Raw genomic sequence first — 71,626 nt, forward strand, 5'->3', positions numbered from 1 at the left:
TGAAATGAGACAACGTTTCTCCAGGATCAAGGTGCTACATAAAACAAAGACAGAGCTAAGGACTTAGTAAGTTATTCCTAGCCACATAAAGTGCAATTCATGCATTCATGATCTCTAGACTGGACTATTATAATGCATTACTGGGTAGTACCTACATCTTTAATAAATAGGCTACAGTTAGTCCAAAATGCAGCTGCCAGAGTTCTCACTAGGACAAGAAAGTATGATCATATAATCCCAATTTTATCATCTCTACACTGGCTACCTGTTAAGTTTAGAATTAATTACAAACTGCTGCTACTTATGTGCAAGGCTCTTAATGGTTTAGTCTCTGTATCTAACTAGTCTTCTAACATGTTACAATCCTTCATGCTTTCTGAAAAAAAAAACTCAAAAAAATAATAGTTCCCAGAATATCTAAGTCTACTAAAGGCGGTAGAGCGTTTTCATATTTAGCTCCCAAACTTTGGAATAGTTTCTTCCTGATAATGTTCGAAGCTCAGACACACTTTCCCAGTTTAAATGTAGATTAAAAACATATCTCTTTAGTCAGGTGTACACCTTATACATCCCATAATATTGTGCACTATTACATCAGTCTTGCAAGTATTATGAACAGCAGCTAAATTAATCCCTCTCCACTGCTTCTCTCTTTCTACCCATCCTGAGGCATCCAGAAATTGTACCAGCTCCGAGATGGCGCCAGTGAGGTCGGCTGCCATCGCGACTGCTCCGTTTACACTTTTTTTGTTTATTTTATATATTTATTTACATAGATACTGGTTTATTTACACAAGATGGTCATCATTAGATATGACAGATCCACTCTTATATCTATTGGTGTACAATCCACTCACCCTTCGCTGCTTTTAATCCCGGACCCATGCTGGCCAAGTGATATCCTGAGGAGGAACAAAGGACGCGACCCGCACCGGCGTCTGCGAGGAAACGAGCTGGTGTCAGGAACAGGCTAAGGGCACGTGCACACCGCACTCCCTTACCCAGTATCCTGTTAGCCAACGTCCAATCTCTGGAAAACAAGCTCAACGACCTCAGGGCAAGGGTCAAGTTCCAGAGGGACATTCAGGACTGCAACCTTCTCTGCTTCACCAAGACATGGCTGAACCCAGCGGAACCAGGCCACGCCATCCAGCCACATAGACAGAACACTGGAGTCTGGGAAGTCAAGGGGAGGTGGAGTGTGTCTGATGGTGAACAATGTATCCCATGTATCTAACTAGTCTTCTAACACGTTACATTCCTTCACGCTCTCTGAGATCACAAAACTCAGGACTTCTGATAGTTCCCAGAATATTTAAGTCTACTAAAGGTGGTAGAGTGTTTTCTTATTTAGCTCCCAAACTTTCGAATAGTCTTCCTGACTTCCTAGTCAGGCATACACATAATACATCCCATATTTTTGTGCACTATTACATCAGACTTGCAAATATTATGAACAGCAGATACGTTAATCCCTCTCTACTGCTTCTCTCTTTCTACCCATCCCGAGGCATTCAGAAATTGTACTAGATTGTCTTCCGTGCGATGAAGAATTTGGACCTCCACTGAGATGAGGCCGACTATGAGAATCCTGAGGCATCTAGAGATCTACCAGCTCCAGTTAGACTCTGCAATACTAAAGAGGAGATGTGACCTCCATGTGATCTTTTACAACAATACAACATTTGTTAGACTGTATATTTATAATCACACCCTCCACTGTCACCCATATGAGGTTGTGTTCCCCTTTGAGTCTGGTTCCTCTCAATGTTTCTTCCTTACCACTGCTGCCTGAGTCACCTCAGACTTGCTTATAGGGTATAAATACATACACATTGCAAACTAAATATATCTAATATTTATCTTGAATTTTGTATTCTATTAATCTTTATATTATTCTTTATATTAACCTTTTGTTCTGTGTTTATGATCTGTAAAGCTACTTTGAGACAATCTCAATTGTAAGAAGCGCTATAGAAAATAAACTGAATAGTCAGTGCCATTTATATTCCACATCAAGTGGACACAGACACTGCAGTATGGGACTTACATGAGACACTAACGCTACACCAAGCACAGCATCAGGACACCTGTTTACAAACAAAGGCTGAACTGAAAGCTCCGGTTCAGAGGGAGGTCATGCGCTAGACTGTCCAATCGGTGGTCGCTCTGCAGGACGCTTTAGATGAAGCAGACTGGGACATGTCCAGGCACAGCTCTGATGACGTCAAGATGTTTAAGGAAGCGGTTGTGGGATTCATTGGGAAACTAGCGGATGATACGGTGCAGAAAACCACCATCAGAACGTTTCCCAACCAGAAACCATGGGTGGATAAAACCATCCGCGATGCTCTGAGATCCTGCTCCGCTGCCTACAACATGGGGCTCACCACCGGGGACATGGATGAGTACAAGGCTGCGTCTTACAGTGTGTGCAGAACGGTGAAGGAAGCAAAGCAGCACTACAGGAGGAAACTAGAGTCACAGTTCCAACATGCTGGCTTTAGGAGCCTGTGGCAGGGACTAAGGAACATCATAGACTATAGAACACCAGTTTCTAGAATGGGGAATGCGGACACTTATCTGGCAGATGAGCTAAACTTTAACGCTCGCTTCAGTGCTGCAGCTAACCATGCTAGCGGTGCTAGTGGCACAAACAGCATAAACGCTGAAAGAGCTGGAGAGGTAAACATGTTCACCATCTCGAAGCATGACGTGAGGAGGGCATTCAAGAGAGTGAACACCAGGAAGGCAGCAGGACCAGACGGCATCACAGGTTGGGTTCTGAAAGCCTGTGCTGAACAACTAGCACTGGTGTTCATTGAGATATTCAACCTCTCACTGGAACAGTCTGTTTTCCCCTCATGCTTCAAACAGTCTACCATTGTTCGGTCCCGAAGAAACCCCAGCCTGCCTGCCTCAGTTATTACCGTCCTGTAGCCCTTACCTCAGTAGTGATGAAGTGCTTCGAAAGACTAGTCAGAGACTTCAAGTCCCTGCTGTACTCACTGTACACATATGACTGTATGGCCACTTCCAACTCCACCACCATCATCATGTTTGCTGACGACACTGTTGTGGTGGGCCTGATCTCCAACAATGACGGGATGGCCTACCTACAGGAGACTAAAAACCTGGAGAGATGGTGCCAGGAGAACAGTCTTCTCCTTAATGTCAGCAAGACTAAGGAGTTGATAGTGAACGTCAGCACAAAGCAGAAGCGGTCATACAAACCGCTAAACATCAACGGGACTCCAGTGGAGAGAGTGGACAGTTTCCGGTACCTGGGTGTCACACAGGATCTGTCTTAGTCCTGTCACATCACCACCCTGGTGAAGAAGGCCCGGCAGCGTCTGTACCATCTGAGATGCTTAAGCGAAAATCTCTTTTCCAGAGATGCCAATCAACCTACCATGCATGTTCTTGGACCGGGGAGGAAACCGGAGTACCCGGAGGAAACCCCCGGGGAGAACATGCAAACTCCACACACACAAGGCGGAGGCGGGAATCGAACCCCCAACCCTGGATGTGTGAGGCGAACGTGCTAACCACTAAGCCACCGTGCCCCCCTAAATGCATACACATTTAAATATATCTAATATTAATCTTGAATTTTGTATTCTATTAATCTTTATATTATTTTTTATATTAACCTTTGTTCTATGTTTATGTTCTCTAAAGCCGCTTTGAGACAATGTCAATTGTAAAAAGCGCTATACAAATAAACTTGAATTGAATTGAATTATGCTATTCCAGTATACAGACCACTCTTCAGATGCTCTAAACTGGTTCTGAAGCATTTGAAAACCTGGCCATCACTAGCCACCTCTGCTCTTCAGGACTGTTTCGAGTGCCCTGACTGGAATATCTCCAGGGGGATTGCAACTTGGACAGGCCATTAGAGGCCAGCTACATTGGCAAGTGCACTGATGACATGACCCTCCCAAAAGCATCACCACAACCAGAAGCTGTGGTCTCATCAGCAAGAACGACAAGTCAGCATAGAGAGAGGAGTTGCAACAGCTTACTACCTGGTGTAGAGCCAACAACCTGTCTCAGAATGTTGATAAAACTTCAGGAGAGCACAGTAAGACTACGCTCCGCTGAACAACGACAGATCCTCTGTAGACATTGTCAAGAGCATCAAATTCCTTGGTGTCCATCTGGTGGAGAACTTCACCTGGACACTCCACACCAGCTCCAACACCAAGAAAGCCCAGCAGTGTCTCTACATCCTACAAAGTCTGAGGAAAGCACATGTCTCTTCATGCACCCTGACTATTTTTTACAGAGGGACCATTGAGAGCATCCTGAGCAGCTGCATCACTGTCTGGTTTGGAAATTGCATGGATCTCAGATTGTATAACCCAGCAGTGGATAGGGAGGACAGCTGAGAAGATCATTGGAGTCTCTCTTCCCACTATCATGGACATTTACACCACACACTGCAGCCGAAAAAGCCAACAGCATTGTGAATGGCCCCATACAACCTTCACACACTTTTAACCCTCCTTCTGTCTGGAAAAAGACTCCTCAAAATCAGACACCTCATCAACTGAACTGAACTGTACCGAGCACACACACAAACACACACACAGTCAACAATGTGGACTGCACTGCATCTGCACCAAAAGCACACTCATCCAATATACTGTACATCCATGTCTACAACACCACCAACTGTTTACATGCTTTTATGTACACTGTTTGTGCTATCTTTGCACATGCTGTCTTGCACATTCAGTCAATTGCTGTTTTGAACCACTCATTACAATACCGGCACGATTGTTGTTGCACATAAAAACAAGAACAGCTTTAGTAAAATAAAGGGTACAGTAAAACTTTTTGTTCCCATGCTTAGTTTCTCACCATTAAAAGTGCATTTTAGACCATTTAACTACTTTCATATTTTTGATAATTTGCTTGACATGTCAATATGCTTGATACCTTGGTATGCATTTCAAGAAATAAGGACACGAGGGGTGGACTTTGGAGAGCATGACTTAAAACTTTCATTCCTCTTCCTGTGTACCAGGAAGTTTTTCAGTGACCTCATGCTGGAAATCTGCCACAGGCATCTGCATCCTGTGGACCACCTTAAACTCAAATGAATTAAGTGCCATGATAGTGATGTATGGGTTGGCATCCTTCATGGGGCAGAGCCACTGAAGCTTGATGGATAGGCATTCCTTCTATTTTGTGCTACTTGGCTTATGTGCAGCACTGGCCCCTTCACCACCTGGAACAACTCAGCTCCCAGCCCCTTCCCTCATGTCTATAAAACAACATTGTGGGAGAAGTCAGGAAAATGTGAGAGAGGTGGACCACAAAGTGCATCTTAAACTTAAGTAAAGGGCTCTTGGGATGTGTCTATCCATTGGACTGGATCTAGCACTCTCTTTTTAGTAAGATTAAAAAGTTGTCTCACAGCCTTTTTGAGCTTGGGTCACAGACTGGCTGCAATTGTTGCTAATATCCAGATATCATTCTTCCACATAATGGCATTGTATATGTGGCAAATTTAGAAATTCATATCTGTAAGCAAAAGGACACAAAGTTTCTCGTTCATTCCTGCGCTGAAATGGCAAGTACAACATTTGAAAGAATTGCATGGGAGGTCTCACACAAAAAGAGGAAATAAGTATGAAATTCATCTAAATTCAGCATGTCGCACTGTTTTGTAATGTAAAGTTGATCACTTTTTAAGCTCCCTGTGTAGAAAACCATAGACCACATTATTAAACACTCTCTTGCAATTAAAATCCGTTTTTTAGTGTGTGAGTTACTCATTTTAGAAAGTATTTTTAGTATTTGGAAAAAAGGTCACTCAGCGTTTTGTTAGGAACACAATAATAATACTAGGTAGGGCCTCCTTTTGCTCTCAAAACAGCCATTAGTTAGTAGTTGCTGATATACTTCTGATACTACTGATAGGAGATCAGTGATTTTCCTGAACAATTCTGGTACAATTTTGATAGTTTCCACTATTTTCTAGTTAATATATTTAGGGCTGTAATATAGATTACCAAAACCTGCATACTCTGAAACATTGTTGAAAAAATGTCTCAGGAACCAAAATACCAAATGGGCTGAAATTTGTTTTGTTACAATGTCATCCTATGGAATTTTATTCAACACCAAATTAATTCAGAAACACTGCCACCTTCAATCAGCTTTCAGTAGGTCACAAAACTTCATGAAGTATGTTCATGTATGGTCTTTTTCTTATTTGGTACATTGCCATCCAGTGTATATGCTTCTGATGCACAGTATGTTACATGTTTATGGAAATTCTATTAGCAAGGATATTGGTAAGGACTGGCCACTGGGGGCCACTAGACAAAATATACGGTGAGATAGCTTCAGGGAATGTTTCCAGCACTGTAGCATCCAGTCTTTAGAATTGGAATGAGACAATGAACCTATTCTCTCTCATTGAACTTTTCTATGCAAATGCTGAGGGAAAAAGTGTCTAATTTTTCCAGCACCCAACGTTTTCTCGCAACCAAAACTCGCAACCAAAATCTATGGTGATGAGCCACTTCTGTTTCCAGGGATGAAGAATTTTTCTAACAACAGTTGGCTGATAACAACTATTAAACTTTGTGTGTTTTGTAATGTGGATGTAGGAATTTTCCAAATTCAGCCAGAAAAATATTAGTCAACCCAGGCTCTTATCAGAAAAGGGATTGCATACAGTGAGTGTTCAGAAAAATCTCAAATTTGATAATGGTCAGGGCTATGTGCAGCTCATTTGAGTTTTTCCACACCACCATTGGCAAACCTTGTTTTCTGGACCTTTGTACACAAGGGCATTACTCTCTTCAGGAAAGGACAAAGCTGTCTATACTTACTTAAGAGGCTTGCATGCTTCAACATTTGTAAAAAACTACACATCTATCTGTGGGCACTAGTGTCCTTTCACAGTATATGCTGTGGTTTGCTAGAGAGATGCAGCACAACTGGACAGACTGGTGAGGAGGGCAGGATCTGTAGTTGGAACAGAGCTGGAATCACTGGTGACAGTAGCAGAGAGAAGGACACTTGACAGACTGCACTCCATCCTGACCAACACCCACCACCCTCTGCGTAGTATGTTCACCAGGCAGAGAAGTGTGTTCAGATGGCAGACTGCTGTCTCTGTCATGCTCCACTATAAGACTGAGCAACTCTTTTGTCCCCCTGGCCATTCTCTTTCCACCCTCAGAAACCACATTTTCTGATTGGATCTCAGCATGTCTGGCACACATATCATCATGGATGATGGCTCATCAGTTAAAGCTCAATCCTAGCAAAACTGAACTGCTGACCATCCCAGGTGATTCATCCTCAGGTCACGATCTTGCAATATCCCTGCATAACGATCTTATCTCCCCTTCAGTCAAAGCTCACAACCTTGGGGTAACCATGGACAATCAACTGTCCTTTTCCTCTCGTGTTGCTAATGTGACAGCTCCCGCTTAACTCAAAGCCCTCATCACTCCTCGCACTGCACCTCGCACCCTCAGAGCTACCAACACTATTGGTACCAACACCACTCTCAAGGTAAGAGGTAAGTATTCTACAAGACTCTTTTCTATTCTGGCACCAACTTCCCATAGGGGTATTTTCAAATGATGGTTGAAGACCTACTTATTCATGAAACACTTCAACTAGCACTTCTTCCCTGTTTGTTGTATGTATAAAAAAATAAATAAAAAAATAAATAAATAAAAAAATTGGAACAGTGTTTTAGACTCATGGTATCTTAAGTATGTGACCTAGTGAGCCAGAGTTAATGTATCATATATTAGAGATTAAGCACGGTAGTATGTCGCTCTAGATAAGGGCGTCTGCCAAATGCTGTAAATTAAAATGTAAATGTAAACTGTACAAAATCTCTCAGGTATGGCAGAGTGGAAACATACAAACTGAGAAGCGACTTTTTTTTTTGACACATTTTATTTAAACACACACACATACACACACACACACACACACACACACACATATATATATATATATATATATATATATATATATATATATATATATATATATATATATATATATATTTACATATATAGGTTACTGTGTTTATTTTGGAAACTTATTTCTCTGTATGTTTGCATGTTTGCTGCTGCATGCTTGAATTTCTTCTGGGATTAATAAAGTATCTATCTATCTATCTATCTATCTATCTATCTATCTATCTATCTATCTGTCTGTCTGTCTGTCTGTCTGTCTGTCTGTCTGTCTGTCTGTCTGTTTTGTCTGAGGGGATATGACTATTATTATAATTGTACTGGTTTTTGGTTAATTTCAGTTTTTTTGCAAGAATGCAACACTGTAGCAAACAATATTATTCTTTTACGTTTAAGCAAAAAATTAATTAATTGGTAAAAAAAAATATATAAATATATTGGTGCAAAAAAAAAAAATAGATAAATAATAATAATATATGTATTCTATGTACTTACAGTATATGGTGTGAAAAAGTGTTGTCCTGATTTAAAAAAGAATTCACGTTTGTCAGACTTTAATGTTTCAGATCATCAAACAAATTGAAATATTATTCAAAGATAACACAAGTAAACACAACATGCAGTTTTTAAATGTAAAAAAGTTCAGCTTCAGAGGTCACGAACAGATGGACATTGTCTTTTTGTGAAATGCGGTGTTACTTTTACACCATATGTAATGGGACACACACCTTCCAAAAAGTTCAACTTTTGTCTTGTCAGTCCACAGAGAATTTTCCCAAAAGTCTTGGGGATCATCAAGATGTTTTCTGGCAAGACTGAGACAAGCCTTTATGTTATTTTTGCTCAGCAGCGGTTTTCGTCTTGGAACTTTAATTAGCTTCTAACATCTAATTTGCCTATTGAGAAAGGGGAGCTCATGCTCTATTTTTTTTTTTTTTTTTTTTTTTACTTTGCTTTGGTTCTATTTTCTGGCATCTCCTTTGCTGGCTTTTCCCCATTCCCTTACTTTCTCTCTTTCCTGCTGCTTATTATTCCTATTTGCATTGTTTTTTCACCCAACCCTCTTCTCACTGGGACCTCAGTTTCTTCTCTTCCTCTATTCAGTTTTTCTTTATTCTCTTTTCTCAATAGTTGAAGTACTTAAATGGAAAGGGGAAGGAGAAGGGGAGAGAAAGAGAGGTTGGTTTCAATCAGACTACAAAACTTCCTCCTACTTGCAGCTAGTCCCGGTTACAGGGACTTTCTCCTCTCTGTATAAGCTTACCTACATCAACAAATAACACATTTTAGTCACTCTAAGCACCCTTTGAGAAGAGGCTTTGGGCAGTGGCAACACCACTGCTTGTATTAAAATAAATATGCATTTTAGACATAAATATGCCTAAATTATGCACTGCACACATTGTGGCTAATTATGACAGAAATGTGTGTCACCACAGAATGTCTTTGTACAGTTTTGGTATGACTCATTATGGTGTATTACCAAAGCATGTGTTAAAACATACAGTATGTATGATGGTAGGGAATATCTGAATTAGTTTGTGTGTATACTGTGACCTTTAATGTCCAATGGAACAACTGAAGAACCCTTAAAGATTAAAATGAAGATCTTCCATGCAATGGCACTGGTGAGGGCCACTTAGGAAATTAAGAGCAGCAAGGGCATGTGGAGTAAAATAAATGCTTACATGCGCATCACAATAAATCCAAAATGTGTATTGCTTTGGAAGTGATATTCTATAAGCTTATTCAAATGCACTGAGTTAGCATGGAAGTTTGAGAACCAACAGCCATAAAATCAGTGTGCAAGGCCACTCTTTGTATTTTATATAAAATAAGCGGCAATAAAAGTAGTAAACAGTGGGCAGAAAAGTATTAAAAATGCAGAATTAATAAAGCAACAGATGAAACTTTCTCTCTTTTCTTTCACTTACGGAGGATAGAGAGAGAGTGAAAAACAGAAAAAGCCTAGCATGATGGAATGGCAGGCTTGAAGGGGAGAGAAAGGTGAAAGACAGATGAAAGTGAAAAGAGATAAAAGCCAGAGTGAGGAGGGTGTAGGATAAAGCAGGAGGAAGGGAGGCAGAGATGAAAGCAAAATGAGAAAAGATAAGAACAGAGTGAGGGAGACGAAAAGGGAAACGGACGGAGAGATAGTGTACGGTGCAGCAAAAGGGGTAACCATGGAAACAAGAAGGTACAAAAGGAGAGAGAGAGAGAGAGAGAGAGAGAGAGAGAGAGAGAGAGAGAGAGAGAGAGGTTTTCTTTAAAAGAATGACACTCAGAAAAATACAAAAAAGTATTTCTGGAAATTTGTTAAAGTGAAGGATAAATACAAAGAACAGGAAAGTCACATGGATGGGGATAGTGGGTCATTGTAACCTATATGGAGACCTGTATATTGGGATTAGTGCAGTCAGGCACTATAGAGACACCTAGTGTTAACAGGCCTCTCAACCACAGCATAGGCCCTCAGAATGCAATTAGAGTGGCACTCATTCTACCAATATAATGCTGTAGCATTTCACTGAAATCAGTGATCAAGTGAACCAATATTTTATCATTTATGTGGCTGTAATAAAAGCCAGGCTACAATCTAATACAAGGAACTGGACAACACATTACAATTTCTGAAATATTATTTAAAATTATGAAGCAGGAACTTTCTTTTTCATGTGACAGGGGTGATACTCCATGACCTTGGTGGGTGTGTGTTTAATTCATTGAATTTGGGATTATGGTTGTGTATATGGCTGTTTTACACATACATTATACATATTGTGTCTAAAATTTGCTTTAATGTTTGTCTATTCATACAGAATAGGAGGCAGATAGAAGGGTCTTATTCTACAGTTTGACTCTCTTGTGGCTCTTTTCTTTATCTCTTCCTCCTCTCTCCCTCCCCCCCTCCGTGTTACCCTTGCTCTTTCTTTCCATTTGCTTTATGTTCTCACTCACCCTACCTCTTGATCTCTCTCTCCTCACTCTCTCTTCTTCTTATCACTCTCATCTACCACACCTTTCTTGTACACACTCTTATTTTTCTTCTCTTCCTTTTCCCTCCATATTTCTCATTTATTTAGCTCTCTTTTGCTACTCTGCCTGACCATTTCATTTTTCATATTTCTTCACAAATGCTTTTTTCTTCTTCCACAACTTTTTTTTTTTTTGATAAATTCTGCCTTTTCCTTTGCTCTTCTCAACACAGTCATACATTTTCAAAATTCCATCTCTCCATTTTGTTTGCCAATGCCAAATCTCTTCTTTTTGCATGTGTTTGTTTATGTGTAAAAATTTGCTTATTTTGCAATACAGTTGCTGATTTCTGATGGGTTGTGCTTAAGTATTGAAATTATCGCATTCCTGTTCTTTATATTCATAAACCTCGTCCATGCTTTTTAACATTTGACAAACTGCATCAGCAACTCTTTTGTGAACATGATTAAGACACCCAGAAAGGCACTTCAAATAACAAGAAAGAAGGTGTTTGAAAACAGGAACAGTTCTTCATTACTTTACACCAGTGAATCTTGGTAGGTCAGCACATGTCCTTTAGCTGGGTGGCTCAAGTAAATTAGAGGTAAGCTTAACACAAATGTACTCTCAACCTGATGTGTTTGGGTTTTGCAGTCTGGGCTTGCATTTCAACCTTTGTGTTACATTACTTTTAACTGCCTTCAGCAATATCTAGACTGTCAGCCGATCTCCCCTCCATGGCTTATCTTAATGAACATATTACCACCTCATTTTAGGACCAAAAACACAGCATACCCAGCATATTCAGTTGCACTAACTCCCACTTAGAAGTGTCTAAAATACTCCTTTGAGATTCTCGTCCATGCTTACACAATTACAACTGTTGGCACAAGAACGTCAATTCATGCTGTTATAGATTAATCGGACTATGCAACATTTTGCTATCATAAATTGCCAGGTTACATTAAGCCTGTGTTCACTGAAGGCTCAGATTCCTGTTCTTGGCTGACACAAGTGGGATCAAATGAGGTCATCAGCTGTTGTAGCCCATCTTCCCCAAAGTCTGATGTGCATTTCTGCTCACTACATAATGTAAATAGTGATGTACTATACTGTGGTGTAAATTACTATAGTCTTTCTCTTAGCTTGAATCAGTCTGGTCATTATTCTAAAGCATCTCACAACAATAAGGTGTTTCACCTGTAGAACTGCTTGTCCCTGGTTGTATCTTGTTTTTCCCACCAGTTTTTGCAAATTTTAGAGAATGATGTGTGATAAAAATTAATAGGGAGATTAGCAATTTTTAAACCAGCCTATCTGATACCACTAACCATGCCAAAGTTAAGGTTATTAAGATCACCCCCATGATATTTGAACTTTACATGAAGCTCTTGTTCTGTATTTACATGATTCTATGTAGATAAAACTCTCTTCTTATAAAGTGGACTAATAATTTTATAGCTATGTGTGATTAAAACATTTTTTAAAAGAGTTAGATATCAAATGAGTTAAATTACTTTACAGGATTTACCATAGTGGACATGAAATAGCAAATAGCATTATCTGACAGAACACTGTTTTCATTTAAACAAAATATACATAAAAATAAATCTCTAATCTTACCTAACAATAAATAACTAGATGCAGTCTGCCAAAATAAAAGGTAAGTTCATATATAACAGTATTGAGAATTCTAGATTGTCTCCTGTTATCCTGTGCAAATGATATAAAGAGATCAAACAATTTGGCCAAGGAAAACAACAGAAGTTGATCAATCATTGTGAGTGCTATTTTCAAAAATCACTGTTCTAAGAGCAGTTCTTAGAATCATCCATAAGCAGTAAGAATATTGAAAGACCAGATTGGATTTTGCAAAAAAGATGTTTGCAGCCAAGATTAATTTTTATCAAAGTGATGGAAAGATAAACATATATCCAAAGTATACAAGATCATGCATGGCAAAGGCAGAGTTGTGGCTTGGGCTTGGGCTTGTGTGGCTGCTTCTGGAACAGTCTAATTAATTTTTATAGATGATGTATTTCATGATGGTAGCAGCAAAATTAATTCAGAAGACACAAACATTCTAATCTGACAATTTACAGAGAAATGTATCATTTCAAATTGGGAGGACCATTATTATGTAACAAGACAATTATTTCAAACATTATAGGGATTAAAGGTTACAAAGTTTTAAACTAGCCATGTCAATCACCAGACCTTAATTCAATTGATTATGAATTTCACCTCCCGATGAGAAGACTGAAGAAAACAACCTCCCAATACAAAGAACACCTGAAAGAAGGTACAAGCCTGAAATCAAGGAATGCAACAGATTGGTGATGTCAGTTTGATGCCATTACTGCTAGCAAGGGATATGAAACAAAATATTAAGTTTTTATTTCCTTAAAGACTGTGTTCCAATATTTTTGGTGGTCTGTCATGATAGGTTCTATGTTGCAACATCTTGATTTAAACATGACTGAAAGTTCTATTTCCTTCATCATTTGATCTTAAAATCAAATAAAGATTTTACCTTTTCTGCTCAAGTACTTTCAGTGGGAGACTGCATGTCCATGTAGGGATCCTCATGTGCAACTTCACCATGTCTATAGTATATTAGCATGATCAAGTAAACTATTTAGAAAGATTGTTCACCCCTTTGAACCTTTAATGGAATTGAGTCCATCTATGTGCAATTAAAATGTCATACAGATGAAACAATTGCATCTTTTCATAGAGGCCCCCTATATAAGTGTAAGATAACATGCAGCAACTAAGCATGCAGGAAAATAACATCAATAAGCTGTCAATACATCAAAAGTCAGGAAATATTATGGCGCGATGTTTAAAGTATTGCAAGATTTGACTACAAAAATGTCTGTCTAATGACTAAAAAACATAACGTATAAAAAAGTTACTTAGCAATACTTGTTTACCTTGAATTTTAAAAGGTAAGCATGTCAAGAAATATAGTGTGCCACTGCCTTTGTCCAAATATATCTAGAATTGTTGAATTTGTGTTTGTCCCTGCTCACATCCGCTTTGTGTGTGTGAATGTAAAAATCTCACTCAATATTAAAAATATAACTCAATATTAACTTGTTCAGTTAAAGGCCAACTTTTTTTTTCCTGTCTCAATCCCTTCTGCTGGCATAACTTCTCTTTTTCTTCCTCCACCTCTTCTCTCTCTGCTTCTTGTTTGTGATAAATAATAAGGGAGACAAGCGTGGGGCTACAGCTTGCAGAGTAAAGAAGTCTTTTTTCACTTCTACAGACGTCCAACTACACATCTACCAGATAATGCAACATATATCAGCTTGGCAAATCAAATATTTCCACTAGTAAGTGAGCCAAGCCATACTCAAGTACCTATGCTGAATTTGGCCAAGAACCAATACTGTGGAGCTAAAAATAGTGCAAAAGGTTTATCAAACATTGTTGCACAATTCTCATGGTCAACTCTCTAATTGAAATTGCTTCTTTACCTGTACAAAAATATTCAGAAGTAGTCTAGTATAGTAAAGTGTCTCGCACTTTTTAAAAGTCTGTTTCCTGGTGGATTTAAGCAGTTTAAAAAAAAAAATTAATTGATTTACTTATGGTAACGTAAGTTGATCTGTGTTTCTGTACATATGCAGCCATTAATTGAAGGTTTTCACTAAACGTTAAAGAATTGCTATTAATACAATTTGCTGTATGTTGTGCTTTATTCACAGCAGCACCACACACGCTTTACGTATTAAATGTCATATGCAAGGTTTAACTTTTAAACAGTTTACTTGAATTGTGAGTAGTATTTCACAGCTTTTGTCTATCATGTACTGACCCAATAACCTGTAGATCAATTGTTAATTTCAATTGTTGAGGTATGCAATGGAAAATACACACACTTGGCCAGGATATGGATAGTCCTAGGTTTGTATTTGCAAGCCACACACTTTTGTAAAGAAGTGCTGAAATATGGAGCCTATAGAGAACTTGTAGTCTCTCTGACTCAATCTCTCTGTAGAGACTTGAAGAGAAACTGAATATACCCAGTATAGAGAAAGCTTTTGCCCAGAAAAAAAATTCCTTTGCAATAACCTGTAGAAACACACACACACACACACACACACACACACACACACACACACACACACACACACACACTATTGTGCACTATTCTTTGTACATTATTCAATGTTCAAGTGCTTTTTTTTTACTGCATATGTCTGTTACTTCTGGGCAAGTGGGCAAGTTTGAGATTTTGTTGCATATTTTTCTCAGATATATAGCACTGGATAGGAGCCAGCATAGTCCTTCTTTTCCTCAACTTTTACTCTTGTTCCATTCTCCCTGTCCCTCTTAGGCATGGCCATGTATTGTTTTATGTACGTGTCCCCAGCCCGTTCTTCTTTCATGAGGTTTCTTTGCCTTTCTGTCACTTATCTCTTTCTGTTTTCTCACTCTGTCTCTCAACTTCTGGTTCTGCCCACCCTCCTCCCAGCCTCCCTCAATCTTTCTTTATCTCTGTCTCTCTCCCCTCCCTTTCCCGATATCTTTCCCTCTATCCTCTTGCTCTCTCTTCATTTCCCTCTCACACACATTCATCTCATCTCTTTCACAGCCAAACACACATGCACGCACACAAGCGCACACACACACACGCACACACACGCACACACCTTTTCTCTTCCTTGTTCCCTCTCACACATTCTCTCAGTACTTTCCTTCAGTGTCATATTTTGTCTTTGTTTCTTTTTATGTAGTTTATTATGAATTGCTGTTTACTGTTTATCAATTTAAAAATTCTCCCCCTCTCCTCACACAGTACACACCGTTAAATCTGATCAAGTGTGATCCATTTTAGAATAGACAGCTTGTAGCTCTTTTGAGATGACAGTGTCAGGCCCCTCTGTTAACAAACCTACAGGAAGTCTTATTCTAATACCACTGCTTTTTGATAATCCAGAAACAAATGAGATTCAGTTTACATTTGGTATATATGAAGCAAAGAACCACCAGATGCATTCACACACTCACCAAAACTACAATTACAACAGTTAAAAATTTCTCTTTTTTGCTCTTCTTATCTTTCCCATTTTTTCCTCTCTGTTATCCTGCTCCCCATCGTTCATCCTGCCCACTACTCTGCATGCTCAGTCTTTTTCATAATGATTCTTTTATTTTCACCCAATACCAGTCCCTACTATTTCTCATACCTTCACTGCATATTCTTTCACCCTTCCATTCCCTTATTCCTGCAATCCCCACCCTCCCTTAGTGCACCCCTCCCTACTCTCTTTCTTTCTGTCTTATTTCTTTGACCTCATCTTTTCTTATGTTCTCGCTATCCCTCCCCCAGTTTCTTTTCCTCCTTTTTGCTGCATTCTCTTTCTTTCACCCTCCCCCACACCTCTCTCTTTCTATTTCTCTGTCATCCCCCATACCTCTCTCACCCCCTCCCTCTTCCTCTCATTCTCTCTCCCCTGTCTGTCTCCCTCCCTAGCTCTTTTTCCAAAACGCTTTTCTTTCTCCTTTTCTTTAGGCACTTTTTTCACACTAGCTTTCAGACGTTGTATAATGTCCTGCCGCTTAATTATTTGAAATTTGGAAATAGACAAGTGTAACTTCCCACAGCTAATCTAGGAATTATACTACTTTCATATATTACAAATTTGTGTATATCTGTGTGTATTTCATGGCTTGAAACATGTTTTTGAACAATATGTGAATGAAGGGGAAATGTCTTTGTGGATCTCTGTGTGTGTGTGTGTCTAAAGAATAAAAGCAAAAGCTTTTGTTTGTGTAGGCTATTTAGAGGTATGTTTGTTGAAGGGCCATGTACTTTGTGTGTGTGTGTGTGCGTGCGTTTGTGTGTCTGTCTGTCTATCTAACTGTCTGTCTCTATAAAGAAGAAAGAGAAGTATTACAAAAGTGTGTATGTATGTATTTGTGTGTACATTGCTATGTGTGAATGAGAGGGGAAAAAAAGAAGAGCACATACGGAAAGAGAAAGAAAGAAAAAAGAATGTGCTTGTGTGTGTGAGAGAGAAAGAAAGGGGCCGGCACAGTCAGTTCTGATAACAGCAACAGTGGAAGGAGGAGGATGTGCAGAGGCACCACCCCTTTCTCTCCCTCAGCTATAAATAAGAGGTGGATTTTTTTTTGCTCCACACTTCACTTGAAGGATGAGAGCTTTGAAACACCTTAAACATCATTCCAGGAGCAATGTGGTAAGTACAGTTTTAACACACAAGCTTTAACACTATAGGTAACTGCATTGTACTTCACAGTTAATTAATGAACTTTAACTTAATTAAATGTTGTCCAAAAGTTTTTATTTATTTATTTATTTACAAAAATGGGACACTTTAGAGTAACAAGAGTATATCTTTCCTGATAAATTATATACTCCATCTCTCCAACATACACTTGTCAGTTTAAACTAAAGCGTCTCTCTTTTATCTCTCATCCACTCTCATAAAAGTTCATTGATGCACATATCATGCATATCATGTGTTATCATGTTATAACATAACGTTTATATTAACATTCAGTTCAACTCTGGTCTTAGTGACAGTGCTCTTATCCTGCCTGACTGGGTCTCTTTCATTTGACTTTATGCCTTTCATTTTCTCTGCCTTTCATTTTGCTAGTTATTTTCTCTGCTCCTTCTCTTTCCTACTCCCTCCCTTCCGGTTCTTGCTTTTTTCTCACCCTCTATCTCTCTTTCTGTTTCAGTCTCTCACTCCCCACAACCCCTCCCACTCTGTCTCTCTCTTTATCTTTCCCTTGTACTCTCTGTTTCTCAGTCTCTTCTTCCCCCACCATTCCATTGCTTTTTTCTCTCACTCTTTCTCTATTTGCATCTCTCTTTATCTTTCTCCCCTTCCTCCCCTCTCCCTCACTCTCACCCCCATCATTTTCTTCTTACATATGTCCTTCTTCAACCCTCATTCTACTTCTGTTTTAATCTATTTCTCCCTATTGCAATCACAAAAATCATTCAATCTCTGACACCCCCCCACCCCCCACCCCCCCGCAGCTACTTTAACATTAATAAATAAGAATGACATCCTTATCAGGCAACACTTTTTTATTCTTGCTGTCTCTCTCACTTCTATCTGTTACCTTTTCCCCATTTTTTATCCATCAGTCATTACTTATATTTCACTTAGGTGTTCTTATGCAGATGAATTATTTGCTTTTGAATATACTTTTTATTTATCTAGAGTCATATTTTTACCAATCAAGGTAACACAATGTTAAACATCATAATCAGCATGAGGTTTTTTATTATACTATTTGTCTAGTAATTTGTGCCTTGTTTATGTTTTTCTTTTTGTTCTAGTTACATTATATCAAGTTTCTTTGTAATTTCAAATGCTCTAGCTTTAGTGCTAGCATGTCCTCCAGCCCAACAATAGCACTACAGGTCTATAGGAACTGCTGCAGAGAGTCTACGGATGTAAGCTTCCGGGTTGGCCCTGGGCTTCATGGCTGAGGAAGGAAACATGGCATTTTGCATAGATGCTCACCTCCTGTATCTAACACATTCTCAATCCTTCTAAAGCATTCTCAATCCTTCCTTTTTTTTTTGCCTTTCTATACATGGTAAATAACATACAGGGAAATTTTGGACGTGTATTGGGAAGTCCATTTCCTGATTAAAGTAAAATATGTCACCTTGGCTCTCATTTTCCTTCATTTTACATTTATGCTTATAAATTGCAAGCTAGGATTCTACTGTAGTGACTGTTGCCATGACTGCAATTTACAGCCATGAGATTTTCTTTTATATAGTTTCTGACTTTGTCTTTTGCTGTCTTGAAGGAGGAGCAGGCAGTTCCTCTGGTGCACTGCTACAATGACGTGATGGGGAATGTAGCGGATGCTGGCACTCAGACTGATCCCGTGGTGGTCCTATCCCTGGCTCAAGCCGCTGTGCTAGGCCTCATATCTCAGAATGAAATCTTTGGCACCACCATCGCACCTAATGGCTTTTGCACTGGGGAGGCACGTGAATGCCCCCCTCCACCCCCAGAGGCAATGGAGTATGAGTATTCAGACCAGTTGATTGGGGCAAATGGAGACTACCTACCTGAGCCCAATGGAGAAAATAGGAGGCCAAATGGACTTTTGGGGGTGGGGAAGAGGCGTTCGGGACCTCGGGGAAAAGGAAAGAGGCAACAAAGTGAAAACAGTGAGGCAGCAGAACTGGCTAAGAAATCCATAGATGTACAGACATGGGTGAAAGGAGAGCGACCTGAGTATTCAAGATCCTGTTACTACTCAAAGGTTCATTATAATGACAGCGAGTCTGAAGTGTTGGATCTTGCTCCCGATAGACTGATGTTAAAGGAGGAACAAAATAAAAGTAGCCCTGCACATGCAAAGGAGGCAAACAACTTACAGAATGATCCAGATTCAGAAACAACGTCACAAGATGCTAATCACACACAGGAATTAGAATCAGGCAGCCAGCCTGTGGAAGAAGGCTCTAAAGAGGAGGGGCATGATGACCAAAGAGCACTGAATATTAAGACACCTGAGGAGGAAGTGAGCCCTGTGATGAGGCGCTACTATGAATCTAGTGTTTTGACCTACGAAGCTGCTGAGCCAGACCTGACACCAGCAGAATATGATGATGGTGTGCAGGTGGCAACATGGGCAGATGGTGAGAATCCTGCAGTTCGCCGTGTGCAGATTGACCGCCTGGATGTCAATGTGCAAATCGATGAGTCATATTGTGTGGATGTGGGTGAAGGCCTGAAGCGCTGGAAGTGTCGAATGTGTGAGAAGTCATACACGTCAAAGTATAATCTGGTGACACACATCCTGGGTCACAGTGGGATCAAGCCACATGAATGTCTGCACTGTGGAAAACTTTTCAAGCAACCAAGCCACCTGCAGACACATCTGCTTACACACCAAGGCACAAGGCCACATAAATGTACTGTGTGCAAGAAGGCCTTCACACAGACCAGCCACCTCAAGCGGCATATGCTGCAGCATAGTGACATTAAGCCATACAGCTGCCGTTTCTGTGGACGTGGGTTTGCCTACCCCAGCGAATTGCGCACACATGAGGCCAAGCATGAGAATGGGAGGTGTCATATTTGCACACAATGCACCATGGAATTCCCCACCTATGCCCACCTCAGGCGACACCAGGTCAGTCACCAGGGGCCTGCCGCCTTCCAGTGTAGTGAGTGCCACAAGAGCTTTGCCTACCGGAGCCAGCTGCAGAACCACTTAATGAAGCATCAAAACATGCGACCCCATATTTGTTCTGAGTGTGGCTTAGAGTTTGCACAGGTTCACCACCTCAAGCAGCACCTGCTCACACACAAGGTACTAGCACAGCAGGCCCTCGAAAACAAGGTACTTTTAAGCTCCATTTCCTCCTGCAATTCCTCTGCATGGAGGGTATTTGACGTGTGCAATTCATTCTTTGTTTCTTTAGTAATACAATTAAACATGCAAAGCAAAATATGATGGTTTAGGGAAAGGTGACATGATACCATATAAGCCCACAAAGTCATACCCCCTTTTCACTTCATCAGCAAATCCACATCAGCGCCTTCATTTTACTTCAAGCACCAATAGTGACATTTTTCCTGTATATACTTTATGCAGTGAATATTTTTCCTTGAAACAGTTGTTCCCCTTTTAAATTCTTCAATTCACAGTAATTACTTCATAACTTGATAACTACAGACTGTCAATAAAAAGTTTTAAATTAATTAGAAGCCAAAAACTCAACTTGCACTGAATGGATAATTATATTAATTCATCTATTCACTTATCTCAAATATAGAAAGCCATAGTCTAATAAAGATACTTAAGTAAGTAGAGATAGATATAATTTCACTAAATATTTTTGGGATGAGATTGTTGAACCATACCTTCCATTGCCTGGATACAAGTTTGGATTTATGGAAACTGTATCCATTTCAACTATAACTATAACTATTCCAGTACAATGTAACTTTCCCACCATTAACATGTTAAAGAAAAGTTGAGAGTGTAGTCTTCTAAACACAAAACAAAAACTAATTTTACTTGCCTGGTTATGTCTCATTTAAAGGGGGGAAGAAATAAAACAAATGTGATGTTTGAATTCTCTTGAATTGTCTATTACAAACCAAACTTTTGCACTAGTATTATATAGATATTTAACTAGTTAATCCACTTAAATAAATAATGTCACAATGTAATTAGGTAATGTGACTGTCCTATAATACTTATATTAAAGGGATTATCATTCACAACTGGTTCCTCGACATTCATTAAGCATTTATAAAAATGTACATTTGATTAAATTTACAATTGATTAAAACACACATCATAGTAACATTTTCAGCAACATTCCCACACCTTATCCAGGAAATAATTCCATAGGTTACAAAGAGGTTAGTAGCCCAAAAGGAATCATCATGTGCATTTGAACTAAGTTTATTAACATATATAAAGATATTCAAATAAGTAGAGTGCAGATAGAGTTCCTCTTAACATTTTCTTATAGCATTATTGAGATGAGATTGTTGAACCACACATTCCATTGCCAGTGCAACAGAAATTCTATAATACTTGGTAGACACAAGCAGCTTCTATGGAAACCTTATTTATTTCCAATACAGTTCCATCACTATGGCCCCTCAATTCTGTTAAACTACATGTTAAAGAAGAGTTGATAGGTCGAGAAAACGAATTATTCTAAACAAGAATTTTTTTTACTTACCTGGTTGTGTCTTTTTTTAAAGGGGATGAAAGAGTACAAGTGTGATGTGTGTTCTCGTGAGTTCACCCTGTCAGCCAATCTGAAGCGGCACATGCTGATCCACACCAGTATGCGACCTTTCCAGTGCCACATCTGCTTTAAGACCTTCGTCCAGAAGCAGACTCTCAAAACTCACATGATTGTTCACCTTCCAGTGAAGCCCTTCAAATGCAAGGTTAGAAAGGAATACATTAATATATAAGTATTGAATCTGTTATTATTATTATTATTATTATTATTATTATTATTATTATTATTACTGTAGGCCTAAGTTAGTGTATAGCCGTGATATCATCACTGACACTGTCATCACTGACACTGTTTGGGTGTCCTAGACTAGTGTCATGTGCCATTTACCAATTTTGCATTATAGGTGTGTGGGAAGTCATTTAATAGAATGTACAACCTACTTGGCCACATGCACCTTCATGCTGGTAGCAAGCCCTTCAAGTGCCCCTACTGCAGCAGCAAGTTCAACCTAAAGGGAAATCTGAGCAGGCATATGAAAGTGAAGCATGGCATTCTTGATGTCTTGCCAGATGGGCAAGGTAAGAACGTACTTGTTTATGGATTGTTTTGACCTGTGGTTTGCCCTTATATTCAAATTTTAAATTTAGCAAAATTCATCCACAAGACAACTAACAGTGAATGTATCATGCACAACGGAATGATATGTGCAAACAGAATTGAGATCAGTAATTGTCTTGTATATTCAGACAGCCACCCTGATATGGAGGGCCAAGAGGACTATGAGGAAGACAGCTTTGACTACAGTGAAAGAGAAAATCTGGCTAGCAACAACACACAAGATCTGGCCAGACTGGCTGAGATGGGCTATTACAACTATACAAAGGCTGCTGCTTACTACACCACAGCATAATGCACTTTGAGACATTCAAACTCACCTCACCTGTATTTGTAAGCCTCAAGGTTTTAATGTGGACTAATAATGAAATGGCCGCCTGGTGGTTGTGCACTGGCATTTTGATTACTCTTTAAGAGGAAATTATTTATATGCCTCCAAAACATTAGAGCTTGTAAGGTTCCATGTAAACATGAGTGTAATTCTATATTTTTGTGTGAGTCAGTGGTTAATAGTTTGAGGAAATCAGCTGAAATTTCCTAGTGGATAATGATTTAATGCCACTTCCCCACTCCAAAAGAAGCTTTTAAAAGTAAAATCTCTAAGAATAATTCAATAATGTTTTTCAATAATGTTTTGCAGCCCTCTATATAGGGCACTTAAGAGACATTCCTTATCCAATTGGAAATATATATGACGTGATTTTGAACCATCAAAGCTTATACAAAAACAATAAAGATAGTGCAGAGTAATAAATTGTACTTAAAAATAGTATTTACAATAAAATAAAAAAAAGTGATGAACCAAATTATTTAGTAATATCTAAACCATCATAAAAATACTAAGATCCAGATAACTAGCTTTTTCACTTCTAGTAAATCATCTTGAATTTGTCATACGTAAACCAAGTGGGATTTTAGTAGGAGGCTTGATTTCCAGTCATTCTCAGTTAATTATTCAACAATTTAAAAAAAAAAAAAAGTTCATTAAGAGCATTGTGTTGTGTGTCTAAAAGTTGTATTGTAATGGTACCATATCAGACTTAGATTTTGAATGTTTCAAAGCCATTGCCAACTGATATACATCATTAGTTGAATACAGAGCTCATAATCAAATGTTCCCTGAATCAAATTTTGATTTATTATTAAAAACAAAAACTGTGAGGTGTGGAAAAAAATCTCAATTTATATAAAGAGACTGAAAAGAAATAAGAGTAAACTACTTAAAAATGTTTTAAGGCTGTGGTGTGTGAAATGACATCAATTCATGATAATTTATACAAAGCACAGTATGCATCACCATACAGTTAACTCACAATCTGCCAACAATAGTGCAGCTTTACAAAAATGGGTATTTGTTTATTAATAAAAATATACAATACTTATTACACTTTTTATTTTAACAAATCTTCAACTCAAATTCAACATTTTTGAAAACATCTCTAGCACCCTCAAGTGGTATCACATAAACATGTTCACTCAGTCAGCCATAGCTTGTGAATTACTTCTCTCTCCTGATCATTTACCATGACAATAGGCAATTTTTCAATCCAAGCAGTTTGAAAACGTGGTTGGCTGTCTTCACATTTGTCTCAGAAGCAGGTGATAACCTTTGTTTTTTGTTCATGTTTTAAAATGTAAAAAAGATTGCAATATTGCAGAAAAGTGTCTAGTGGCATAAACTTTTCACAGTATGGATATATTTCACCGATGGAATTTATTGCCATTGTAACTTATTTAGTGCAAGTACGTTGGTAGTTTGCAGGGGAGTAGCAACTTCACTTTTATGTTTGGAGCTACTACCAAATGCAGACACGGTGCAAAGATATTTTTCTTCTGTGGCACAAGTTAATTTATGTCTTTAATGAACAAAAATTTTTGACATGTTGTTTGACCATATGTGAGGAACACTAGTGACTAAACCACATCTGTCATCCAGGTATCATTACAGACACAGTTTTGTATATTACCTTTATCATACTTTTCCATATTTGGAAAGCATTGTACTATTCTTAGTCTGAGATTATATTCAATTTTACTTGTATGCTTTTAACAACGGACAAAGCAGCTTTACAGGAGCTGGATATACAGGGTGAAATTATAGTACCTCGTGCTTTCTAGATAAAGCCAGATTACATGGTTATTGCTACATTTGTTCACAAAGAACACTGAAATATATCACGATTCCTAAGGCTACGTTTGGTTTCTAGAGATGAATGTGTTAATCAGGCACCAAACATCTTTGTTACAACTAAGTTAACTATCCCTGTGTAACACTGTGTGCCATCCATTTTAAGAATTTAGCTGCTCAGTGATCTTACAGTCTGCAGTAGTGAGGTAGGACCATAGATGCAAGACAGAACGATTGTAAAATTAAGCGGGAAAAAAAAAACAGATTTTCCAAACACACCCACTGCACAGCCTCCTGGACAATGTTGTTTTAATAAGCACAAAATAGCTCAGACCAGACATTTCTACTGTTTTATAATGTCCTTATGGCTCAAGGTTTGCTGCCACGCTAAGCAAGGCCAGTCTTGTTTAAGTTTTTTTATAAAGCTTTGATTTTGTTTGCACATCATTGTGAATATGCTGTTGATAAAGTTCTATGTTAAATGTTGTGCTCTGGACAACACTGTATATTAATAAATTTACCTTTAAAACTGATGTTTACAAATAAATTGAACAAAAATTTAAGACAAAACATAAAATTTATTAGAAGGTTTCCAAAATTGCTTTTTGCCTTTATTTTCATGGTTTAATACAGTATTACATACATTACTTCATATTACAAAACTAAAACCTTGTAATTGGGAAATGAAGTGGACTGGTGACAAATACAATTTAGCTAACACTAACCAACAGCACTGCTATAGAAAAACAGGATCCTTTTCAACTTTTCCCTTCAGCAACAATGATTATGGTTATGATGATGTTTAAGTTAAATGAGGTACAAAAAGGAAAGGACGTGCTTCAGTGTCCACCTTCTTCATTTACCCAGGACTTTGTCCAGGTTGGTCTTGATTGCATCTAGGAAGTCCGTGGTGTTCACATAATGCTCATTAATCTTAACGCTGTAATCAGAAAAGTAGGGCAGGTTTATAAAGAAATAAAGAAAAAGAATATACTGAGAAATGCATTTTACTGCATGTAACCTGCAGTATTTACTAGTTATGATAAACACTTGTGTAAACATGCCTTTTATGTTGTTGTTTAGCAACAACAAAATAATTATTTAAATGAAAATATTCAAAATGCCTTGACATGACTTAGTTGCTGTATGACTCGATAAATTTTTATGGAGTATATATGGAAACAGATGAATTACTTTGACAGTCCATGGATGCAGCCAGCCAGATCCTTGGTCATAATCCCCTTCTCCACAGTCTCCACACACACACGTTCAAGAGTCTGGGAAAACCTGTGGATATGAAGGTATTTAGAGAACATTCACATCAAAATGTACAGAATCTACCCAAGTATGCCTTGAGATTGATAGAGGGCCAAAAAAGAAGAAGAAAAAAATAAAATAAACCTATTACGGGAGCACATGCAGTTTGTTAAGCTCACTGGACAAAAGATAAAAAGAGATATGTTCATTACCAAGCAGGGTACTAGCATACGTCCTGCTTGTGGTGATTTAAATCAATTTTGGACTATATTATAAAACGTGAGTTAGGTGCAAACAAAACTGTAGGTGTTGGTGGGATTGGTTGTAATTTCTTTGGGAGCATATGGAAACAGGTGGGAAGAAACGTAGAGATGGGTCAAAAAAATTTAGAACTATGAACTAGAACATTTGGTATCAGCTACTACCATTTCATGGATGACAAAAGCATCTTAATTTTGTGCCATAGCTTACTCAATTATATAGAAATAGGCATTTAAAAAACATGAATTTGTATTCATTCACTAGGCATAACATTAAAACCAATGAGAGAAGTGCATAACATCTCGCTACAATGAGGCTGGCCATGGGTGTGACATTACGTAGCAAGTGAATAGTCAGTTCTTGAAATTGATTTGGGTAAGCTGTTGACCTGGTCTGACAAATCATATTTTCTTTTACATCATGTGAAGTGCTAGGTACATAGGCATAACTTGCCGGGTGAAAAGATGTCACCACAACACATTATGGGAATTTGACTCTGGGTAGTGTGTTGCTGGGATGATACTTTGACTTGTACCACTAAATTAAACCAAAGACCAAATAAACCCCATAAAGGAAAAAAGTACTCCCTAAAGGCTGTAGTCTGTTCCATAAGAATAATGTACCCGGCCATACTGCAAAAATTTTTCAAGAATGTTGTTGTCTTGGCTTCAATTAAATCAAGCATGTGATTAGTTAACAGGTACTCACTAGGTACTTCAACTTTTAGCTCTATTTTGATAAATAGCAGTCTGCAGATAAAGTTAATGAGAAAAAACTATTATCTAATATTTTACCTCATTCATACCCACATGTTAATATATCTTTTAACATGTTATTAAATACATATTTCAGAATGAACATTTCTACCATTTAAATGCTGCCCTAAATGCTTTCATATGTCCTAACCTTACTAAGCAGAGCAAGTGATGCTTAAATTTTGTATAAGCTTTGATTTTGTTGCAAGTTCTATGGTATATGCTATGCTCTGTAAAACACTGTATATTAATGACAAATAGTAAACATGGCTTTAAAAGTGCCATATTTATATATAGTACATAGGCTATTTTGAAAATATAATGAATTAATCTTTCACCTTTGAATACAGTTTGAATACAATTTACATGGTAAGACACAGTAGGACATGGAGGTTTAGATGTTAAGTACTATATATTAACTTCTGGTCTAAAGCAGAATAAGTGCTGCATATGTGCTGAAAGGTTGGAACTATTGTTTACTTGTCTAGTTCACAACATTTAACTATAAATCCATAAATTAATAGAATGGATAAACAAGTAGTAACGTTTTGGGGAGGCATGGCACTTGCAATACAAAGCTTCCACAACATATTCACACTCCAATAATTACCCCTTACTCTGCCAAGAAAAAAAAATCAATAACCACTCAATGTGATGTGTATTTTTCTGCAATTACAGTTGGTTCCTTTATTGGATGTGTTTTACACATTTTGATTTAGACATAATCCATTGCTCAATGGATGGTGAATGAAATCCTCAAACATGGAGAACAGCAATTTCAGCACATAAAATTTAAAATAGATTAAAGTCTGGGTTTCAACCCAGTCAATCCAAAACACAAACCTTCATAATTTGAAGTTTGTGTGTGCTTGGGCTCCTTTTCTTTTTTTGGAACATATTTTTGCCCTAATTGCCTGGCTACCAGGTTCTCTGTCACAATATGAGTTCTCTGATATACTGCAATACATAGAAAATTACAGTTAATCTTATGTGATTATGATCTGTAGGCTGTGCATAAGTTTTTGTAACATTTAAAAACCTAATTGTTATTTCCAGTGGTTTTGACCCTTACAATGTTATATCTTATTGTAAAACCGTTTTATGTTCTGAAATGTAACAGTAATAACCACTAACAATTTTTGTCCTGGTGGTGGTCAGCTACCAGTTGTAAAATTCAGCCTCATAATATTTTACAAGCCCCATTTTTTAAATCAGTAATGCAATATGTGGTACCCATGTAGTTACAAATACATTTTCATATTTAATATTAGCTTTAGAATGTGTGGGCCCTGGTGTAATTTACTATAACAAATTGGAATTTTACAGTGTTCCTATGAAGGTTCAAAGCTTTGTCAATGTTTTAATTACTTTCCTAAGTTTTGCCAGTTCCTTGGTTTTCATGACAGTATTGATCTTCAGTGGCATTGATCTGACATTTTAGCTGTAATTCAGTAATATTTATTGTTCAAGGATAAAATTTTATGAATTTAGATTTAATATTAATACAGGTGTACCCTGCTTAACATATTTAGGTATGAACTCACAATAAATAGTTCAGCTTGCTAAAAGGAGGGTGAACACTCAAATAATGCAGTTTTCATAAAATTATTTAAGATGAATTCTGTAGTCTCAGTTCAGAAAGATTGTCATGACAGTTCTATTGTAATAAAATTGTTATAAATATATATATATATAAATATATATATATATATATATATATATATATATATATATATATATATATATATATATATATATATATAAATAAAATAAATTTGATGCATAAAAACCATCAGTGGCACTGTTTGCATGTTGTCTCTGACTCACCCGCAAATAAATTCCCTTATGCCACACAGAATAAAAAATACTTTTTTCTTCACTAGCTTTTTATTACTCCTTGGAGAGATACAGTGGGGCAAAAACGTATTTAGTCAGCCACCAATTGTGCAAGTTCTCCCACTTAAAAAGATCATAGGTACACTTCATCATAGGTACACTTCAACTATGAGAGACAGAATGGGGGAAAGAATCCAGCAAATCACATTGTAGGATTTTTAATGAATTAAAAATGAAATTTGGTCACCTACAAAAAAGCAAGATTTCTGGCTCTCACAGACCTGTAACTACTACTTTAATTGGCTCCTCTGTTCTCCACTCGTTACCTGTATTAATTGGCACCTGTTTGAACTCGTTATAAGTATAAAAGACACCTGTCCACAACCTCAAACAGTCAGACTCCAAACTCCACTATGGCCAAGACCAAAGAGCTGTCAAAGGACACCAGAAACGAAATTGTAGGCCTGCACCAGGCTGGGAAGACTGAATCTGCAATAGGTAAGCAGCTTGGTATGAAGAAATCAACTGTGGGAGCAATTATTAGAAAATGGAAGACATACAAGACCACTGATAATCTCCCTCGATCTGGGGCTCCACGAAAGATCTCACCCTGCGGGGTCAAAATGATCACAAGAATGGTGAGAAAAATCCCAGAACCACATGGGGTTACTTATTGAACTTTTTGGTATAAACTCAACTTGTAGTGTTTGGGGGAGAAAGAATGCTGAGTAGCATCCAAAGAACACCATACCTTCTATGAAGCATGGGGGTGGAAACCATGCTTTGGGGCTGTTTTCCTGAAAAAAAAAAGACCAGGACGACTGATCCGTGTAAAGGAAAGAATGAATGGGGCCATGTATCGTGAGATTTTGAGTGAAAACCTACTTCCATCAGCAAGGGCATTGAAGATGAAATGTGGCTGGGTCTTTCAGCATGACAATGATCCCAAACACACCGCCCGGGCAAGGAAGGAGTGGGTCCTTTAGTGGCCTAGCCAGTCTCCAGATCTCAACCCCATAGAAAATCTTTGGATGGAGTTGAAAATCCGTGTTGCCCAGCGACAGCCCCAAAATACCACTGTTCTAGAGGAGATCTGCATGGAGGAATGGGCCAAACTACCAGCAACAGTGTGTAAAAACCTTGTGGAGACTTACAGAAAACATTTGACCTCTGTCATTGCCAACAAAGGGTATATAACAAAGTATTGAGATGAACTTGTTATTGACCAAATACTTATTTTCCACCATAATTTGCAAATAAATTCTTTAAAAATCAGACAGTGATTTTCTGATTTTTTTTCTTCTCATTTTGTCTCTCATAGTTGAAGTGATACCTATGATGAAAATTACAGGCCTCTGTCATCTTTTTAAGTGGGAGAACTTGCACAATTGGTGGCTGACTAAATACTTTTTTGCCCCACTGTATATTATGTATATTTCCTTTGGTATATTCTTTTGATGGTATTAGGTGACCTTTGATGGATTGTGTGTACTGTCTTTTTGGGTTTCCTCCTTGCCAGTTGCTCAATAGATTATAATGCTGGACAACATTTTGTTCAGTTAGCTGGAATGTAAACAAGGTAAAATGGTCAAAACAATTTGACAAACTTGTTTTATTTAGAGTAACACATGTAGCAACCAATATTTGAAGTAAATAAATAAAAAAAACAGTCTGTCCTGTTAATTCCACTAATTACAGAGCCCGAAAATATATTTAGAATTTCTTTGGGAATTTTCAGCATTGGTCTTGAACCTGGTTGTTTCTATAAGCACAATTAAGTATTAGGGACATTAACAATCATTTGAATAATACACAAGACCCATTGAAAATAGCATTCAGGTCAATTCTGAATTCAGTAAAAGCTAATCAGAATGTTATAGAAACCACTCAGAGGTTGTTAGTATATTTAATACCAACATTCAGAATAAAAATATAGACACTTGCTGTCTGACATCAGTGGTCTCATTTATAAAGCGTGCATACGCACAAAACGGGGCTGGAAACGTGCGTACGCCAGTTTTCGCGCAAAGGTATAAGGTATCTATAAAAAACAAACTTGACGGGAGAATGTGCGCACCTTTATGCAAACTTTGAGACGTGCGTACGCACATTCTGGAGACAAAGGGAATTGGTGACACAGATGGTGAGGTCGTGAACTGAAGTTAGATTGTAGAAAATACATCTGAGAAGAACGATTATAAGAATTAATGATATCTAATTTTCACTCCATTTCATACGTTATATCCACATTATCATGAAGATTAAATCCAACAGTGTTATTTGTGCCGATTGTTTTAGGCTATATACATCTAGTAAAATCCAAACGTAATTCAAAATGTATTAAAAATAAAATAATAATAATAATCAGCGCTACTCCGTCCAGGGTGTATCCTGCCTTGATGCCCAATGACGCCTGAGGCTCCCCGCACAGGCTCCCCGTGACCCGAGTAGTTCGGATAAGCGGTAGAAGATGAATGAATGAATGAATAAATGAATGATCATCGCTGCCTTACAGTCACATTGTCCACAACGGGAGCGCAGGAGGAGATGGCGCGACTACATGTGATACAGAATAGCATGAAATACCCTTTTATTAGAGAACTGCAGAGCACAGTGTAAAAACGAAATATTTTCCTTAAATGTACATATATCATAAAATGTCAAAATCTGCAAATACAGTCATGAAGCACAATCGCTACTCATCATCAGTCCTAACTATTACGGTGTTCATTACAAAACCGTCATGAAGAAGTATGTATTCACTAACATTTTCGTCTTAAATTTTCGCCCACAAATTAATTCTGTGATTTTGTCAAGATGTTAACAATCAGTCTAATTGATAGAAACATAAATCCTAAGGTGACCCGGGTAAATAATGCTTCATGTTGGCACTGTTGGAGGATTACGCCAATGGCAGAATAAGGAGAGAACGAGTTTTCAGGGACCATGATGATTTCCTGGCCCATGATGATGACTGGCTAATAAGCCGATTTAGATTCACTAGAGCTGTGCTCTTAGATCTATGTGCTGGATTGGGTCCAGTATTGGAGAGGGCAACACGCCGGAACCATGCCATTCCAGTCCAAATACAAGTCCTCACCACTCTGGGGTTCTTGGCAACCGGCTGTTTCTAGCGGGAATTGGCAGACAGGTAAATTATTTATATTAAAAAAAAAAAAAGTAATCCTCAACTTTGTGTCTAAGACCTTTTTGTATGTGAAATAATTCTATTGGAATCTATCATCTCACCCTATAGGTCTGGTATATCACAGCCGTCCCTGAGTGCCATAATATCTGTCGTTTTGAATGGTATACTTAATATGGGTAGTCGATACATCAGGTTCCCCTACACTGTGCGAGAACAGGCCGAAATTAAAATGCAATTTGCAGCAATGTCTGGTTTCCCAAATGTAATCGGCGCAACTGACTGCACTCATGTTGCTATAAGGGCACCATCTGAAAATGAATTTGCTTATGTTAATAGAAAGCATGTGCATTCTATTAATGTGCAAATCATATGTGACTCCAACATGACCCTCACAAACATTGTGGCATGCTGGCCTGGTTCAACACATTATTCCTTTATCTTGACACATAGCAGACTAAATATAGGCACAGTACATGATGGCTGGTTTCTTGGTGAGTTTAACAATATTAAAAAGTAGAAACTAACAATTTTGTTTTTAATATAATCATAACAATGTTGCTTTTAATATTATTATAACCTGCAGGCGACAGTGGCTACCCCCTGAGACACTGGCTCCTCACCCCATTTTTAAACCCGCAGAGGAAACTCATTATAACGAGGTCCACTCTCGTGCCCGCGCAGTGATTTGCATTGAGTATTTATGGTTAAAAATGGGCGTGTACAGGGCGGGATATGAGGCTGGTTCATGTACGCACATCTGCGGGTGATCTGTGATTTATAAAGGGAACATTGCTTAGAGGAGTGTGCGCGCACGGTTTTATAAATCGGAATTTTTTTTGGCGTACGCCATTTTTGGCTTTTGGGCGTACGTAAACTTTTAGTAGGGATCCTACGCACAGTTTTATAAATGAGACCCCAGATCATTACATCATCTCTTTTAAAATATTTCGGTCAAAAGACTGTGCCACACTACCACATCTGTCTTACATCCACAACAGGTACTGCACAGGTTTTAACAATAATCTCCAAGTTCTAGCTTCACTTCACAAAAAGTATTAAAAAACTACCAAACTGGTATGATAATGCATGATAATGAACACACGTGCTGCTTAATACAGGTGACAGAATTGGAACTGAAACGGTTTCAAACTAAATTTGTAGTGTTACAAACAACATGAAAGGAGAGCTATGAAACAGATTGTGTTGCTAGAACGAATCTCCATATTGCTAGATCAACATATCTCTTCACCCTAACAGATGACAAAAATTCTTATTTAATACTGTAGCAAGTCAACTAGAAACTAGATTTGTAAAGTTCGTCGAGACAAACTTTGATGTTGGCTTTGACGGTGCAAGTATTCGCAAAGGCCGGTGCTTTTTGGAGGCGAGTGGACATAAGGGTTAGTGTTACTTTTAGAGGCAAGTGGACAAAGATTGTGAAAGCTACTGGACCGCTAGGGTGCCAATACTTTTGGAGGCGAGCGGACATGAGCATGTGACATGATCCGAATACCCATGAGGCAGTTCCCCTCATTGTGCTGAGTGTTTTGATATGTCACATGTCCGTGTTGTGCAAATTTTTTATTTTCACGTGATGACATGTGACGACACGTGACGACACGATAACACACGTGAGGCACTTCCCTTCATTGGGCTGAGTGTTTTGATATATGACATGTCCATGTTGTGCTAATTTTTGATTTCGCTCATTTTGGGGGCGGGGCTACACGTGACGTCACGTGACGTGACCAAAATACACGTGGGGCAGTTCCCCTCATTGTGTTGAGTGTTTTGATAGGTCACATGTCCATGTTGTGCAAATTTTTTATTTTCACGTGATGACACGTGACGACACGTGACGTGACGTGACCATAACACACGTGAGGCACTTCCCCTCATTGGGCTGAGTGTTTTGATATGTCACATGTCCATGTTGTGCAAATTTTTGATTTCGCTTATTTTGGGGGTGGGGCTATACACGTTACGTCACGTGACCAAAATACACGTGGGGCAGTTCCCCTCATTGGGCTGAGTGTTTTGATATATGACGTGTCCATATTGTGCTCATTTTTGATTTCGCTTATTCTGGGGGCGGGGCTACACGTGACGTCACCAGTATACCCGGTGGGGTGCCAATACTTTTGGCAAAAAGTGGCTACTGAGGGTTTGGACATTTCATGTCAATACTGCAGTCATTATGGGATTCTACTTATTATTATACTGCATAGAACACAGGAGAGAAGCCGTGCCTGAGCTCTGCGCACGCTGCGTGTGTGAAAGCTTAGAGGAATTTTAGGAATTCCCCATTCAAGTCTATGGGACGTTCCATCGTCGACTACGGGAAAACAAAGTTCCGTCGGAACGCCGAGTCCGGAACTTTGTCCGGAGTAACATCCTAAAGAACCTGTCCGAGTTTGGTGTAAATCGCTCGAAAACTTGCCGAGTTATAAACCTCCAAAATTTATAATGGAAGTGGATACGAAAAAAGGCCACTTTGAGCTTCCGTACCGGGAATGCCGGAATTCCGATCGCTTAGAAAAGTAGTAGCAACAAACTTCAGACCAGGGTCTACGACATATCCGAATTTGGTGCATGTGGCTCGAAAGCCCTAGGACGAGTTACTCTTGATAAATTTGTGGCTAAGAATAATAATAATAATAATAATAATAATAATAATAATAATAATAATAAGCTTATAAAGGAAATCAGAATGTTGGCTTCTACAAAGCCAACATAATAATAATAATAATAATAATAATAATAATAATAATAATAATAATAAGCTTATAAAGGAAATCAGAATGTTGGCTTCTACAAAGCCAACATAATAATAGTACATGTAGTACTGATGACCGTTTGAATGGATAATGGAAAAATCAACCATTCAAAATTCAACTCCATTTTGATAACTAACCATGCAAATGATAATATAACCATATCATATCAAGGATTGTAATGTCAAGAGCCTGAGCTAATTTCATCAAAATAAAAAAGTTATCTTCGTGGGAATAACATTCACAAAATGTATCAGTCAGGATTTAGGCCTCATCATATGATTAAAACAGCTCCAAAGCACCAGTTACAAGTGGTAAATGACATGCTATTGGCCACTGATCAGTGCTGCGTCTCCTTAACTCCTCCTTCTTAAACCTTGCTTGACATTTCTGCCGCGTTTGCCACTACTGTACATCTGTTACTTAAATATTCATAAAACAGTATAAGCTTTCACTGTCATGCTGATGACAATTGTGTGTTTATTATGCTGGGGTCTTTCATCTGTTTCTTTTTTTTAAGTACGTTTAATAGGACTACAGGCAGATCCGAATTCAAGTTGTCTGATTGGATAGTAAATCTGAGTCATTTAAGTTACATCATGTGCAACAATAAAAGACTCCAATATCTCATTTGAAACTTGCATAGCTACAACTGATTGCCTTCATTCATCTTAGAAGCATGAACTAGTTTATCTGCATCATGGAACAACATTTCTCAGCTATGTTTCTGTTACCTCTAGGTTGGATTACTGTAATGCCACTCTTTGGAAAAAAAAAAAGCTCCAGTTAGTCCAGAATAGAGAAGACAGACTACTTCCCAGAGGAAATGGTTTCATGATCCAACTTATTCACAATGCATTTACTCCCAGAAAAAAAATGCACATTATAAAATACTACTATTGACCTGAAAAGCTTGGTACAGTCCTGAGCAAACCTCTGGGATGTTATGATCCACCATGGTTACTTTTACCAAAATGTAGGCTCATTATCACCTTGGAAAATGAATGCACTCTTCTTATGCATTCACTCAGGTTTGTTGACTCTCTGGGTGCATCCACCCATTATAACCTTGTCTGTGCTACTGCCACTTCCTTTAAATTGTGGTGTTATAACTAGTCTTGCCAGGGTTCTTGCTTGTGCTCAAGAGCATACCTAGTAATCTGTAATCCCCCTCTCCCCGGTCTCTAGCTACACATGCCACTCCCAAATTAGTAGTGACTGCACCATTAAATGTCACCCAGATGAGGATGGAAGGATAAAAAAAAATTATAGGCAGAATTGATAAATTATTGAAAACCTACTTTTTGACAACTGTTATTAAAAGTGTTTACAAATAACTTGACTTGAAATAAATAATAGAATTTCTTGCATTAATACATATGAAGAAAATGACAAAATTGTATATAATCTTACTTAATCAAATCTGGGTTTGCATCAAGCTTGCCTCTGTGCTCCAGTCCCCTGGTCCATGCAAAGATGCTTGCAATAGGATTGGTGCTGGTTGGTCTTCCCTGAGAAAGAATTAATACCAAAATATGTTGTGTAATATGGCACATTGTTAAAGTAAATGTTTCACAGACTGCTTAAGAAATGAAAAATATAAATAGAACATTAAGAAAATCATTCCTGGCTGCTGGGATCCTGTAAGGGTTGGACACAAAATCCTTTTAAAATGCAGACTAATAGTTTTGTGAATTTAGTGATGTAGCAGATTGAGGATGCAGGATGGACTAACCTTCTGATGCTCACGGTAATGCCTAGTGACTGTGCCATGAGCAGCTTCAGCCTCAATGGTCTTTCCATCAGGACACACTAGAACAGAGGTCATCAAACCCAGGGAGCCAAAACCTGGTGACAACATGCTATTTTAAACAAGCACCATTCTGAACATGACAATAGGCGAAAAACATTCCTTCAACATCCTTTTCATTGTGTGGGGTTACACTGTGCCAGTGTGCTCCTGTGTCTCATCTATTTCCAATTCCAGCCATGAAAAATTTTGGTTATGGCACCAATTGTACTTAAAGCTGTTTTATTGAGAATATATTTCAGAAAAATTACCTAATATGTGAATGTCTATGGTTTAATGGATCTCAAATACATTTTAAACATGGGGGAAATCATTTGTACACCAGGAATAAAGGACATGAAACAATAGTTTTAACGTTTGTTAGATTTCTTTTTAAAAATACTTCAAAATAGGGATGTCAATAGCCTTGACCAATTTTTGACAGAAAATACAATTTAAAAAGCAGTATGAAAGAAAATGGTTATTTTTAAAAGAAAGATTTAGTTTTAAAAGATGAAGGATTGCATCCTAATTACTGAAAAGCCTTGTGCGACATAAAACATACCTTGAGCCAAAATATCAGACTGGACATCTCCATCATAGTTCTTGCAAGCCCAAACAAAAGCACCAGAAGACTTCAAAACTTGTGCCACCATGTCATCAATAAGTCTATGTTCATACCAGATCTTCAGTTTGTCAAACTCTGGCTTATATTTCCTGTTGACAATAAATAGAGGAGTAAAACACTTTGAAAACGATCCATACTTATGTTTTAATAACTTGCTCTATTCCTTCTGTCACTAGAATAGCTGTTCTCATAATTATGACAGACAAAAACATTAGGATACTGTTAATTTAGAATGACTGGATTCAGGGTGCTCCCACTTTAGATCAATCCTACTGGGAGATCATGTCCACCCCCTCATTGCACATGTGTAGTTTGTAAACATCTGTGTGAGAGCAAACACATTAACCAGCTGGAACTGATGGCAGTCGTTCCTCCTTATAAGCCAAAGTTAAGCATCGGTCCTTTAAATATGTGTTTCGGCTGTCAAATACCACCTTGCATGAAAGCTCCTCGGGTGTGTACACCCACAGTCTCAGTGAAAGTTTTGCACTTGCTAAGAAAGCACAATATTGTTTCACTCTGGAAATTGCAATAAGAAACAATCAATATTTTTTTCAAAATTACTTAAAATGTAAAACAAAACTATAAATTAAGTAAGCATAATGGGCTATTAAGTTTTGGAACATGGAAACACATTATTATCAGTTATATGTAACAGTCAAGTTTGAACACACCACTTCAGTGTTTTTTATTAATTTTTCTTATGTTCAGTATTGTACTATAAAAGAACACACAGTAGCTATATTTAGCTTTGATATCTTAGCACACTCATGGCATAATCTCATTTGATTAATGAAGTGGTCACCTGGGATGGTTTTCAATTCACAGGTGTGTCCTGGTAAGAAGTGTCAGGAATTAACTCGACATCTTAATGTGCTTTACACCAGTTGTTTTGTATAGAGGAACGGTGGGCCCTGTTAGTAGCCCTTAGTGCTACTACGACTAATGTACAAATCCATATTATGGCAAGAAACAAACTGTTAAATATCAATACTTCACTGACGTCTTCAACATTTCCCCGAGCAGAGCTGTTCTTAGGTGCCTCAAGACAACCACCATCGTCCCTGTGCCAAAGAAGTCTAAAGTGTCCTGAATCAATGACTATCATCCCATTGTACGCACACCTCACATTGTAATTAAGTGCTTAGAGAGGCTCTTCGTGAGGCATATCAAGACCCAGTTAACACCCTCACTGGACTGCCTGTCCAGAGTCCAAACCGCTCCACGGATGAGGCCATTGCCATAACCCTTCATTGAGCCCTCACCCACCTGGACTATAAATACACTTATGTACAAATGCTGTTCATAGACTTAATTTCAGCCCACTGCTGTTCACTTTGCTTACTCATGACTGTGCAGCAATGCACAGCTCAAAACATATCAAGTTCACAGATGACACGACCGTGGTGGGTCTCACCAGCAAGAATGACAAGACAGCATACAGAGAGTTACATTTCATACAATTGCTGTTTTGCACTATTCATTACAAAGCCTCATATAAACTGCTGCTACTGTAAGTATTCATTCCAGCATGTTTGCATATGTACTATAAAATATACAGTATGTATTCTGGTCAACACTATTTTGTATCGTTTGTTTTGCACTGTTTGCACTAGGTTACACAGATGCACTTTAAGTGACTAGGACTATCTTTCTTAAGTCCTTAGCTTTGTGTTGTTCTATGTAGCTTTCTTTGTTCCATGTAACACCATGGTCCTGGAGAAACATTCTCTCATTTCACTACTGTGTCAGCTACAGTTGCAATCAGAAATATTCAACCCCCTCACCTCAAAAGACATTATAGTGATGTTGATAAAAGATAATGAAAATCAATCAAAAAAAAAAAAAAAAAAAAACCTCGTGAAATAACAAAAAATATTTATTGATACATACGAGTTAGTTTGACAACAGAAGTTGACTTAACTTTGAAGTTTAAATGAAAATTGTAACTCTTAACACATGAGCATTTGTAGTATTATTCAACCCCCAGCTTCAGTACCTTGTGGAGTGTCCTTTACTTTTTATAACTTCTAACAAACGGTTTCGATAAGTGCTGACAAGCTTCTTACACCTCTCGATTGGAATCTTTGTCCATTCTTCACATGCAAAAGTCTGTAACTCAGTTATGTTTGATAGCTTCCATGCTGCAACTGCCTTCAAGTCCCACCAAAGATTTTCAATTGGATTTAAATCTGGTGACTGAGAAGGCCACTCCAGGACGCTACAGCATATTTTCCCCAACCAAGCATTAGGAGGTGTGCTTGGGATCATTGTCTTGCTGGAAGATCCAATGATCACCAAGGTTTAATTTGTCAACAGAAGGCATCACGTTGTGCCTTCTTTAAAATGACCTGGTATTTGTGGGAATCCATGATGCCAGGTACACGATCAAGACTGCCAGTTCCTGCTGCAGAAAAACAGCCCCACAACATCAATGACCCACCTCTGTGCTTGACCGCGGGGATGGTATTCTTTTGGTCATAAGCCTGACCTTTTGCACACCAGATGTACCGCTGGTCCACATGTCCAAAAAGTTCCAGTTTGGTTTCATCAGTCCAAAGAACTGTCTTAGTGGTTTTGTGGCTTAGTGGTTAGCACATTCGCCTCACACCTCCAGGGTCGGGGTTCGATTCCCGCCTCCGCCTTGTGTGTGTGGAGTTTGCATATTCTCCCCGTGCCTTGGGGGTTTCCTCCGGGTACTCCGGTTTCCTCCCCCGGTCCAAAGACATGCATGGTAGGTTGATTGGCATCTCTGGAAGATTGTCCCTAGTGTGTGATTGCGTGAGTGAATTCCAGTGTGTGTGTGCCCTGCGATGGGGGTTGGCACTCCGTACAGGGTGTATCCTGCATTGATGCCCGATGACGCCTGAGATAGGCACAGGCTCCCCATGACCCGAGGTAGTTCGGATAAGTGGTAGAAGATGAATGAATGAATGAATTACATACAAAACATTTTAATACAGATTCCAAAATTAAATTGACAAACTAACAAAAGTATTGTGTAAACTCTGAAACAAATCACACTCATATGCGTGGCTTCCCAAACGTATTGCCACAAACTTGGAAGCACAACTATCCAGAACCACTTTATATTCTAAAACACTGACACTTCCATTCAGTAGCATTACCAGGCCTATACCAAATCAAGTCCAGCTGGACAATGTCCATGTACACAAAGTTACATCTATGAAGACATGGGACCCTAAGGCTGATGCTAGTGTCCAACTTCAGTAATCCCCACATCCACACTTAAAAGCGTATTGGAAAGTCTTCCATCCATGGAAAGACAGTGGCAAATTCTATATTAATGCCCCTTTTGGAATGGGATGTTCAAGAAGCACATATGAGTGTGATGGGTATCGACATTACCTTGCCCATATAGTGTAATTTCTTGACTTCTTAAACTGTACATTTATGTTCACCAACATAACTCACTTCTCAAAGATGTCCTGGAAGATGTCCTTAAAGCGCCCATCATACGCTTTCAAGATGGTATTCTTGGTGCTCATGTAGAGAGGCCATTTTTTCTGGATAGCATACTGGAAACAGCTGTGAGCAAAGCCAGTGATGGACTTGTGGAGAGGGAGAGGAAGTGAGAAATTTAAGCAAGTGAGAAAATAAAAGCAAAATGGAAATAACATGAAGTGTTGTCAGCTTTAAAAAATTATTTAAAATATTTAAAATTCTGGGTTGGTGCAAATGGTGATTCAAATTCTTCATCTGAAAGTCCCATTTTACACCACATTTAGTCTTTGGAGATCTTTCTTTCTATCCTTTTGTGTTGGGGCTGCCATACACAGACACTTAAATTAGTGATGACTATTTGCATGAGCTATACTGAAACCATTGTTAGAGCCAAGCACTGCAGACTCTGCACAGACTCTTCTCTTGGGGTTTAAACGTATAAAAACACATTTTAAAAATAAATAAATAAAATTTTCCTGACCTCATCAGTATTGTACATGCCCATTCCACAGCCACCCCCAGGGAAATTGAATACTTCCCATTCCTGGCCTTTGCTTCCATCAGCTGGAGTAAAGCTGATCTTAAATTTTCCTGGTGCATTCACAACAAAGTCTGTGGCTCTGTACTGTAAACAACACAATTACATAATTACATACAAGGATAAAGAATGACATCTGCTGTAAATTACTGCTAAACATAAGTACGTTCAAAAATAGACCTGGTCACCAAAGGCATGTCTGCCAATTGTGATAGGCTGTGTCCAACCAGGAACAAGTCTGGGAATGTTCTTGCAGATGATAGGTTCACGAAAAACCGTGCCACCCAAAATGTTTCTGATGGTTCCATTAGGACTTTTCCACATTTTCTTCAAGTTGAACTCTGGGTAAGAGCAAGTATTATTCATGGTAATCAAAGCCATAACTGGAAAGCTAAAATATAAAATAACTTTACCTTCAACCCTGGCCTCGTCAGGTGTGATAGTTGCGCATTTGACAGCAACATTGTACTTCTTGGTTGCTAAGGCTGAGTCAATGGTAACCTGGTCATCAGTCTGGTCACGGTAGGGTAGGCCAAGGTCAAAGTATTTTAGCTCCACATCAACATTTGTTAGGATGAGCTGAGAATCAGATGCATGGGTATAGGAGACAAAAGAACAGCATGCACACATATATAAATGCAGTGTGGTCTGTCAACACTAAGCATCAATAAAATTGTATTCTGCTCATCTCAAAATTTTAACTAACTTTTGTCAAAATTAGGTTTTTTGAAGAAAAAAAAAACAAAAAACACACCCCTCACCTTTTCTTTGATGAATTCCCAGATTATCCTAGTCATCTCATCTCCATCCATCTCCACAACTGGTTGAGCGACCTTGATGCGCCGGTCAGCATCTATTAGAAAATAAAACTCTGAATTTAATAGGGCTGGGATGATTCACTAATCTGGCGATTCAATACTATCCCGATACTTTTGTGCCGATTCAATACGTATTGCAATTCTGTAGCTATCGTGATTCATTGTTTAAATTGTGATTTTTGTTTCCTTAATAAAGACAATGGCAAATACTTGATCATACTCTTAAAGAGACTGTATGAGTTATATTAATAAAAACAATGCATCACATCTTTCTGAATTTTTATTTCAGGAGCATACACATACATAGTGCATAAAGAACCTTGAACCGTAAAACTTTCAAGTAACAAAAACTTGAACATAATATTTAAATGTACAACAAAATAAATAATAATTTGAGTAATTATATTTTTGTCGAATGTCTGATAGTTGCTTAATAACTAGCATCCTGTTCATCTTGCAGAAATGTTACTTTAACTACATGGCCAAAAGTATGTGGACAACAAACCATCACATCCACATGTCTACATTCTGTGTTCCAATTCATACCAAAGATGTTCACTGGGGTTGAAGTCAGTGCTCTGGAGACCACTGAAATTTTTCCACAATAACATTGGCAAATCATATGCCAAGAACCTCAGTTTGAGAACAGGGTTATTATGCTGAAACAGGTTTGGGCCCCAGAGTGAAGCTTAATCATAATTTTAGACCATACAGGAAAATTATAGAAAATTGTATTCTTCAAACTTTGTGGGAACAACTCGGTAAGTTGTAACTCGGTAATATGCATGGTATATTGGCACATAGACCTTTGGACACCTTGTACTTGATCCTGTTCAAGAATTGAAGCCCCATTTTATTATGCCTTGGGTCTTTCAATGGTCCCTTAATCTGTTAAATATTTTCTAAAATATAGTCAATAATGAGTGGTTGAAGATTTAGTATTCATATTAAATCATCACTGTAACCAGCAGATGGACTGCTTAAACTAGATGGACCCTGTTTAGATCAATTTCAAAGTTTAATTTCAAAAGTCAAAACTTTTTGAAAAATAAACTTGTTCAGCATAGACATTAGGAACAAGAGCAAATGAACTTATTTGTGGTGAAAGCATCCCCTACTTCAATAACTTTTTTGCATCTCATAATGACTACTAGAACTCATTTTTGAACCATTTAATCTAGTTAGATCAGTTCTACTATAAAAATGGGCACTTAAAGCAAAGTACCTGAAGTTTTATATTTGCAATTTATGTTAAAAGCACAGCCTGTAACATTCCTGTAATAGTAGTGAAAATTAGCAAAAACTGAAAAGACAATGCATTTGGTACACACTACAAGCATCAACATGCCACACTACAAGGCCACACCATTTGTGGACACCCACACAAGCTGTATATGGCTTTTTTTTTTTTTTGCATTTGGAGTAAGATTATTTAAGAATATTTTAAATGAAGTTCATGACTTCCAACATACAACTGCCATATTTTTAATTACTTATTTGGCCCCCCCCTTTCAAATACAGCCTAGAATTTTTCCAGTTATAATTCTGTAAGTTTGAACCAGATTCACATTCTGTAACCACACTACAAAAAACAAAATCTTATTTCTAGAAAATATGTCTTGTTTTTTGCCATAAAAGATAAAAAGTCTTATAAAATACATTGCACACAAGCTCATAAATCTTAATTTTTTTTTACATTTTTTTAGAAAATTGGTCTTCTTTCTTGACAAGTACATGTTAACTCCTTTTGAGGTAGATTTTACCAGAAACAAGTGAAAGCTATAAAATGCAAGTTTTGGTGCATGTTCAATTAGATTGTTGTGCTAATTTTAAGAATAATACCACCCCTAAAAACTCGAATTTCAAGAATCTTAATTAAGAAAGGTCAAAGATTTGTTTTTTGTTGTTGTTTTAGTGATCTTTTGTTTGTGTCTGTTCATGTATTTGAAAAATCATAAAACAAATTGCTTGTGTGAGTATAAACATGGTCAAAAAGTGGTTATATTCTGATTTATCATATTTCTTATCAACAAACATACAACAATGAATTTATTGTATGCAGAACAATCACATTTAAAGTAACAGTAACAGATTTCTTTATTCATGGGGCTGTCAAAACAGACAGCACTTAACATGAGTATTAAAGTTTATCCAAGGAATATTCTGGGTAAGCTAATTTTGACCTGTAATTTTGATTAAAATGTTACCCAAAGTGTAGTAAAACATGAGCAACTTATTCTTTGAAGCATGAGACACAAGTGGATTGCAAATTTCGATTTCATCTAAATAAAGGATGATCTCTAAAGCAGGGGGTTTAGATGAAAATAAAGGGTGTGAAAGCATTAGTTCACCATCTATGATGTCAAAAATATCCACTGCTGCATTTTTGAGATCCAACATTTATCATGGCAAATATTTTTTGGATGATACAATAATTGTTCTAAACTCTTTATCAGGGGTATATAATGGAAACATTTGTTTTTATTGCGAGGTCTCATACTGCTAATCCGACCGAAACCTCTTCTGCTTCCACAAAATTGAAGTTTTCTTTTATGACACTGTCCTGTCTATATGATGTTGAAACTGCAGCAAATGGAATGGAATGCAGGGGGAAGTCGTGGCCTAATGCTTAGAGAGTCTGACTCCTAACCCTAAGGTTGTGGATTCGAGTCTCGTGCCAGCAATACCACGACTGAGGTGCCCTTGAGCAAGGCACCAAACCCCCCAACTGCTCCCCAGGCACCGCAGCATAAATGGCTGCCCACTGTGTTCACGGTGTGTGTGTGTTCACTGCTGTGTGTGTGCACTTTGGATGGGTTAAATGCAGAGAACAAATTCTGAGTAGGGGTCACCAGCCGTATGTCACGTCAAATGGATCTTTAAAGGACTCAAAGAGTCCCAAAGCTTCTTGTTGAAGTTCACTTCCTGCATGTGTGTTGAATACTGTTTGTAGTGGACTCCTCAAGCTGTTCAGTAACTGAGCTTGATACTCCTGAACCGCAGCCACATCATTCACACCGCATTACCCTAAATTGAGTAATCCACTTTCATTGGTCATATAATCATTACTGAGAGGGCTTAGTACAGCCTTCACTGTATCATTGGAGGGGACTGATACTCTTAACGGTGCATCTGTGGAAATGTATAGTGGACACCCCTCCGCAATGACTTCGAAGCCTGAAGGATGCAGGGGGACCTGCATATCTTCAAGATGGGGAGAATGTAACCCGAGTAATCAGGTTACTAGTTAAAAGGAAAGTTCCAGAAGGAAAGTCGTTTTGTCCAATCACGGCTTTCATTCCAGTGATTTTTTTCATAAGCCAATCTTTAAACAGCACTTTCCTAAGCCCTGCCCACAGCACTGCACGGGCAGCGGGAGAGAGAAGAAGGAGGAGGAGAGACAAGATAGCAGCTACCACTGTGAGCGTGAGAGGAGGGAAATTCAAACGAAGCTGCTATACAAAATGGTATTCAAGAACGTTTCCACATGTGGAGAGAAAGACTGAATGCAAAAAAAAAAAAAAAAAAAAAAACATACATCACATTTCTGGAAGAATTACAGTGATATGAAATTGTCATCGGAGTGAGAAAACGATAAGTGATTATTTGAAAGAGAAACTGATGCAATCCAACGGAGAATTGGAATATTGAAATGAGCTTGTTGGGATATATGTGGCATATTTAACCCTTTTGGAGAGGAATCGTCTGGTATCGGACGTGATTGAATGTGCACAGTGGCGAGCTGCCCACGAATCTGATTCACTGTTACACTGTGTTAAGAAATCAGCTGGTAAGAGGATTCCAATTTTTCTTGTTTTTGGACACAAAAAGACTCTTGTTCGTTGAACTCATTCTATATTTTTTTGCTACCAAAAAGGAGAGATTATTTTTGAACTTGAACTGATCGAAAGAGTTCAACAACTCTTTGAACTGATTCATTTGATTCACAAACTTTGGCTAACTGAGTCGTTTGTTCCATGTACTTTGTTCAATTGAATCAATTAATGGGCTTGTGCATTTTCACCTCATATTGTGATCATACTGTTGAGTTTAAGAGAGAAAATTTTGTTTCAAGAAATTCTGAACCATATTTATTTTGTTCTTGAATGTAATATTTTGTTGAAGGTTACATTATTGTAAAATGTATATTTTATACATTGTATATAAAATGTACGTGTGTGCAGTGTTAAATTCGTCACCTATTTTTAATTTAGTCTTAGTCTTGTGCCAAATGTCCTTGTTAGTTTTAGTCATTCACATATCTTTTTTTGTTAGTCAAATTTTAGTCGACTAAAAGTCTTTTAATTTTAGTCTAGTTTTAGTCAAAAAATTGTAGTCTTTTTTAAAATAACATTACTGAGATTATTACTGATAAACATTTCAGTAAAAAAAGTGTTTCACATATGTTTCACTCGAACTTGACTGCACATCACATTTTTTACTTTATTGATACTGCTTTTAATCGTAATGCAAAGACCGGTCATCGGGACATAAGCTGTCATGTACAATAAAAGAGCCTGCGCAGCGACAGAAAATATAATTTAACACAAAAAGCCTGCCTAGACGGTGGACTTGCGCTCAGGATTTTTTTACATTTTTTTTTGAGCGGCGTGTGGACGAATTCTTTCTACGCACACACTAAACAGCGCGAAGCCACGAACTCGTTCTGAATAACTTAAAGGCGTAACAGCTGATGAAAAAGCAGAGACAATTGTAGACGAAAATGAAGAGAGATTTTATCTTAGTTTTTATTTTATACAAAACATTTTCACCTCATTTTTCATCAACAATAATGCATGTCAATTTAGTCTTAATCAGCGTTTTTGGACAGTGGTGCAGTCTTGTCATCGTCTCGTCTTAGTCATGAAAAAAAAAGGTTTTTGAACACATCTCGTCTCGTCTGACGAAATTAACACTACGTGTGTGTCTGTGTGTTGTGTGAGAGTTATTTTTGGAATCAGTTCATACTGCTGGATTTGTTTATGAGGAGGTTGTTCAATAAATGTTCAGCAAAACTTAAGTTGTTTGTTTATTAATTTAGTCCATTATTATGTTTCATTATTGGGGTGTTTAAAGAATTGATCTATTTTCTGGTTATTCTGCATCTTGGAAAAAAAAAACAAGGTTAAATATTCTAAAATTACTTATTATTCAGAGCTTATAAAAAGTGAAAATTGCATAAATGTATAACCTGCATGCATGGTACATTGCATTTAACTCAATATATCCCCAGTTTTGCTCCAAGCACTCCTTGCAATTATTTCATGTTTTGATCATTACTGAGAATGATACAGGCAGTTTGACAAAAGGAGGTTTTGAATATGATCTCACAAATTTGAACTGAGCAGAACAGATTTTTAGTGTGCAAATACACAAACAAAAAAAACTCACTGTACACCCTGTTTTATTACACCCTTGTGTGTTTTTGTGAACACACAAAAAAGCCTGCACAGTTCCAGAACATCACCATATAGACAGACAAGAAAGACTAAACTTTATAGAGTGATAGGAGAAAATCAATATGAGGAAAGCAAGAAACTGCATCAAATCCAAAGCATACAAGAGATGTGCAAACTTGGGGGAAAAACAATCAATTGGTCAGAAATTAGAATATCCTATAAATGGCATAAAGTCACCTAATGTAGCCATACCATTAACAACTTCACCACTAAAGCAGAAGCCTCACACCAACAACTATAACAATATTAAAATTTATAGCAGATACAAACACGTTGGGTCTGGCTCTACAGCAAACTTAATTAGGTACAAAAAAACTGGACAGGCTGACCTAACCTGAAAAGTTGACAGGCTAACCTAACCATCACCATTCTAACCAATAGGTCTTTGCTTACCGTTAAACTGTTCTGTGGTGTAGACTCTGGAAGTGACTGGAGGCTGAAGTATCTCAAAGTTCAGTGGTAGTGCAGTTGGTTGAACAAGGAAAAAAATAAAAAATGAAGCTAAGCCAATCGGAAGCAGTGTAGGGCAGACCAATTTGGCATTCTAGGAAAAAAAAGGTACAGGTGATGTACCACAGTCTCGTCTGAGACTAAGCCATTTTGTTGACCAATAGAGTCAGCACATGAACAGTCAGCTTGGAGTCTACCCAAAATTTGTGAATTAGCAGTTATTTACCTGGTCATAGTTGGTCTGTTCATAAAGAAGCACAGTGGGCTGAGAGCTAAGGGAAACACCACTCAAGCTCTCCATACTCAATATTTGGCAAACAATATGGATGAAGTTCAACAAAAGATTAATGGACTGCAATATCTTATTGCATTTGTGTGAACAAAGCTTGGTGCACGAGCTCTGCTATCATTGAGAGGCACTTCTCTGAAAAGCTGGAATTCCTTATGATCAAGTGTAGGCCTTTTTATCTACAAAAGGTTCACTTCAAAATAGTGTTAATTTCGTCATCTATTTTTAATTTAGTCTTAGTCTTGTGCCAAATGTCCTTGTTAGTTTTAGTCATATTTAGTCATTCACATAACTTTTTTTTGTTAGTCAAGTTTTAGTCAACTAAAAGTCTCGTCATTTTAGTCTAGTTTTAGCCAAAAATGACGAGACTTTTAGTCGACTAAAACTTGACTAAAAAAAAAAGATATGTGAATGACTAAATATGACTAAAACTAACAAGGACATTTGGCACAAGACTAAGACTAAATTAAAAATAGATGATCTCAGTAATAATGTGTTATTTAAAAAAAAAAAACATTATTACTGAGATTACTACTGATAAACATTTCAGTAAAAAAACTGTTTCACATATGTTTCACTCGAACTTGACTGCACATCACATTTTTTACTTTATTGATACTGCTTTTAATCGTAATGCAAAGACCGGTCATCGGGACATAAGCTGTCATGTACAATAAAAAAGCCTGCGCAGTGACAGGAAATATAATTTAACACAAAAAGCCTGCCTAGATGGTGGACTTGCGCTCAGGATTTTTTTTTTTTTTTTGAGCGGCGTGTGGACGAATTCTTTCAACTGTGAATATTTTAAAGGCGTAACAGCTGTTGAAAAAGCAGAGACAATTGTAGACGAAAATGAAGAGAGATTTTATCTTAGTTTTTATTTTATACAAAACATTTTCGCCTCATCTTCTTCATCAACAATAATGCATGTTAATTTAGTCTTAGCCAGCGTTTTTGGACAGTGGTGCAGTCTTGTCATCGTCTCGTCTTAGTAATGAAAAAAAGGCTGTTGACGAACATATTTCGTCTCGTCTTACGAAAATAACACTACTTCAAGGCCTGGAACGATACCTTTTTTAAATCAGGAGACGTACATGTCTAAAGCACATCCAGGGCTGACCTGAGGAAGGCAATCAAGAGTGCTATAAACAACAATCTGACCCTTTAACTGACATTTTCCATCTGTCTCGGTCCCAAGCAATTGTGCCAACTTGCTTTAAAAATACCTCAATCCTGCCGGTGCCTAAGCACTCTAAGCTAGTGTGAATGACTACTGCCCCGTAGCACCCATAATCATGAAGTGCTTTGAGCGGTTAGTTCTAACACATCTCAAAGCCAGACTTCTGCCTTCACCTGGGTAACAAGAACACTTCGACAAGAATGCGGTTTGTTGATTTCAGTTCAGCATTTACCAGTGGTTAGCTGACAATAACCTGCTCCTTAATACCAGCAAGGCCAAATAGATTATTGTGCATTTTTTGAAGAGAGGTAACATGCACAGCCCTATTCACATCAATGGGATGATGGTTGATGCGTTACCAGCATCAAGTTCCTGGGGATCCAGATCCCTTTTTTTGGTTCAGTTTCCAGTTTGATCAAGAAGGCTCTCCAGCATCTCTTCCTCCTGTAAGTATTGAAGAACATCTACCCTGTGAAGTTGAGAGCATCCTAACTAGCTGTATCACAGTCTGGTACAGGAATTGCTCCATCATGGACCATAAAGCACTATAAAGGGTGGTGAAAATTTGTTAATGTGCATAATTGATAGATAAATTTTGCAACACTAATAAGTCTGATAAAGTTAAATTTGGTATTGGGTTTGTCTGTGATTATCTTTTGCCCTATTTATGTGAAAACGTCATCAGGCAGTTAGATTTCATCAGGCACTTTACAGGGTTAAAACTGAGCTATTTTAATGAAACATGAATAGATGAATGATTATACTCCCCCTTATCTCAATTCATATTTATGTCTCAAAAAAAAATGAAAGTAATAAAAATCTGCTTTGTTATACAACATCTAGTTATAATTCATTTATATACACTTGACCACAGCACCATAACACACATGTTGGAAACAACTGACCTTGGTAAGGGAGAGGTTGTTAACAAAAACCATTATTCCTCCCAAACCTGATTAAAATGCTATGCTAATTCCCTCCAATGTAACAAATTTCCCAACATAGGACATTAAATGTCAACCTGACATTGCAGTGGTACTGCCCTATTCTCACTGCCTAGTGTGTTCTAACTGCCCTTCATGTGGCCTAGTCAGCCATATACAGCTCCAATGTCAAAGATGGCTGTGGGGAGGTTCTCACAACTACACTTCCTACAAGTGCTCAATAACTTACCACACATAACAGGTCAACAGGTTCACCTTGACAAAGGACTACTTACAGTGTAGAACTGAAAATAGCTAATTCACTTATTTTGAAAACACAGAACAGTCAAAATTATGATATTTCTTACCATTAGCAGTTTGTGTGTAGAACTCACAGCTGACTAACTAACAGCTTTATTCACTTCAATCCATAGACTCCATTTGGATTATGCAAGATAGTCTGCCTCCACCAGGTGCCAGTTTCAAGGTAGTTGGGTCAAGCTAGTGAGGTCTCAGTAGGTTCTGACTAATAATTTTGTAACTACCCATCAGGAGATAGCCCATCATATAAATTGGGTCGTTTTTAAATTGTAAGTTAACAGATTTCCCAACACAGGATACTGAAGTCAACCAGACCACTCTGCATGCCTGCCTAATTGTATTATAGCTGCCCTTCATGTGCCCTAGCCATATACAGCTCAAAAGCCATACAGCTATAGGACAAAAGGTTTACACCAACTTATTTCCAACAACTGCTCAATCACTTAAATTATTAAACGCAGCATTAGACTAAATGTTTTAGCACAAAGTTGAACAAAATAACAATTCAACTTCCCATAAAACACCCAACAGAAATGCAATAGTACAAGCAATAAGGCAAACCTAAATTACATATACGAGCTAAAATGTGGGTAGATTTAAATAATAAAATAAAAAAAAAAAAAAAAAAAGCAGTGCCTTTTACCGGTGTCATGCGCCCAAAAACCACCCGCTCATCTCCACGGACTGACCTTGACAATGGATTATTGCAATAACGCACAACTGAACGTTAATCTTCATTTTTTTTTACCTGTTCTTACAAAACACTACATTCAAAATAAGTATAAAATTGTTATGCATGATCGATTTATGGGTAAAACCCTAAAGATTAGCTAGCAGCTGTGCTCAGTTCAAGCCATACAACCCATCTGCCCAAATTCGGACAATGAAAAAAGAAAAAAAAAGACTCGCGCGAGGTTTTGAAATATATAATGTTTAAATAAACATCTCTTCGAGGCATCCAACAGATTAGGGTATATTTCGTTACAGTCGACGAAAACACGGCTCGACACGTTTGAAGCACACAAAGACACGCTAGCAAGTTAGCCGACCTCCATCGGTTGCCGGTTTTTCAAGATATTAAGGTCGAGCCGTCTCAGCCAGCGCAGTAGAATTGTTTTGTAGGTGTGAAACCACCAGAACACAGAAAGGTAACCATAAGGTCATTTATATGAAGCACAAGGGTAAGGAACTACTTTAAATGTTCAGGAAAATACGGAACCGGAAAAACATTATGAGAACGCTTCAAACAAGACAATGGGCCGCATTAACCGAGGCTTGAAGTGGTACAGTACAAGAAGTCCAAATTAATTTGCCAAGTCAAAAGGAAACCATCTGTTACTGAATATATGTGTCAAGTCTAAAGACAATTGCTTTAAAACTCACAGTTCCTCTGTTGTAAAGTCTGGCAACCTTGAGCAGCAATGACCGCGTGGCTTTTGGATAAAGTAGCAGACCTGGTGAGAAAACCGAGGACCTTTAGATAACCTGCCATCTTTAGCTGATAGACTACTTCTAGTCGTCCACTCTGAATCAAGTGAAGAGTAGAATGAATTACCATGCACGGCGATATGCCCGTGTGCGCCCCCTGCGTCAGGCTAACGGGAAGAGGAGGGGCCACGATCTAGCGCCCTCTGTGCCACCGTCATCGTACATGCAGCAAGGCATTTTTTCAGCCTTTCTGGGGGTTTTCTGAGGCAGTTTCCTATAACATCTTAAATTGACTTTCTAAAAGATGCGACAATCATCTCCTCGGGCATACATGTACGTAAATATATATATATATACACTGCACATTCTTGATAATTACTTGATAATCCACATAGAATATGCAGTGTGGCAAAGCTTATAACGTACAATGGACAGGAATAAACCCACATTCCTTCCTTGTGCTGCAATGCTAAATTTAGCTGTGGCTGAGTTACCATACTGGGAGCTGGGAAAAGGAATGGGATGGGTGCAATCATGTGACAGCAGAACTACAGTCAGCCTTGTTTAGTGTAGAGACTGCAAAATTAATCTTAAAAAAAACTATCAAAAGAACCTCCATCAAAATTATTCTGCCTTCACGGATTTTTCCTTAAAATATTGAGGTTAAATATGTAACTGGGGGACAAGGTCAAAGTAACAAATAGAAAATCACTGTTTTTATGGACTAACTTATGTACAAATAAATAAATAAAATTTATTCCCTAAAGCTCAAAAAACAGTTTTTTGCTCTTTGCACATGCTGTCTAACATTTCAGTCATTTGCTGTTTTGCACAACCCTTTACAATATCTCAGGTAACTGCTGCTATAATACTGTGTTCATTCCAGTATTTCTGCACATGCAATATTTTTGAACATTCAGTATTTACACTGGCCGGCGCTGTTTCTGTTTATTGTCTTTTGTGTATTGTCTTTTGTGTATTGTCTTGTAATTTTTTGTTTGTACTGTCTTTTGTCCTGTACTGTCTTGTCTGTCTTGTATTTCTTGCCCTGCACTGTTTGCACCACTTTGCACAGTTGCACTTTATGTGGCTAGGACTACTTACTAAGTCCTTAGCTCTGTCTTTGTTTTATGTAGCACCATGGTCCTGGAGAAAAGTTGTGTCATTTCACTGTGTACTGCAATGAGTATATATGGTTGAAATGACAATAAAAGCTTCTTAACTTGACTTGACTTGAAAAGAAAGACAAAACCCAACCCCAACATAAATGCACCCCTACTGGTGAATACAGTATTTACAGTACATCAATATAGTTACTATACAAAAATAAAGCCATGCAAACAAAAACCATGGGATAGATCAAGCTCCACTTGGCCAATGGAGCAGCAGCTGAAGCAGAGCCAAAGGCCAGGAATGTAGTTTGGTGTAGATCAACTTGCAACAGGCTTCAAACCATTTGAACTCCTCTTTTAATGACAACTTTTAGGACTGTTTTATGTGGCCTGTGAGACCTGAGAAGAGCCTCTCTTGCATTTCAGGTCCCTTGTTGAGTATGTGCAGGACCTCTGGTCGTTCCAAGAATATTAAAGTCTACTAAAAGTGGAAGAGCGTTTTCGTATGTAGCTACCAAATTTTGGAATAGCCTTCCTGACATTGTTTGGGTCTCAGACACATTTTGCCAGTTTAAATGTAGTTTAAAGACCTATATATTTGGTCAGGCATACACATAATATTTCCCATAATCTTCTGCTCTAGTACATGCACATTATCATCTAGTGCTTGCTGACATTATGAATAGCAGCTATGCTAATTCTTCTACACTTTCTCTCTTTTTCTACGCATCTTGAGGCATTTGGAGTTTAAGATTTTGGACCTTCATTGAGATGAGGGCAACCCTGTGGCGATCCTGAGGCATTTAGAGATGTACCAGCTCCAGATTGACTTTGCTTCATGAAGTTTTCAGACATTCAAAGAGGAGATGCCAACCACATGTGGACTTTGAGGACAACAACCCCTTCATCAATACACAATTGTCAGACTGTATATTATTAATCACACTCTTTATTGTCACCCAAATAAGGATGGGTTCCCTTTTGAGTCTGGTTCTTCTATTGGTTTCTTCCATTTTCATCTAAGTGAGTTTTTCCTTGCCACAGCTGCCTCAGTCACCTCAGGCTTGCTTATTTTGGATAAATACAAACACATTTAAACATCTTGAATTTTCATATTATATTAATCTTTGTATAATATTAAACTTTTTGTTTTATGTTTCTTATGTTCTGTAAAGCAGGGGGGCACGGTGGCTTAGTGGTTAGCACGTTTGCCTCACACCTCCAGGGTCGGGGTTCGATTCCCGCCTCCACCTTGTGTGCCTCGGGGGTTTCCTCCGGGTACTCCGGTTTCCTCCCCCGGCCCAAAGACATGCATGGTAGGTTGATTGTCATCTCTGGAAAAATTGTCCCTAGTGTGTGATTGCGTGAGTGAATGTGTGTGTGCCCTGCGATGGGTTGGCATTCCGTCCAGGGTGTATCCTGCCTTGATACCCAATGACGCCTGAGATAGGCACAGGCTCCCCGTGACCCGAGGTAGTTCGGATAAGCGGTAGAAGATGAATGAATGAATGAATGTTCTGTAAAGCTTCTTTGAGACAATGTCCATTGTTAAAAGCACTATGCAAACAAAATTGAATTGCTATGCAGGAGTGGATCAACCAAGTGGCTCTGATCGTCTGGGAACACAGAAGCTGCACCAACACAGTGTCTACAACTGATCAGCCCAGCCTTGCAGTGGGTGCTGCTCCAGATCCCACAGAGCATACCTTCATCCAGGGAGATAGGGAAAGGAGCTTCACTGGTGACTGACAACACTCCTCTGCAGTGGGTGGACACTAACACCAGGGTAACAAGAATATTCCTTACATTGCTGGGCTTTGCAGGTGACAACATGGGTCTAAGAAAAGAAAGGGCCAAACTCTCCATCAGAGAAGCAAAGAATGCACATGCCCAGAGAATCCACATATTCAATTTTCTGTGTGATTTTATTTAACTCCTAGTTCTTTATTATTTTATGTTCCTCTGCATTTATATGTGGGAAGGTCGTGGAAGAAGGTTGATTCATTTCTCTATGTACTGCACCAGCTACACATGGTTGAAATGACAATAAAACATTCTTGCCCCCCTTTAGTTTGACAAGAAGTACTTTGTTTAACCTATTTGTCAAGCTCTGCACATTCTAGTCACTTATATAGAACAGCTTCACCACTTTTACTGATTCCCCCAGGTCTCTGAAAATGAATTCTGCAGGATATTCCTCCTTTTGGTGGACCAGTTTATCAGCCAACTTTTTCAGAGTACCTCCCACCCCATCTTCCATGACCTGCTTCAAAAATCAGTATTGTGTTGTGGATGCCTTCTTGTAAGACTCCACAGACATTATGTAAATATTCTTTGCTGTTACTGGGTGGTAAGGCCATAATTTAAAAATAAAGATGTTATGAAATGTTCGTATGTGTCCAAACTACTGCAGGATCATGGCTTTCAATTGTATGCCTATGTGATCCACCAAATTTTAGTCTTAACTTCTGTGCTTAGAATTGCAATTTATAATGAAGTATTTGTCTGTGGGACAAGCAATGGATGTCAGCTTTTCACAGTATGTCATATCAGTTGCATTGCCTCCATATATTAAATATCTGCCTCCTGAATTTGTAGATCTTACCAGTGTGTTCACCCAGTTTTGTGTGTTTATTCTTTTACAAGAATTGTTTTCTCTGCTAAAATTGGTTTTCTCTTCATTTGTGCTACTGATATCTCCATTTCCTTTTTAAGAGCTGATTTATTCCTTTCCTTTTGCCAGTACCAATACCATCAGTACTAGGTTAGACTGGAAAAAGACCAGTTTTGTATCTTCCTTTTTGGGTGATCCTGTGCCTTAGATTCCTTTTTTGTTTCAGCAGTCAGATAAGAGACAGCAGCTTATAAAGACTGAACAATGTTTGAAGCACATTATACATCGGATGCTTACTAACTTACTCCTCTTAATTCTGACAAGAAAGAAGTGCTTGTACTAGGAACCAAATGCAGCCAGAAGTAACCTTTCTGATTACAGAGTAACTCTACAGGGTCTTTCTGTTTCATCATGTTCAGCAGTAAACTACTGTGGTTTGATTATTGACACCATTTTTTTTCATTTGAAGCTCATGTAGATAATATCACTAGGGTAGCCTTCTTTCATCTCAGAAATATTGCTATGATAAGAAATACTAATAGATGCTTTTATAGTCCAGGCATAAATAAGCTCCCGAAAGTACAGAATGCAGCAGCAAACTAGAACCAAAAGATATTAACACATAACTCCTACCTTATCCACACTTCATTGGCTCCCAGGTCAAATTTCACATCAACAAAAGTTCAGTGGTGATGAAAGTACAGAGCCTGTTCAACAATATTATTACAGACAAGCATGCTAGGGTGTGAAAGATGCTCCCTCACCCCTAATTACAAGGGGAACATATAAGATAATATAATAAGAGCTTGGTAGATTCTGGCATGCTACTAATTCTATGAACTCAGTTCTCCCATATTTTCCCAGTTTGTTGCAACATTCCCAGGCAGCTATTTGAGCTGTGATCCTCAATACACTGCTCAAAATCACTAATTTACCGAACCCCACCTTCCAAAAGCACTTCATCACAGAACTCAGCACTCACTCTGTAAATAAACACTTGTGTATGGGGTGTTTTCCTCACTCCTATGTTTTTGTGTGCTTTGACTCTTTCTGGTGAATGATACCACAGTAGAGGAAATGTCTTTTCTTCCTACCAACTCATTCTCAGTAAACAAATTAACATAAAGCATACTAGGGTAAGCTTCCTGGCTGTGGGCTCTTCATGTCATCAAATACATTGTATCTCTTCTATTTGGTACAATCCAACAAGCAGGTTGTGAGCTAGAAATATCACTAAAAATGCCTACCAAGACAGCCCCCATGTATGATTTGGAATCTTTGACCATGTGGCAAAAATGTGGGAATGACACACTGCTGTGCTTCTTGCATGCAGCTACCAACAACCAGTGGAAGAAGCACAGCAGTGGGCTGGTGTGTGAGAACTTAGGGAAGTTGACAAGAAGTCTGTGCAGGTGCATTTTGAATCACTTGTAGAGGACAAATTGCTTTCATAGGTAGACCTGTCAGTCATAAGTAGTAGTCCAGCCTTGAAATGACAAAAGACTGAACAAGTATCTGAGAAGCCCAATTTTCCCATGGTCATTCCCACAGTTTTGCCACATGGTCAAAGATTCCAAATCATCTTCCAAGAGGGTGGACCAGCACCCTCTTTCCTCAAAGCTCTTTTCACTCGCACTACATCATGCTCCCTTCAATCTACTACTGTAGCACTGCTTGATTAGTCCCCACCATATCTCAGGTTAAGAGGTAGGTATACTTCAAGTCTCTTTTCTTTTCTGTCGCCAAGGTGGTAAAATGAACTTACCTTAGATGTCCAAACAGCTGAGTCACTGGCTGTCTTCAAATGAAAGGTGATAACCTACACATGTGCTGCTATGCAACAGGACCCAACACTCCAATCATGATTCAAACACAGAAAACTGATCAAAGGAACATAATCAATCATTGGCTACATTACAATGGCTTATCTCCTGATCAGGATAATCTTACCAAGGTCTGGCTAAGTTGTTTATGAGCCCGAGTCTCACCATCTCATCTCCAGCTCCTTTTGACCCTCTAATATTTTGCACAAACAATCTCTGGTAATAACAATTTCTCGTCACAAACAACTTCTAGTCATGCACCCAGAAGGTCAGAATGACACAAACAACTTCTAAAATTTTCTATTACAATACCCTCCTTTTGTCCTTAGGCCAACAAAATTGGTTGTACTGGTAATGGTAGTACTGAACTTCAGGGTCTGAGTGGCGTTTGGTTCTACCAGTTTACCCGCTGGTGGGTCTGAGGAAATGCTGGTGGGTCTGAGGAAACAGCAATCTGTTTTCACCTGGAGCCGAGAGGTCAGTGATGCTGCAGTGAAAGCCAGCTACCTAATTACTAGTGAAATCACATTTGCTGCAATTGTGTGTCCTGTGAAGCGACAAGCTTTTGCTATTGGCAGATTTGGACAGCCAACTGAAATGCAAAGTGAAGTCATTTCTGCCATTTTCTGTTGCAATTGATGAGTGTACTGATATTACGGATGTCGCTCAACTGGCCATATTCATTCGTGGAGTTGACGAGACTTTGACTGTCACAGAGGAGTTTCTTGAGTTGGTGCCTATGACCGACACCACAACAGCTGAGGACATTTTCCACTCCATCATTGGAGAGTTGGGGCGGACTGGTCCCACACCGTAAGCCTGGCTACAGATGGTGCGCTGTCAATGATCGGGAAAAAGGCAGGTGTTGTGACAAAGTTCAGAGAGAAAGTACAAGCCCCAAATGGAGGTCATGATTTTTGGACATTTCATTGCATTTTGCATCAGGAGGCATTATGCTGCGAGTCGTTAAAAATGGATCACGTCATGGAGGTGGTTGTCCGAACTGTTAATTTCATCCGAGCCAGAGGTCTCAATCATAGTCAGTTTGAAAGCCTTCTCAATGACTGTAACATGGTCTGCCATACCACACTGAAGAAAAATGGTTAAGCAGAGATGCTATGCTGAAGCGCTTCTTTGATCTACGTGGGGAAATCGGACATTTCATGGAGATGGGTTTCAGGGTTGCTGAGGGAGTTTGAGAAACGATTTCAGGTCTTTAGCGAACTCGAGACAGAATTTGCAGTTTTTCACTCACCATTCACAGTCAGAGCTTCTGATGTGCCCATTGACATGCAACTTTAAATAACTGATTTGCAGTGTGATGTAAAATTGAAGCATAAATTTGCCTCTCTGGGCTTGGACACATTTTATCAGAATCTCCTGCCAGGCTATCCTAAATTAACAGCACTGGCCGCAAAAATGTTGTGCATGTTTGGGTCTACCTACACTGTAAAAAATGATTAGTTGGCTGAACAACCATTACTTATAAAAATAAATAAACTAAACACAAATAACAAAGAAATTTGAAAATGAAAAAACATGTCACGTCAACTAGTATTAAAATTGCATCAAAACTAAGTAATTATAACATAATATTTTAAGTATATGACTGTGAGCCAGGTGATATGCAAATATCGTTTCCAGAAAAAAATTGGAGCTATTTTGTGACGCACATGTAAAGACGGTGGAAAGAGGTAAGTTTAACTTTCTATAAACTAAGCAAAATATTTGATTTTGAGGTTTTGACATTAATGAACACTTGTTTGTAGTGTTAGGTGAAGATATTTTCTGAAATGCAAAGAGACGTAGACGCTGAAAAGAGGTAAGATTTGTCGTTTTAACGTACACTCGTTTATTTGTGTTAATGCGTTTGTGGTAAAGAAAGAAACTTTTTTAAATTGAATTTCTGAATTGCTACGAATTTAGCTTCAACAATTAGAAACGTGTTACTTGAATACTTATGAAAGTCCAGTTTGTACAAGTAAGTTATTGTATGAAAGGAGGAACGACTGTGCACGCGATTGTTGGCCTAAAAGCAGTGTGCCTCCATCGAATTAATGTTCTAGTGGTTAATTTGTTTATTTCAAAGGTATATGACATATATATTGGCACGTTTGCATTAAGATAAGGGCGAATTCGGACGAAGCTGTTCCCGCCCTGGTCCGTGCAAAGCTGTTCTTGGTTCAATTCCCACCATGAAAATGAACCAAATGAAAAGTTGGCTTCAATCTTTAATTTTTTCATTTTTTAGAATAATTCACAAACAGATAATTGCCAATCAGGTTAATTTTCGATTCTGCAAGTTTGTTGCGTCTGATACACTTTCCCCTGTTGCATTTGTTGCGTCTGAATCTTGATTTTTGAACAAAATGAAATTAAAAATGACATTATTCTGATTTTCCATTTATATTTAGTGCTCACAGGTGGATCATACCACCAGTACTATTTTCTCATAATAACGAAACATTTTCTCGTAATAATGACTTTGTTTCTCGTAACATATTTTCTTATAATAATGAGAAACTTCTAGTTCAAGTTCAAGTTCAACTTTATTTGTATAGCACATTTACAAACAGCCACATGGCTGACAAAAGTGCTTCACAGTGCGTTTGACATACACACACATACACTTAAGAATACACACATGCACAAAGTAGTTCAAGAAACTAAAATAAGAATTCTTAAAAAATATATGTATATATGTAAATAAAATATAAAAAAAAAAATATAAATCAATATATAATAAATAAAATAACCAGTGTAAAAGAAGGTTAAATAAATATAAACCATAGACCAGATATAAACAGACATAAACCCCTGGGCAAATCATGAAAAGGCTAGAGAAAATAGGTGGGACTTTAGCTTGGACTTAAAACTAGATATGGTGGGTGCCGTCCTAATCTCTAGTGGCAGGGAGTTCCATAGTCTAAGACCGGCCACAGAAAAAGCATGCTCTCCTCTACGCTTGAGCCGTACACGATGAACCACCAACATGGCCTGGTCAGATGAGCGAAGACTTCTGATAGGAGAGTAGGGATGAAAAAGTTCAGATAAATAGAGAGGAGCGGTATTATGGAGAGACTTATAGACAAAGAGTAAAATCTTAAAATCTATTCTCTGCGAAATCGGCAGCCAGTGTAGAGATTTAAGAATGGGAGTGATGTGTTCATGTTTGCGACAGCTAGAGAGAGTGAATCAGTAGTAAATCAATGAATGAATCAGGAGCAGAAGGGCGTGACCCGCTAGCGACATCTGCTGGTCAGATCTCAGCATGGCACATTATGCAAAAGCGTAATCTATTAATATCTTTAAATAACAGTATTGATAAATTACCAGTATATGAGACGGTATATTTTTCATTCATTTGTAACATGCAGTTGTATTTTTGTGTAATAAGCAGCAACAGAATTGTGACAATAGAATAAGGACAGCGGAATAAGACAGCAAACACCTACACATTCAAGTCTGTTAAAGAATGCTTTATCTAGCTGTCTATGGGGTCTATTTATTTAGCTGTCTATAAACATCTGCTAAACTTTGGTTCGAGGTTTAGTTATATTCAAAAAATACATTGGCTACAGGTCAGTCAAATTAATGCATTTTATTTAAAAGACTTATTTATAACATTTAAGGCATTTATAAATAGAATAATGTGTAACTTTTTCTTTTTCGATCAATCTTTTAAATTATTATTTTGTTTTGTTATTTAATGTTTTGTTTTCAAATCGTGGGAGAAATGTGACTATTAACACTTATATTAAAATTAGTACAGACTATGATTTAAAATGTATAATCAAGTGTTTATGTATCCTACATTAACATATGTCTGTCCTTTAATATGAGTAGTTTTCAATATAAGTCCTGGGGATCCACCACTTTGCACATTTCAGGTGTCTCCCTTATCTATCACACCAGATCATCAGTCAATTTGTGTCAGTAAAGTTAGACATACAAAATGCGCAGAGCAGTGGAATTCCAGGATGAGGATTTAAAGTCACCACTTTAAAGTGTTTGATTTAACAGTTTGTGTTGTTTGTTATATTTCATTGTAATAATGTGAGGCAATATTGAAAGTGGGAAAAGGTCCCAGATTTGACTTTCAAAAGTAATGTAAAAAATTAAATGCTAGCATTATCAGTTATTTTATGCTGTTTAATACTGTTGTTTTTCTCTCCATCCTTCTATCCATGCAGCTGTGCAAAAAGTTATGATGCAAGAACTTGGATCCAAGTTCCAAGTGTGTGTGTATATATATACACACACACTCACCGGCTACTTTATTACGTACACCTGTCCAACTGCTCGTTAACGCAAATTTCTAATCAGCCAATCACATGGCAGCAACTCAATGCATTTAGGCATATAGACATGGTCAAGACGATCTGCTGCAGTTCAAACCGAGCGTCAGAATGGGGAAGAAAGGTGATTTAAGTGACTTTGAACATGGCATGGTTGTTGGTGCCAGACGGGCTGGTCTGAGTATTTCAGAAACTGCTAATCTACTGGGATTTTCACACACAACCATCTCTAGGCTTTACAGAGAATGGTCCGAAAAAGAGAAAATATCCAGTGAGCAGCAGTTCTGTGGGCGCAAATGCCTTGTTGATGCCAGAGGCCAGAGGAGAATGGCCAGACTGTCTTGAGCTGATAGAAAGGCAACAGTAACTCAAATAACCACTCGTTACAACCGAGGTATGCAGAAGAACATCTCTGAACTGAGATGCCTTCCTGAGTATTGTTGCTGACCATGTCCATCCCTTTATGACCACAGTGTACCAATCTTCTGATTGCTATTTCCAGCAGCATGTCATAAAGCGCGAATCATCTCAGACTGGTTTCTTGAACAGGACAATGAGTTCACTGTACTCAAATAGCCTCCACAGTCACCAGATCTCAGTCCAATAGAGCACCTTTGGGATGTGGTGGAACGGGAGATTCGAATCATAGATGTACAGCCGACAAATCTGCAGAAACTGCGTGATGCTATCATGTCAATATGGACCAAAATCTCTGAGGAATGTTTCCAGTACCTTGTTGAATCTATGCCATGAAGGATTAAAATAAAATATTAAATAATTCACACTAAAATAATTGTTGACAAATTGGCTTTGCGTCATTTTAGGCCATTTTAGTATATACAATCTTTTACTGAAAAGGTCTATGCTAGTAAAATGCTGCGATGTCTTGCCTATTCATACCGAATATAAAACTGTTTTTTTCTCCTTCTAGTTCAGAATGAAATGGAATTGCAAGTTTTGTAGTACAGTCGTTTCTACAAAAGCAAACTTACTTAAACATTACAGATTACAGCATGACTGTCTTGGACGGCATAGATCAATGCCATGTATTTTTCCCGATTGTCCCTGTTCATTTAAAACATTGAACTCAGTTCATTCACACTTGAAAAGGCACCATGCCCCTTGTCATGTACAGACACCTGCAGATAACATTTCCTTTGTGTGTCAACATTGTGCCTCTATTACATTTTCAACAGAGGCAGAATTCTTTACACATCTTAGACATCATTTAAAGAAACAGGAGACTGTTGATTGTGTTTTTAACCAGTGTAGTTTCAGGACAAATGTGTATGACACATTTGCTGCTCACAAAAGCAGAAAGCATATGCCTCATTGCGTCACTGACTTTAAACCACACTTACTTAATTCAAGTTTAGATTCTGCCTGTGGCCATCCTAGTAGCATAACTCATAGGGAAGAAACTGTAGAAGAAGAAAGCAGTTTGCCACTGAGGACAGAAAGTGAACCTTTGGCAGATGTTTTTGAAAAAAAAATTGGTTATGTGCTGCTTAAGTTGGAAAGCCTGTTTCATGTATCAGGCAAGTGCATTGACCAGTTGGTGGAAGACTTACTCTTCATTTCAACAGATGGGTCAGCTGAAACATTTTGATGTGTAATTGATCAAACACTGAAGAAACATGGTTTTGTTCTTGAAACATCAGTAATCACAGATTTGGTAAAGGAACTTCTTGAGTCAAGTCCATTATGTAAATCACTTGGATTGGATGGTCCTTTTAGTTCCTTGTATAAGAGAAAAGAGTATTATAAAGAGAACTTCCAAATTGTGGAACCTGTAGAATATGTTATTGATGCAAAGGAAAAACAGAGTTTTCAGTATGTTCCCATTCTCAAAGTGCTGTCTCATTTAATGAATGACAAGGATGTTTGTCAAAAGGCACTTGAAAGATCTCGGATCTCTGAACCGGATGTCCGAATATATAAATCTTTTCAGGATGGGCTACATTTTCAGCAAAACACTTTTCTATCTGAAGGAGACGTTAAAACTTCCCTGATTCTTTACATTGACGAATTTGAGATGTGCAATCCACTTCGAATGTCCTGGAAAAAACATAAAATCACTGCAGTATATTGGGTGCTAGGGAATCTACCATCAGTACTCCGTTATGAGTTGTCGTCCATTTATAAGTGATAATGATAAGTGACGTGACATACGGCTAAGTATGGTGAACCTGTTTGAATGGCCTGTTTGATAATCTGCAGAGGTCAACGATCATGCGCAGATTGGGAGGAAAGCCGTTTGCATAAATTGCTTCTGATAACGTTACTTGTCCGAGATGGTGGGTGTTTTTTTTAAATTACATCCATACTGTTACAACTTAAGATAACCTTTCCACAGTCACGAGTGTTTCGTGACATTCATACTTAAAATAAAATATCTGTCCTGATCTCAGGTGTTTCGTGTCAAATTACATTAACAGTGTTATAACTTCAGATACCTGTCCTGATCTCAGGTGTTTCGTGTCAAATTACATTAATACAGTTATAACTTCAGATACCTGTCCTGATCTCAGGTGTTTTATGTCAAATTACATTAACAGTGTTATAACTTCAGATACCTGTCCTGATCTCATCAGGTGTTTCATGTCAAATTACATTAACACAGTTATAACTTCAGATACCTGTCCTGATCTCAGGTGTTTCATGTCAAATTACATTAACAGTGTTATAACTTCAGATACCTGTCCTGATCTCAGGTGTTTTGTGTCAAATTACATTAACACAGTTATAACTTCAGATACCTGTCCTGATCTCAGGTGTTTCATGTCAAATTACATTAACACAGTTATAACTTCAGATACCTGTCCTGATCTCAGGTGTTTCATGTCAAATTACATTAACACAGTTATAACTTCAGATACCTGTCCTGATCGTTCCATGTTGGCAATATACTATTCAGTTATGGTATTCCCATTTCACTTCAATAAGCTTACTGACTTCACATCAATTCTATCATGAGTTCTATCACACAAGACAAATCTGCAGTTTAACCTCAGATTTTATTTGTCTTCGTACTTTTCCACCGCCCACTGCTTGTAAAGAAAGCCCTTGCAATTATTCATAGTTTCATACTAAATTTAATTTACACAAAAAGAACATAAGATGTTTCATTATGTTTGAAGGACCCGTTGCTTCAGGGCTTACAGGATCCTCTGATGTACTACGTATCTCCCAAACCATAACTTTTCTGAAGAGTGGAATGTCACACTACAGAGAAAGAGACAGATGAATCAGGAGTGTTACGTCCCGTATTGTTTTCTCTCTCTTTTTCCTTCTTTTTCCACTGTTCCACCTTGCAGGTCCTGTGATTGGACGATTTGTCTGCCAGTCATGGTTTCAGAAACCATTCCAATCCGGTGTTGTTGGCCAGGTATAAAGACCCGGATGTGACACAAGCGCGGGAGAGGGGAAGTTGACTTTACCTGGTTGTTTGTTCACCTGTGTTTGTTTGCTTTTGCTTATTTGCCTTTGCTTTTTTCTAATTTCGGTGTAGTTGTTGTGTGTTAAGTTTTTCACTGTGATCTCTACGATGCTGCTGTTGATGTCTAGGCTATGACTCGACTTTCAGATTAACGGTGTTTATTCTGATCCTTCCCTGATAGTGATTGGGACCAGGTTAGTACGTCATGTGACACATTTCATCACGTAGAGAAAAACTGTTTAGACACACTAGGTTACGAGCGGATGCCAATCCTTGTATTTATTCGTTAGGCAGCGTAGTTAGCGGCGTTCTACGCTGAAGATGTTTCTTTTGTTTCCTTTTGTTAGCTTAGTATTTGCATCTGGGTTGTAGTTAATGTGTCTATTTTATTGGGTTCTTTTCTTTAGCACCGCTCTTGTCCCTCACTTTGTTATCGTTATCTTTGTGTTTGTATATAATTTGTAAATAGTCTTTTTGGATGTATTTTTGGTTCATTGATTGTTATTATTGGCTGTTTTGTTTTCAAATTATTTTTACTAAAGCAAACCAAACTCAGCTTCTGCCTCTGCCTGTTTTCCTGAACACATGCCACACTTCACCAATAGAAAGGTTATCTTCCGACCGCATCTTAACAATTAAATTTTCACGTGTTACGTCCCCATATCCAGACCCATAGCGAGACGTAACAAGGAGCATAATAAAATGTTTAAGGATGAAATGTGTGAACAGGAGCACTGTTGTGCCTGTCTGAATGTGAAAGGCTTTCCTTGAGAAAGGAAGTCTGCATATTTACAGACAAAAACACCACAGTCATTGGCATTCAACTGTTTAGGTATTGCCTAGTCACAATAGCAGAACATTTAGTCTTAAAATGACACTTAATTCAGAGAAGACCCATACAATTCATTATATGGTGACATACAAAAGTTCTCATTTGGCCAATGGTCCAGCTGGAAGCCTCCAAGATGCATCCTTTCTTGACCCTGTGCTCCTTTGTGAGGTACTTTCTGTTAAATAAAACAGAAGATACATATCCAGATATTCAAAGATGAATGATCAAGCCACAGAATAACAGTTCAATTCAATTCAAGTTTATTTGTATAGCATTTTTTACAATTGACATTGTCTCAAAGCAGCTTAACAGAACATAGACATAGAACAAAGGTTAATATAACAGCAAAAATAAGGAGACACTCACAACAACATGACAGATATCATCATGTCTCTGAGTCATTGAGTCATAGCACTGTATGGTCTGGGAATTAAAATCAATTACCTGGTGGTTAGAAGTAGTGTTAATTTCGTCACCTATTTTTAATTTAGATTTAGTCTTAGTCTTGTGCCAAATGTCCTTGTTAGTTTTAGTCATATTTAGTCATTCACATATCTTTTTTTGTTAGTCTTAGTTTTAGTCGACTAAAAGTCTCGTCATTTTAGTCTAGTTTTAGTCAAAAGAAAACTCAAGGTATCTTAGTCAAGTTTTAGTCGACTAAAAGTCTTTTAATTTTAGTCTAGTTTTAGTCAAAAAATTGTAGCTTGACCACATCTGGAATCTATTGTAAGAATAAATACAACAAGGCCTCATTAAATGCAATAATATCAGGAACACAAGTGTTATAATGGAAATAAATAACTTAATGAAAATCCTAAGATCAAAACTGTAGGTGTGTGTGTATATATATATATATATATATATATATATATATATATATATATATATATATATATATATATATATAAATTACCGACTTAGTGCAAGTTATACATGGTATTGCACACACCATTATTGATGATATTTGGAGAAATATTACATGTAATTGTTAAACTTGATTCCCTTACATATACATTTGTTTTTAAGCCTGATTATGATGTGATTGTGACAGGGAAGAGGTTTCAGGTTGGGGGTGCTGAGTTGTTTCTGTCACCACTTTTGAATAAGAAACAATATCAAGGCTATAAAACTTGTCAAAACTCCGCGAATCACAAAAGTATCAGTGAGAAGTTGAGGACACTCGTTTAAACAGTGCATACACTCGAACTTGATTGCACATCACATTTTTTGCTTTATTAATACTGCTTTTAATCATAATGCAAAGACCGGTCATCGGGACATAAGCTGTCATGTACAATAAAAGAGCCTGTGCAGCGACAGGAAATATAATTTAACACAAAAAGCCTGACTAGACGGTGGACTTGCGCTCAGAGTTTTTTTTAATTTTAATTATTTATTTTTTTGAGCGGCGTGTGGACGAATTCTTTCTACACACACTATTTTATTTCTTGATAACAGACTGCTGCGAACTATAACACACCGTTGCCGTGAAAAACGGAGCGTTGCTATGGACACACAGGATTCTAACCGTAGAGACGGAGCGCACTATTTTCTTTAGAGGAAACAATACAATTGTTTTTAAAGCAATAAACTCCTTTTTAAATCATCATTTTGAGTCAAATTATCGATTTATTTGGTAGGTAGCAATATAATAAGCGGGATCTGCTTCACGGACCTGTAACTTGAGCAACAGCGCGAAGCCGCGAACTCGTTGTGAATATTTTAAAGGCGTAACAGCTGATGAAAAAGCAGAGACAATTGTAGAGGAAAATGAAGAGAGATTTTATCTTAGTTTTTATTTTGTACAAAACATTTTCGTCTCGTCTTTTCGTCAACAATAATGCATGTTAATTTAGTCTTAGTCAGCGTTTTTGGACAGTAGTGCAGTCTTGTCATCGTCTCGTCTTAGTCATGAAAAAAAGGTTGTTGACGAACATATTTCGTCTCGTCTGACGAAATTAACACTAGTTAGAAGCAATATAGGCAAGTTAAAGAAACTGAAAATCAAAAATATTAAAACAATGCATCCCAACTTATATATGACTTCCAGCCAAAGCCCAGTGCATGGAACAAAGGAACAAAAACAAGATCAAAGACGAAGAGGTCCTGAGTTTTTGTCCAGTTCTTCACGGCTGCATGGCCTTCACCACTCTGAAAGCTTTGGGTAGAAAAAAGTGCTGTAAGAGAAGACTTTAAGGCTCCCAGCTGATCACTGTTTCTCTTCATTAGCAAGGACAAATAGAGGTTGATAACCTTGAAAAGAGAAGAGGGGGAAAAATACTCATTAAGAATGCATGACATTGGTGACATCCAGCATTAGTGCTTTATGATCAACAATTGTCTGATTACTTGATACTATTGGCATCGAATTGGTTGTTACATTTGTGTCAATACCTAGCGATAATGTGCAGGGCAGAATCAATTTATTCATTTTGATACCAATTTTGATAAAATATTGAGGACAAACCTTTATTCCCCCATTTTCTTTACAAAAATGTAGTGATGCATTATTCCCAATAAACCAAGGCATATCAAGTAAATAGTCAATATATTTTTCTAATTTTTACCTTGTCATTAAGCCAGCAACCCTCCTTCAGTGTGGCCAAGTCACCCTGTGTAATACACAGTTTGAAGGCTTTGCTGATCACCAGGTTTGGGTCTTATAGTGCCAGAATATCCTTCACCTCTGATGCCATGTCCTACACATAAACAGAACAGTAAAACTTAATAAACAAGCTAAAATAATCTTGATCTGTGGACAAACTTTATTTACAAAACACATTGTTAACATTTCACCATCATACATACATACAGTATGTGTATGCATGTGTGTGTATGCATATATATATATATATATATATATATATATATATATATATATATATATATATATATATATACACACAGTATAGATATAAAATATATAAATAATTTAATTTTAAATTAAGTGCTCACTATGGGACAAATAAGAACATCTGTCACCATCTGTCACCGGGTCTCATTCACTAAGCAATGCACAAATTTGTGCATGAAATCTGTGTATAAACATTTTCATGAGCAAATCATGTTTCATCAATAACTTTGATTCTTAAATGTATTCTAAAGTTACTGGAAAATGTAGGAGCTAATAAAAAAAATTTAATACTCTTGATGGCCTTATAAACATGTTAAGATGAAAATTACACAATTATTAGTGAATGAGACCCACTGTTCTCACTGTTTTAAAGCTACATTAAGTTGTGCAGCTATTTGTATTCAAAAGTTTAGTATATATTAAGTAACATTTAAAAAAAGAGAAATTGCTTTTTATTTCAAACTTTTTTGTATATCGATCACTTTAAAAAATGTATTCCTGTCTACATATTTGTTAGGACTCAGCCCGGACTTTGGCCACGTGCATTTGTTATGTTCTTCGTCACGTGTCTGCCCCGCCCCTTGTCTCTTCCTGCCCGCTTCCACACACCTGTTTCCCATTGTAATTACCTTGTCTATCTACTGTGGTTTTGTTCTGTCTCTAGTCCATGTCATGTTTCGTGTTTTCTGTTATTAAACCCTGTTTGTTTTTGCTATCCTGTGTTTGGGTCTGCTCTGTCCCGTGTTCATTACAGAAGATGCCGACCACCTTAGGACCCAGCGGGATAGCGCCAGCTTGGACCGGAGTTTTGTGGGAGTATTTAATTTTTTTTTTTCCTTATTTGATTTTCCCCACCTGGACTTGGCGCGTTTGGTGACTTCGGTCCGCATTTTTTCGGTGAGGGACGTCGCCCCGCTTCCGGTTTCTCCGCGGGGGGCGCTGCCTCACTTCCTGGTTGCGGGCCATGTCACCAGCCCGAGTTTTGTTTTGTTTTTTTTTCCACCCTGCTCGGCTGTGGAGGTCGCTCGTTCCCCCCTGCTCGGCTGTGGACGTCACTCGTTCCCCCTGCTCGGCTGTGGATTTCTCTGTTCTGGGGAGGATTTTTTTTCCTCTCCCGCCCTCCCTTTTCTGGTTTCTGAGAGGTGGGTCTGGCCGTGGTGCATCAGGGGTTGCGCTTGGCCCTTCAGCTCGGCTGTGGACGTCGCTCGGCCCTTCAGCTCGGCTGTAGACATCGCTCGGCCCTTCAGCTCGGCTGTGGACGTCGCTCGGCCTTCTCTGGCTGCGCCGCCGTGTGCCTTGCTCCCCCCACCTGCCTCGCCGTGTGCCTTGCTCCCCCACCTGCCTCGCCGTGTGCCTTGCTCCCCCCACCTGCCTCGCCGTGTGCCTTGCTCCCCCCACCTGCCTCGCCGTGTGCCTTGCTCCCCCCACCTGCCTCGCCGTGGTCCTTGCTCTCCCCATCTGCCTTGCCGTGTGCCTCGCCCCCCTCTCGGACCTTGTCAGGATTAGGCGCTTCGGGAGCTGCGCCTCGGGGGGTACTGTTAGGACTCAGCCCGGACTTTGGCCACGTGCATTTGTTATGTTCTTCATCACGTGTCTGCCCCGCCCCTTGTCTCTTCCTGCCCGCTACCACACACCTGTTTCCCATTTAATTACTTTGTCTATTTAACTGTGCCACGTTGCCTTGTGCAGCACGGCATCTACTGTGGTTTTGTCCTGTCTCTAGTCCGTGTCATGTTTCGTGTTTTCTGTTATTAAACCCTGTTTGTTTTTGCTATCCTGCGTTTGGGTCCACTCTGTCCCGTGTTCATTACAATATTATGTAAACTGTATATAAAGCCATGCTAATGTAATACTTACCTTTCTACATATCGGACATAAACTTTTGCTGGGCAATCCACATGGAACCTTTTTCTTCTTGTGTATTCATGTTCAGTATGCTGCAGAACAAAAGAAAATAAAACTTAAATTAAATTTATGGGCCAGGCACTAACAAATATAAACAAATTTATAAATTTTTGGGCCAGGCACTAACATTTATTTGTGAGTGAACAAACAATTCCATAAAGCATACAGTGCCCTCCATAAGTATTGGAGCAGTAAAGACAAAATTGCTCTGTTAGCTGTGGTGTCAAGACATTTATAAATATGATTAAAATATTAATATGAGGAAGAAGTACAGAATGTCACATTTTATTATTGACTGTTTCAACACAAAATGCTTTACCAACTTTTAAAGTGTCAACCCCCTGTCTAATGTATTGTATTGTAATGTAAGTATTGGAACAGTTTAACAAAGTGAATGTAAAAGCTAATATTTTATTGTGAATCCCTTACAATCAATTACAGGATTGAGTCTGCGACCCATAGACATCACCAGACTCTTTTTTTCACACTTTGAAATGCTTTGCCAGGCCTTTAATACAGCTATTTTCAACTGTGCTTGTCTAGGAGTTTCTGCGTTAAGTCTCCTCTTCAGCTGGTGAAATGCTTGTTCAGTAGGATTTAAATCTCGAGATTGACTTGGAATGTCCTGAAAAAGATAGAAACCATTGGCAAGCTTCAGCAACCAACAATGACCAGGTCAACTGAGAAGATCAACAGCACTTGATGACAGACAAATGAAAAGAAATTCTAAAATAACTGTCAGTAAAATCACATAAAACAAGCAACTGTTAAATTGGCTGTATTAAAAATTTAACTGTTAAATTGGCTGTATTCACCCTGGAAAAATGTGAAATGGGTCACAGACTCGTTCCTGTGATTGCTTGCAAGGGATTTACAATTAAATATTAGCTTTTACATTTACTTAAGCCATCCCAATACTTATGCTCACATTAGGCAGAGGGATGAAATTCTGATGTAAAGTGCTGAAAGTGCTGTTCTACTTAGTTGGTAAAGCATTTTGTGTTGAAACAGT

The 71,626-nt window shown here is 38.1% G+C and overlaps 2 protein-coding genes and 1 long non-coding RNA gene across 7 annotated transcripts; 2 read left to right on the forward strand and 1 right to left on the reverse strand.

Moving 5' to 3' along the window:
* Nucleotides 1–16,895: 16,895 nt before the first annotated feature.
* znf710a (zinc finger protein 710a) lies at nt 16,896–24,912 on the forward strand. Of its 2 annotated transcripts, none has more exons than XM_060877703.1 (5): nt 16,896–17,155; nt 18,756–20,306; nt 21,689–21,880; nt 22,079–22,253; nt 22,422–24,912. In XM_060877703.1, exons 1-5 carry the CDS (start codon nt 17,111–17,113, stop codon nt 22,583–22,585), a joined length of 2,127 nt encoding a protein of 708 aa, XP_060733686.1. In that variant the 5' UTR covers nt 16,896–17,110; the 3' UTR covers nt 22,586–24,912. The 2 variants fall into 2 exon arrangements, with proteins under 2 accessions (XP_060733686.1, XP_060733687.1); XM_060877704.1 differs by having other exon boundaries at nt 16,897–17,155; nt 18,756–20,276.
* Nucleotides 24,913–24,976: 64 nt separating this feature from the next.
* On the reverse strand, nt 24,977–51,870 carry idh2 (isocitrate dehydrogenase (NADP(+)) 2). Of its 2 annotated transcripts, none has more exons than XM_060877705.1 (11): nt 51,693–51,870; nt 41,631–41,722; nt 41,283–41,448; nt 41,050–41,210; nt 40,813–40,956; nt 40,302–40,438; nt 36,804–36,955; nt 36,185–36,297; nt 35,863–35,960; nt 25,613–25,705; nt 24,977–25,358 (listed from the first exon to the last, which is right to left on the reverse strand). In XM_060877705.1, exons 1-11 carry the CDS (start codon nt 51,865–51,867, stop codon nt 25,274–25,276), a joined length of 1,416 nt encoding a protein of 471 aa, XP_060733688.1. In that variant the 5' UTR covers nt 51,868–51,870; the 3' UTR covers nt 24,977–25,273. The 2 variants fall into 2 exon arrangements, with proteins under 2 accessions (XP_060733688.1, XP_060733689.1); XM_060877706.1 differs by lacking the exon at nt 51,693–51,870 and adding an exon at nt 47,540–47,558.
* Nucleotides 51,871–51,949: 79 nt separating this feature from the next.
* LOC132851085 (uncharacterized) lies at nt 51,950–55,425 on the forward strand. 3 transcript variants are annotated; one of them, XR_009649012.1, is made up of 4 exons: nt 51,950–52,070; nt 53,276–53,872; nt 54,025–54,165; nt 54,437–55,425. It is a non-coding gene; the product is annotated as an uncharacterized LOC132851085 (long non-coding RNA). The 3 variants fall into 3 exon arrangements; XR_009649011.1 differs by having other exon boundaries at nt 51,991–53,872; XR_009649013.1 differs by having other exon boundaries at nt 51,991–53,872; nt 54,028–54,165.
* Nucleotides 55,426–71,626: the final 16,201 nt, after the last annotated feature.

The sequence above is a fragment of the Tachysurus vachellii genome, chromosome 9 (assembly GCF_030014155.1).
Source record: "Tachysurus vachellii isolate PV-2020 chromosome 9, HZAU_Pvac_v1, whole genome shotgun sequence".
Lineage (NCBI taxonomy): Eukaryota > Metazoa > Chordata > Actinopteri > Siluriformes > Bagridae > Tachysurus > Tachysurus vachellii.

What these genes read in the sequence shown, in the direction of transcription:
- idh2 (XM_060877705.1), bottom strand. Translation starts at nt 51,867, where the DNA reads ATGGTAATTCATTCTACTCTTCACTTGATTCAGAGTGGACGACTAGAA. An exon ending in GACATGCCTTTGGTGACCAG is followed by an intron (nt 40,957 to 41,049) that starts GTCTATTTTTGA and finishes TGTTGTTTACAG; the next exon opens with TACAGAGCCACAGACTTTGT. An exon ending in TTCCAGGACATCTTTGAGAA is followed by an intron (nt 36,956 to 40,301) that starts GTGAGTTATGTT and finishes TATTGTCAACAG; the next exon opens with GAAATATAAGCCAGAGTTTG.
- znf710a (XM_060877703.1), top strand. Translation starts at nt 17,111, where the DNA reads ATGAGAGCTTTGAAACACCTTAAACATCATTCCAGGAGCAATGTG. An exon ending in TGAAGCCCTTCAAATGCAAG is followed by an intron (nt 21,881 to 22,078) that starts GTTAGAAAGGAA and finishes TTTGCATTATAG; the next exon opens with GTGTGTGGGAAGTCATTTAA. An exon ending in TGTCTTGCCAGATGGGCAAG is followed by an intron (nt 22,254 to 22,421) that starts GTAAGAACGTAC and finishes TTGTATATTCAG; the next exon opens with ACAGCCACCCTGATATGGAG.